Source organism: Phyllostomus discolor, chromosome 4 (assembly GCF_004126475.2).
Source record: "Phyllostomus discolor isolate MPI-MPIP mPhyDis1 chromosome 4, mPhyDis1.pri.v3, whole genome shotgun sequence".
NCBI classification, from domain to species: domain Eukaryota; kingdom Metazoa; phylum Chordata; class Mammalia; order Chiroptera; family Phyllostomidae; genus Phyllostomus; species Phyllostomus discolor.
This window is the reverse complement of record NC_040906.2, coordinates 21,195,026-21,267,114: the sequence shown is the minus strand read 5'-3', so window position 1 is coordinate 21,267,114 and position 72,089 is coordinate 21,195,026. Positions and strand designations below refer to the sequence as shown.

Sequence of the window (72,089 nt, the reverse complement as noted above, 5' to 3'; positions counted from 1 at the left end):
TGTTTTTATCACTCTTATTCAACATAATACTGGAAGTCTTAGCCACAGCAATCAGACAAGAAGAAGAAGTAAATGACAACCAAATTGGAAAGGAAGAAGTAAAACTGTCATTATTTGCAGATGTCATGATACTGTACGGAGAGAACCCTAAAGATTCCACCAAAAAAACTTCTAGAACTGATAAATCAGTTCAGTAAACTAACAGTATACAAAATAAATATCCAGAAATCAGTTGCATTTTATATGCTAATAATGAACTATCAGAAAATAAGAAAACAATCCCATTTACAATTGCATGAAAAAGAACCCTAGTAAAATAAATTTAACCAAGGATGTAAAAGACCTGTAGCATAAAAGTATAAGACATTGAAGAAAGAAATTGAAGACAATACAAATAAGTGAAAGTATATGGATAGGAAGAACTAACAAAACAAAAATGTTCATACTACCCAAAGCAATCTGTAGATTCAGCACAATTCCTGTTAAGATGGCATATTTCACAGAACTAGACCAAATGGGACAATTTATATGAAACCATAAAAGACCCTGAATAGCAACAGCAATCTTGATAAAGAAGAACAAAGTTGGAAGAATCATGCTACCTGACATGAAATTGTATTATAAGGCCATAGTAACCGAAAGAGCATGGTACTGTTGTAAAAACAGATAAATAGATTAATACAACAGAAAAGAGAGTCCAGAGACAAATTTATGCCTTTTTGGTCAATTAATAATTGACAAAGGAGACAAAGACATACAATGGGGTAAAGATAGTCTATTCAATAAATGGTGTTTGGAAAATTGGACAGATGTGTGCAAAAAAATGAAACTAGACAACTTTCTTATACAATAGATAAGAATAAAATTAAAATGAATTAGACATTTAAATGTTAGACTCAAAACCATGAAAATCCTAAAAGGAAACATAGGCAGTAAAATCATAATTTTCATAGCAATATTTTTCTGACATATCTCCTTGGGCAACAAAAGAAAAAAAAATAAACAAATGGGATTCTATCAAGCACAGCACAGGAAACCATCAATAGAATGAATAGACAGCCCACTGAATGGGAGAACATATTTGCCAATGCTACTTCTGGTAAGGGGTTAATAACCAAAATTTATAAAGAACTTAGAAAACTAAACACCAAAGAACAAATCTGATTAAGAAATGGACAAAGGACTTGAACAGACACTTCTGCAAAGAGGACATACAGATGGCCAATAGACATAAGAAAAGATGTTCACTAATCATCAGATAAATTTAAATTGAAACCACAATGAGATATCACTTCACACTTGTCAGAATAGCTATCATCAATAAACCAATAAACAAGTGCTTGTGAGGATGTGGAGAAAGAGAAACCCTTGTGCACTGTTGGTGGGAATGCAGATTGGTGCAGCCACTGTGGAAAGCAGTATGGAGTTAACTCAAAAAATTAAAAATGGAACTGTCTTATAATCCAGCAATTTCACTTCTGGGAATATGTCTGAAGAAAATGTAAACACTACCTTGAAAGAAGATATGCAAGTCTCTGTCTTTCACCATTTATTTGCCCTACTCTCTCCTCCACCTCTCCCTAGCCCCTCCCAACAGCAATTATCACACTCTTTTCCATGTCCTGCGTTTTTCTTATTTTTTTGCTCAATGCCTCCACTCCCCACCTGGCACCCCACCCCTGATCGCTGTCAGCTTGCTGTCTATTTACAAGTCTGTCTCTATATTGCTTTGTTAGTTCATTTTGTTCATTACATTCCACATATGAGCAAACTCATATAGTACTTGTCTTTCTCTGACTGGCTTATTTCACTTAACATAATGCTCTCCAGGTCCATTCCTGCTGTTGTCGAGGGTAAGATTTCCTTATCTTTTTACAGCCAAGTAGTAGTCTGTTGTTTAAAAAAAAAACATAAAAACAACAGCAACATAAAAGGAGCTCTGGCCTGTGTCTCTCACTTGGTTGGAGTGTCATCTCATACACTGAAGGGTTGTGGGTTTGATTCCCAGTCAGGAAACACACCTAGCTTACAGACTGGATCCTGTCAGGGCATGTATGGGAAACAACCAACTGATATTTCTCTAACATATCAATGTCTCTCTCTCTCTCTCTCTCCCTCCCTCTCTCTCTCTCTCTCTCCCCCCCTCCCTCTCCCCCTCCCTCTCTCTCTCCCTTCCTCTGTCTAAAAAGCAATAAACACCAGGGTCCTTGGGTAAGTATAAAAAATAAAAAAAACATAAAACAATAAAAAAGAATATATGCACCCTTATATTCATTGCAGGGTTATTTACTAGAGCCCAAATATGGAAGCAGCCCAAGTGTCCATCATCAGTGGATGAGTGGGTAAAACAAAAGCTGTGCTACATTTATAATGGAATACTACTTGGCTGTAAAAAAGAAAGAAATCTTACCCTTTGTTTCATTATGGGCGGACCTGGAGAACATTATGCTTAGTGAAATAAGGCAGTGAGAGAAGATAAGTTCCATATGATTTCACTCATATGTGGAATCTAATGAACAAAGGAGCTAACAAGGAACATAGAGACAGGCTCATAGATAGAGAGCAGGCTGACCACTGTGGTGGTGGGGGAGGGGGAGCTTACATGCTGGTTGAAAAGGTGAAGGGATTAAGCAGTGAAAAAAAGAAAAAAACTCAGACAGACAATAGCACGGTGATTACCAGAAGGAAAGGGGGGGTGAGGGGAGGTAGATGACAGTATTCGGGGAACATGGAAGGAGACTTGGTGTGGTGAATGCACAATGCAATATACAGATGATGTATTATCTACTTGTGTACCTGAAACCTATACGGTTGTATTAACCAATGTCACCCTAATAAACTCAATAAAAAAAATAAAGTTTCAAAAACTGTAAGATCCAACTTTTGCAACAGAGCATCAAGTGACATTTTATATCATAAGAATGTCACTCATTATGATTCTCATTAAGTGATTTAGTGGCTAGGCTTTGCTAAAGAGATTTTCTACATCACTCCCAGAAAATTAGGAACACTTACCCAGTGTTCGTGGGAGTATAGAGTTATGGGATAACTATATCATAGATTAATTTAACAGTATCTTGTACAATTGAAATTCTACATATTTTTTGGCCCAGTGATACCAGTCCTAGAGACACACACACACACACACACACACACATCTCTCCACATGGGCCTGAAAATGTACGTACACTGCAGCACTGTTATATAAAAAATTTGTAGGGGTAAAAACAGAAACATCATAGATGACAATACAAAGCATTAAAAATATGAAATGTTGATATAATTCATACCATGAAACATTCTACTGAAGGAGAGGAGGATAGAATAGCACACATATCAACATGGGTGAGCCTCACAAGCATTACACCGAAAGACAAAAGGCAAGTTGTTCAAGCATGCATAGTGCGTGATTCCATTTGTATAGCTTGGAACATGCAAACTGGTACTATATGTTGTTTATGGCCTAAGTGGACAGAATAAAAAATCAACAATATTAATGAAAATGACAACCCTTAAATTTAACACTGAAATTTTCTTTGTAAGAGTGAAGGAGAGTAAATGAGGCCTGGGGTTGGTAGATAGAGGAATTTAATTGTAGTTTTAATGTTTTACTTCTTGTGCTATATGGTAGGTGTATGGTTTTTATTTCATTATTTATATTTTGCAGAGTATTTCATAATTTAAAAAATCCAAATGAAGTGCTGACATCTTCTGAGAAGTAAGTTGGTGGCTTGATGGTGAGGACGGGAATAGGGTTATAACAATGCCAACATATGTGCAAACAACATTTATGTGATAATTTTTACTTGAGTTTCCATATTTTACATATAGACCCCTGCTGCTTCCAACATTGCCTTCACCTTTTATCCAGGTAATTATTTTGTGTAAACTCAGATGTACCCCTCCCTCATTTTCATCTGTAAAAGTGAGTTGGTTGTATTAGATCATTTTTGGCTTACTGTATTATTTGGCTGTAATATTTGAATAAGATATAAAAGTTGGGTTATTAAAAATAAAAATTCTAGAAAATAATCCAGGTTTACAGAAGGGAGAATTTTCCTCTAAAGAATTTCTCAACTGCTTCCCCCACATATTTTAAATAATCTTTACAATATAAACATTCAGTGAGTGTTTGCCCTTCTGTTCTTTCTCTTTGCTTTTCTAGTGTTGCAAAATAGTTCAGGGAAAGGAAGGGAGGAAGAGATGAAGGAAAGAACACTCTGGAGGGTGGGTAGCTTTTTTTTTATTTTTTATTTTTGTATATAATGTAGTTGCTATACTTTTATGACCAGGCAAGTGCTTAGAGATTTGAAGGTTAAATTCCTGTAAGTGCTTTGGTGTTTCCCTCACATAGTCTCTTAACCTTCTAACATTAGTTGGAGAAAAACAGGTCTTGATACTTGGCACTGGCTATCCTGGAGTGTCTGCACTACTCTAAGTCCCAATAAGTATATCTCTATATCTATGATCCTTAGAAGATGACACCTCAATGTTCACAGGGTGAAATTCTTAGCATCCTAGCTGTCAGAAATATAGAACAAAAAATCCCTAGGGAATAAGAGAAAAAAAATCCCAGATCCAAGGACATAGTTGTCCCAAGTTTCATTGAAACTTATCACATATTGAAATATAGGGGAGTTGTAAAAACAAACAAGTAAACAAACAACACCCCCCCAAAAAAGCCCCACTAATGCTTGGTCTCATTCCTAAAGATTCTGATTTGTGTAGTATGGATATAGACTGGGCATCAAAACTTTAGAGAATTCAGGTGATTGGAATGTACAGTAAACTTTATGAACCACTATGTTAAATTATTTTTAAAAACTATTTCTATATGAGAGGGCCTGAAAATGTGACTCAAAACTTATTGACTCCTGTTAAGTCAGTTTATGAGATGAAAGGTGTAATGACTGGTTAAAGGTTAATGCTATGCAGAGCCAGGCCCCGTGCAGACAGAAATCAGAGCTGTCAGGCAGAGAGCAGGGGAGGGGGAGTAATGTCCATTGCTTCCTCTTGTGTGAGTAGTAGCAGAAAATTATTACCAGTATCTCTGGGTGTTAAGCATCTGTGAAATGGTATCATGTGTACTTAGCAATGCTTTGGACATAGCGAGCATTTAATATGTATTCATTGAAGAGGTGAATGCATAAATGAATAAAAGGAAGAAATGTTGAATAAGAGGAACACTTGGTGATATAATCATACTCCTAAGAACTAAAAATCACCTAGCAATTCTATAACACTTATGGACTAAAGGAGTTGAAAGTCCCATATCTCTATTCCCGTTTATTCCCCTGGCATTTGTAGAAAGGCACCACATCTTCATCGTGTTGACTTTCCCTAAGCTAACACAAATGGAGATTGCCATTCATCTCAGTTCTGGTTTGAGTTCATCTATCATTTAGCTCCCTCCCAGGAAGCTAAAAGAGGGAAGTTCTTCCTTCACAGCTGTTCCAAGATCAAGAGGTTCCCAAAATAAAATTAAACACTGAGCATTCAAGGACATGTCAAGATAAAATATGCTTCTTTTTTTAACTTTCTCAGCACTATCTTAAGTATTGCAAAGAACATTTGATGAATGAGAATTTGGGGCTATTCTTAATTTCCTTGCCCACTCAGGAAGCAGGTTCCACTCTCCGCTCCCCCAAGCTTGTGTCCCTGCCTCTGCCCCGAACAGCTCTCAACATGTTTACAGAAGATGTACTTGTGGTTTGAGACAGTGGTTAGCTCCCCTACATCAATTCTTTTAGAGGGGCTTCATCTCCGGATGATAATTTATACCACTTCAGGTTGAATAAAATTCTCCTTGACCTTCCCAAGGGAGGCAGGAAAGAACAGAAATGCCTGGTTCCCATCTTCCCCTGCTTGCTCGATATTGCACTTGACTGGCTTCCACTGGACTCATTATGTTCAGTATTAGAAAGAATTTTTTTTTCAGTTAACACTGAAGAGGATCAGACCAAAAATGAAGTGTGTCAGACTTAAGAGGATGGGGAAAAACAGGGAATAATTTTGGTTTATTATTTTTGCCTTTTCTATAGGCTTTGGTATCTTGATATAAGGCTTCTGTTTCTCTGGGTCCCCAGTACAGAAGAGAAAGAAATGATAAGTGTTTGCTTCCTTTTACTTTAAAAAGTCAAATTACTCATTTACTTTTGGAAAGGCCATATTTCCTGTGTTAAATAAACAAAAGTAATTTTTTTTTGCATGAAAATAGGCAAAAGACTCAATGATATAACTCCTTGAGCTAATTCATTTTTTAAAAGCTATTTTTTTCTGTTTATGAAACTACACCTGTTCATTGTAAAATATTTAATAATACAGAACTCTATAATATAGAAAAGATAAATTTTCTATAATTCTACTCCCAGCAATAATAGTTTAGCATATATTTTAAAGTTTTTTAATATATAATCTAACATATGTAATAATAATTGCATTTTAATAAAAGCAGATTGTTTTTACATATTGCTATACAACTTTCTTTGTCTTAGTTCACAATATATGTTATCTTTTTCTCTACACTGGACTGTGTTGTATTGCCAGTTCTGGGTCTCTTAATGCAACAAATATGTGTCAAGTTTTCATGCCTCAGTTGAATTCAAAACTTCACCCTCAAGTACTTGCCTGAAAAAAGATTTTGTTATCATAATTGCTTATTGACATTTATAGAGATGATAGCTTAGTTCCATTTGGAAAGGCAGCACAAGCATTTAATGAGCACCTATCGTATGCTACATGCAAGGGTGACACAAAAATGAATAAATTGTGCTCCTGCCACAGTTCCATGCAGGTGACAGACAGGTGTAATTACAGTCTAAAGGCTTACATTTTAGTTCCTCAACAGGGGTCTACGTGAACTTGCTGGGTAGAATAGTGGAAGGAGAGACTAATTTTGACTGAAGGGAAGGGATGAAACATTGCAAATGAAGTACATGTTGCACTGGACTTCAAAGGATTGGATTTTGATAAGTGGATAAGGACAGGGCCTGGTGGGAACAGTAGTAGCTAAAGCATCTAATCCTTAAGATACATTCACATGACACATTCAAGGAAATGTGAGGGTAGAGTACGTGTGTAGAGGAAGGGGTGGAAGGTGAAGGCCTCTGGCATTGGATGTAAACAGTCATGTTGATGATTTCTGATCGAGTGGTTGTCTACATCTTTCTCACCCAGCTATATTTTGAGATTTACTCATATTGATACATGTTGCTCTAATTCATTCATTTTCATGCCTATAAATTTTTCACTGTGCAAATGCACCAGAATTTATTTATCTCTTTTCTTGTTGATGCTGAAATGAGTATTACTGGGTGTATGTTGTTATATACCTGCCTGAGTTTCTTTAAGGTGTGTAGGATGGACTTGCTAGTCCATAGGGTATGGGCATTTCAACTTTGCTAGATATTGCTGGATTGATCTCCAAAGATGGACCTCAGTTGTTTATTCTTGCCATGCACAACTGTATATTCCTACAAGTTCTCACCAAATCTCAGAAGTATCAGGCTTTTAAAATACCTGCCAATTTGAATGGGCATAAATTAATATTCTTTTATTTAAATTTGCATTTCAGTTATTAATGAGGTTGAGCATTGCTAATAATAAGCTTATTGTTCATTCAATTTTACCTTTTAAAAATTGCCTGTGTGCCACCTTTGCCCATTCTATGACTAGTTTTTTAAATTTATTTGTTTTTTTTTTCTTATTCATTTATAGGAATTCTTTATATATTCTGAGTATAAAGAATTTTTGTATGGTTTGTAGTTACCTCCTCTCAGTCTGTGGGTTATCTTTATATTCATTTTAACTTTAAAGTTGTCAAATTTGTTAACCTTTCATAGTTTATGCTTTTTAAGAAATCATTTTAAAATCTTTTAAAAATCCAATATTTTACCTATATTTTCTTCTATATTTCTGTATCTTTGAGTATGATGTAAAATAGGGATAATTTTTAAACACATGAGTAATAAAAATGTCTCTAGACTGGGCATGGAAAGTTGTATTTTTCCCCCTACTGATTTGTAATAACAGTTCTAGGAAACCACAGTGTCCTATGTCTAAGAACCTGTTTTTGGAATCTCTCCTGTGCTCCTCTGTTCTGTTTCTCTAGGACTGTGCTAAAGTCTCGAAGGCCAATCACTGTACTTGCATAATAACCATGCTATACAGAAGGGTGATTTTCCCAATGTTTTCATCTTGGGGAAATGTCATGTTCAAGCATGTCAGCGGTTATGGTTAAATTAAAATACATTTAGTACTGAACATGTGATCCGTAAAAGAGAGCAAACACTGTCTTATTCCCTCCAGTTCCCTCATTTTTGTATTGTAAAGGAAATTAGACTCTTTGCTAAAATATCTCTTTCTCTACATTCAAGCTTTGCAAAGAGTACTTAGCATTCCTGAAGGTCACCGCTGATGAACGACTTGGAATCAGGCTATTAATATTCACAGAACATGCCTGTGCTAAGTGACATGATTGTAAAATATGCTAGAAGCCGGTCTTGTAGTGCTTTCTGGTGGCATTAAGTATTTCCAATAAAATCCCACTAAAGAATGGAGATTAGTGTCACTAGGAACAACTTTATGTATTTCATCTCGCTATAATTTTATAAAAAAATGAATCTAATGTACATAAAACCATCTGTCTTTGAGAATTGATTACATTTTTTTTCATTTAAGTTTTTTCTTTCTTTGCTGGTTACTTAGAAGCTTTACACCTATTTCGGACAACTGTACATTAAGGATACCTACAAATATATTCCATTATGAACTTGAATAGATGAGCAGTTTCCACTGGCTCCCCCCAGAGATAGCTGACCTCTTAAATGCATGTTTCCCTTCTCCTCCTCATGTTCTAGAATTTATTGAGGCAGCCTGAAATTTTAGGTCCAGATTGTTATTTTTTTGTTATGCATTTTGTTAAAAACATTTTTAACAATAATTATTTACATACTTTTCAAGTTTATTTTATACTTTGTATATGTCTCTTCCTCAGGTTCTTTATTCTGAGTTGGATGGCTCACATCTTTAAGTGAAAATTTCAAAACAAAACTGCTAGCCATGTTACCTAACCATACAGCTTTTACATGTGGGTTGCAGGAAGTTTGTGCACCCGGATTCCACACGGACTCTTTATCAATGTGGAGATTCAGACAAGATTGGGATTCCAACCCTTCCCCCCATCATTGCACCCCCCCCCCCCCGCCTCCGTCTCACCTCCATCTCTTCCTCAGCACAAATGGGAGCATCAAGAAAGAACTTATTTTTTCTTCTAGTTTGGCCTCCTCTGTGCCTGTGATTAACAGGGAGGGATGTTGCTTTCATTTAATTTTTCTAGTTGCTATATATCCTGCGGGATGTACTCAAAATGTCATGCTATTGATGGGGCTCTGACTTTCCTTACAGGGAGTGAGGGTCATACTCAGGAAAGAGCTGCAGTGCTTCTGGGATAGGGGCAAAGCTGTTACCAGCCTGGATTGGGGGTGTCAGAACTCAGACCTGGAGGTAGTGCTCAGTACATACTTGTGGAAGAAATAATGCAGGAGTTCCTAATAGAGCAGGGGCAGAGGACTAATCTGTGCTAGGTTTTCCTACGTCATCTGAGCAAATACTAGTTTGTGAGAAATGCCTCAACTTATTTTTGTCACTCCCCTTGTTGAAAGGTTTCTGGTTATGAATTCTTAGTGTTTTCTTGACGCGTGCTCACCTTCCTGCAGTGAGCGTGGAACACTGGATGGTTTGTCGAAACACGAGAAAAACACACACACAGACAACCAGGTCCTGTGGGGGAATAGGGACAGAATGGCCACCCTCTAGTGGGGAGAGTGCCCCGTCTCCATACCAAGCAGATTTTTATTGAGAAAACAGACTTAGTTTGTGGATTCACAGTCTGGCAGAAAAGATCAAAAGATGTAGGCAACTTACAAAGGTGGGGACAGAACTCCTGCTGTGATTCTGGGCAAGGTTTGTGGTCTTTAACATATGAAAGGGCTACAGGTTCCAAAGGTTTCCTGCCTATGCATTTAAATTCCAAGTTAATAACATCCTCCAGCAAACAGATCTCACAGGATCTTGATTATTCTATGTCCCAGGCCTGATTACCCCGGTGGCCCGCCATTTCTGGTCTGGACTGCACTGCCCCTGCAGGCAGAAGACAGAGGCAGCCAGGAGACTTGGATTTCTCACATCTAAGAACAAAGACTCAGGCTTTGACAATGCAGAGGGGGCAGGGGTTGATGTTGATCACCCCTTCATTTCCACAGCCCCGTGAATTTCTTCCCTTAGGCATTCCCATGTGATCGTGTCTGTCTACGATTCATTCTCTTTCTTAGAGAATTGTTACCCATCATTGACTGCCGATCATGCAAAAGGGAAGCCAGGCATTAGAACAGGCAGCGTTCATGCCAGGGAAATAAGACTTGTCTCCTCAGTGGCTCCTGGTCCGGAGGTCTTTCACTCAGCCTAAGTCACAGGGGGTAACAGCTTCCCGAGACCAGGCAGGGCAGTCCCCAACATTTTCTTTATTAATTTCATAGTGGTTTCATATCCAGCAGTTGCAGGGTTTTCAAAAACTTGAAATACAAATATCACTTTACTTAGGAAAATGTTGCTAATCAATATAGACAACTTATGATATGAATTAATATGCGCTCACAACTGCTTAAATATTTTTAGAACACCCGGAAAGTGGTTTTAATAGCTAAATTTCATGACAAATGTTTGTAAAGATGTGACGGGCTCTTTGCAAGCATTGCTATCGAACATGTAGCATGGAACCCTTCCCAGTTGGAGCTTGATGCAGTGCAAAGCCCTCTATCAAATACAGACCTACTGCTAATTGCACACTGTTGGGGAATAAAATGGGCTGAAACTGGCATGTGTTCCCAACCACATTTTGTTGATTGTATGAGAAACTCGAAGCAAAAGGGACAAAGCTTCGGCTATGGTATTAAAATGAACACCAGCAGAATATTTCTGAACTCTCTTTTCTGAGACTATTTGAACAATATTCTTTTTTGTTTTTTTCTAAGCAGCTCAGAGAAAATAAATGCAGGGAACAGTTCAAGAAATGATGCTGGGGGCATGCTCATGGGATAACGCATCTGGAATTGGGGAGATGTTCCTACTAGAAATCTAGACAGCTCAAAAATACCGTGTTTTATTTCTTCAGTATTCTTCAGTGTGGAGGCTGTTAACTGCCTGATCTCAGTGTAATACCTTTGGGAGGCTCTCACACATTTCATCATCATTTTAACAAATGCAGTGGGGATATAGTTGTAGAATTCATAACATTTTGTACTTGCCCTGGTGAATTTGAGTATGAGTTTCATCAACATATACACCAGTTTATTTTTCTCTCTTCCTTGTCATAACTGTTGCTCAGACAGGTTTTAAACAGCAAGAACGATTAATCGTTGACCAGAAGGAGTGTCTCAGGTGTGTGAGGCACCACTAGGCTACAAGTTCAAATGCGGATCTTGACAACCACTGCTTGGCCACCCTGCTAGAACCCTGACGGATGCTCCAGGCATCCATGTAGCTTCTTACTGTCTAGGGGTTTCACTCTGAATCCCTGCCTCCTGGTCTTTTGCCTGACTTTGTCAGATTAGAATTTTGATGACTCTTTTTACTCTTTTATCTTAAGGTCCAGCTAGATTTGCTGCAGGTGGAGAGGACCTGCTTCAGTCTCCCTTTTGCCAAGGTCTTTATGAAACTTTGGAGCTTACCTTTACTTGCTAGAGAGAGGTAAGGAAAAATACAGGAAAAAAAAACCAGAGAGATGTCTTTAATTCCCCAAATGAAAGTGGCCTGAACCTCAGTCTCCCCTCATCTGCTTCTACCCAGGTCTTCTCTGACATCCAAAAGTGGGTGGGAAATACCTCTGGGCTCCATTTACCTTACCGGCCAGCTTCAAGGGAGAGAGGAGAGTCATAAAAAGGACACCATAAAAGGGAGAATTCAGAGAGGAACATAGTTCTGCAAGAAAATATTTGTCCTAATGCCTTTCCAATAAGTATTTATGACTTAATCCAGGCTTCATGTATATGTCTCTTAAGACTCCATTTTGTCCAAGCTTTTACCTGAGCTTTTGCTCCGGGGAGGAAGAGTGAGAGGTCACTGTTGATCTTTGGAGGGATTTTATTTCTTTTCAACGGTCCAAGCTGAATATTTAAATTTGTAGTGAAGGACCTATACCAAGTCTATTATCTTTACTTTAATGTTAACTACCTAAAACTTCAAAAGCTTGAGAGAATGATTTGCACATAGACCGTTTACTTTGATATGGACTCTAGGCATAGGGGTGCTTGTTGCACCAGTGCTTCTGCATCTGAAAACTCTCTTCTGAGTCCACACACCCCAGAGACAGGAAGCTCTCTGAAGGCCACCCTTTGAACCCTCCACAGAGAGAGCACATTGACTCTCGTGAAGGAAGTTAAAGATGCAAATACGAAACAGGAACCTCTAGAAAGGGATTTATCAATTTGGAGAAATCAACAACTCAACACCCTTCAGAAGATATCCTATTCCTAGGCCCCATTTGTCACTGGTCCCCACAGCTTAATCAGGAATTCAGTTGACTGTGCTGACCACAAAGTGGCTGATCCTGCTGCTAGAGCACCCCCTTGTCTGTACTGGGACGTGGTTTGGGGCAAGGTGCTCATTCTGGTGTCCAAAAGACAGCAAGCTGGCCCTCATGAAACTCCCCAGAATGGGCTGGACACATGTATGGATGCTTTTGTGGCTGCTGATGTTTTGATGTTTGTATGAATGACAGAATTCTGTCTGAGATTTGTTTTACTAGATAATATGCCAACCTGGTAGTCAGATTACAAGAAGACAGAGGTCTCATTTGTCTTTCTCCTATTCTTAGAGGCTACTTATAGCTACCTACCCAAAGGAACCAACCAATTGGGAAGCTCAAATTGGTTTTGGTCACTTTGCAGTACCAAGAAGAATATTGATAAAATGAAGCCCAGCAAACACTACCAGTCTTTAATAGGATGATTATATAATTTATTTTCCAAATGGAAACAAAATTCTGACAGTGAAAAGGGGAAAGATTAATAATTAAGCCACAACAATAGGCATAAATGAGTATATTCCAGAGATGTGTGGTCATCCAGCTTCTTGACATCCTATGTGTCTACCACTGTGGTAAATCCCGTGAGTAAGAAGTAAATATGGCCCTGACTGGCGTGGTTCAGTGGACTGGGCATTATTCTGCAAATTGTAATGTTGCCGGTTTGATTCCCAGTCAGGACACATGCCTAGGTTGCGAGCCAGGTCCCCAGTTGGGGGTGTGCAAGTGGCAACAGATCGATGTGCCTTTCCCAGCATCGATGTTTCTCTCCCTTTTTTTCTTCCTTTCTTCCCCTCTCTCTAAAAGTAAATAAACAAAATTTAAAAAAGGTAATTATGTTTGAACTCATAGCAACAGGAGTTGGTAACCTGAAATTGACCAGCTGAATGTAATTCTTATTTTCACTGCATTGACTTCCTAAGCTCCCATTTTCTCTACAAGATGTTTTCAATCTAAATAGGAGGCATGAGAAACACTGTTTTCTGGGCAGTGTTTCTAACCCTAACCCTAACCCTAACCCTGGTGAAGTCTTTATTAACCTGTGAGATCTTCACCCCAATTCACTTAGAAATGCTAACTCTGTTAATAAATGGCAACAAGAATTAGAACTTAAAGTTTCTATCACAAACTCATTTCTCTAGTACTTTTAAAAATGAGAAGATAAGGTTCTAAGACAAATAGAAAGGAAAACATTCTCCTAATTTTCTTTTTGATTGTGGTGTAACTTACATAGAGTGCACAATGAATTTTTACTGCCACGTAGATCACTAGATAGAACACCCTTGACATCTCAGGATTCCGTAGGCCTCCTTGGGAAGCTGATATTCAAGACTTGCTGCCAAGTTTTATATTTAGTCTCAAGCTCTTTGAATTCAGAGGCTTGGGAATCTGCTCTAACAGCAGGGATTGGTAAATTCTCAGCATGACTCCAAGGAAGGACGAAGGAAAGTGGGTGGGAAAGGAGCAAACAGAGAGACAGTAGGAAGAAAGTAGAAGAGTAAGCTCTGTCCAACTCTTCTTTCTCCTCACTCCTTCCAGAAAAGATAAACAGCTAGCTATCTGCATCTTTAATACCATGCTTTCAAAAAAATTAAAAAAAAAAGAAGGAACATAATTTATTGAGTGCTCACCATGAGCCTGGGAGCCAGGCATCATGCCGGATGCTTTACATACATTATGCCACCAAACCTTCACAACCCACCCTACAAAATGCAAGCATTATCACTGTCTCTGCTTTACACTTGGGGAATCTGTAAGTTCCAGAAATGTTCACTGGTGTCCCCTAAATCATGCAGCTTCTAAGTGTTGGAATCAGGATTCAAATATTTCCTGCCACCATGACAGTCTTCTGCTGGCCCCATCAATGGGCTTCCAGTGCAAACTTCTCATCTGTAAAATAAACAGTGGACTTAACATGGGTTGAAGAGCTAGACTGGCAAAGATTTTTCTCCAGTTGGTTGCACTGGTTTGCAGTTTACAGCTAGTTAGGCAGATGGGGAAGATGGGAAAAGGGGGAGGGCAAAGCTAGTATCAGTCAGCCTTGCCTTCACATACACACATATGTATTTTTTTGAGAGTATGTTTTTTAAAGCTGGGGGCAGTGAACCAGGAAGGGCTTAGGAGAGAAGAAGCAATAGCAGGGAGCCTAGGTGGCGGTGCTTTAGCCCCCTGAGAAGTCAGTGAGTGACAGACGTGAGCCAAGGCAGGGCTGCTGTTGGCTCACTGAAGGGACCTCCGAGACAGGGTCCGGGGATGAGTTGTCGCCCATGGCTACCCTGGTTGTAAGTCTCTTGGGTACCCTTAGAGTTTAGGAGATGCTTGCTTATGGGGGAAGAAAGGTGGGGGCATGCTCACAGGAGGGAGAGCGTCTAGTTTTTTATATTTATGGCAGCAATATATTAACTCGCAAAAAGAAGCTGCTTCATGTCAGCACTGAATCAACTAGCTATGGGAGAAGAGTTCTAGGGAAACCAGAACGATATCATTGGTAGTTATTCAAGTTTGGAGATGTCTTCTGCTATTAGGAACTCCAAGAGGTGTCTACACAGGAAAGTAAAAAGAGTGAGATGAGCCCATTATCAGGAGATGTAAGAGCATATATATAAGAACCCTGTATAAACTGTAGTTTTATGGGTCAGAAAGAGTAGAATGTCAGCAGGATAAAGTGATTCAACTGAATATTTCTGCAGTCAAAGAATATTTGTGATTTGAGTAGCAGCTCTCTTCAAAGATAAAATTAGGTGTTATTCTTTAATTCTAAACTTATGCTTTCTTTATAAACAAAGCCAGAGTCTATTTGCCTAGCCTTTACATCTTGTTCTTGAAGAATACCCATTTCACTCTAAAAAAAAATCACATTGCGTGCTCTCTGGGGAAGCCTTCATTAACTTGTGTCTAAAGAGAGACCACTTTCAGTATGTCAAGACAAAGAGATGCCCCTGCGATGCTGGGGAACAGCTGCAGGACGGGTGTGCTGGACGCCGGGCGTCCCTCAGGGCGGACGTGGCATGTGGCACTTCTACTTGAGGAAGCTTCTCTCAGTGATGAGGCAGGATGGGCTTTGCCAGTGAGAAAGTGCCAGGCCTTAAAACGGGAGCAAAGGGACTTGGGGACCAAAATAAAACTAAAGCAAATGGTGGAAACATGCTCAACTCCTTAATTTGTCTGATTAGAGCCAACAGGCGTCAGCGTGTAGAACATTTGCTCCCATCCCAAATGCCACTGAAGCAGCAGTGGAACTATTTCTAGGTTTAGCTCCAGATTGATGGGGGATGAACTAACAGTGGATTTGGTTTCAGCCCGGAGTCGCTGTGACATGGTGACAGACTGCAGCCGCTGCAGAAGTCTGTGGGCTCCGCGTGTTCTCTGGAGCACATACCTGTCTGGAGGAGATTCCTCAGTCCTGGAGGAACAGACAGTCTTCTAACCCAGTCCCAGCCCAGCCCCAACTCCTACCCTTTGTTACTTGGCTGTATTGTTTTAATACAGGTGCCTGGTTGCTTTGACTTCAGAGATTTGAGTAAAGTTCATTTAATTTGTACTAGGCTGGCTTAATGTTTAATCATCGCCTCTTAAGATTGCACTGTGTTGCTGTAGAGGGTACAAAAGAAGGACAAAGCTATCTTTTACTGTTCTGGGATCTGGGATAGTGGTTGCCAGTAAGAGAGAAACATAGAAGACGTTGTTGTAAGGCAGTGCATAGAATTCCTGACAACGCTGACCTTTCTCAGATCAGTAGGCCCGTGCCTCCTCTTCCTCTTCATCCCATGGATCTGCCACTAGCTGTTGTGTGTCCTTGAATTACTTAACTTCTTTGAGACGATTTATTCATTTGCAGAAGGAAACACTTGAAAATCTCTAAGAATCTTAAAGTGCTAACATGCTATGAGTGGAAATGTAAGAGCACCTTTAAAGATTAAAGGTACCATACAGAGAATTGTTATGTACAAATCCTCCCACATCAGCCCTTTCCAACTCTGCTGTTAGGTGACTGATCAGTGTCATCAATTCTGATTTACAGAAGTGGGATTATTTTTCTAATAATTTAATGGAAATGTTTACTGAGACCTTGTGCTAGGTACAGAAGCTTATCCAGCTTTGTTGGAAGTGACTCATGTGATTTAGGGGACCCTCTTAACAAAAAGGCAATTGCAGATACAAACAGGTGCAAAAGTGAATATTTATTTAGACTGAAAAGAGAAATCATAATAAGTCCCTGGAGGCTTAGAGATTGAAATTCTTTGCCTCTGAGTTCTCTTTAGGCAATTTACTAGAATTGCTTACATGGAGATTCTTCTATCTGAAATCTGGCTTCCCCTTGTCATCTGGATAGAACATTCTAGAGCTCCCAGCAACTCCTAGCACTCAACAAGGCCTGTGTGAGTGAGCAGCTGTGATGTTTATGTTTCGCTATGCTTCAAGCTAAATCTGCCTCTAAGTTCTTTAGGGAATCGAGATACAGATGATAGAACCCCAGTCTCAAGGAGATGACGGTGGGTGGGAGCGATGAGACTTCCCAAGAGAGAGTTCCCTGCTGCTGTTCATCTGCCTGGAATAGCTCCTCAGTCCAGGAACAGGGGTCAAATGATGATGATGACTTATTTCATTTAAATTTTTAACTTTGAAATATATTTAGACCAACAGAAAGGTTGCAAAGACAGTGTGTACAGTGACTATATGTTCACCTCCTTTAACATCTACGTCTTCCAGTGTACAGTTACTGACACCAGGAAATTCACATTCTTACGATACTGTTAGAAAGCTAGAGACATCGTTTATATTTTATCAGTTTTCCTCCAAATTTCCACCACTAATCCATTTCTGTTCTGGACCCACATTGCATTCAATTGTCGTGTCTCCCCAGTCTCTTCCTCCCTGTGACGCCTGAGGCCTCCCTTTTACTTGTATAACTTTGACCCATTTCAGTGCACCATGCAGGTATTTTTAAAGACTGTTTCTCAAGTTGTGTTGTTCGATGTTTGCTAATGATTCGACTATGATTATGTATTTTTTGGCAAGAATACTAGAGAAGTGACACTGTGCTCCTGGACCATAATCCAGTACTATTAGTTATTTTCTTGTTGAATTAGGAGCTGCTTCAGGCCAGATCCTGTGTCAGTTCAACACTCCCTCAACCTCTCTCTAGCATTTCTTTACTTTGTGGCACGAAAAGGTGTTCCAAACTCATCTAACTCATCTGCAATCAGTCACTTCCCCAGGAAGCCTCCCATTGAGTCTTTTGGATTACTGTGTTCTGCTCTTTGTGCCCAAATTCCTGGCTTGTTATTTCCTGGGTAGGTTATTTCCTAAAACAACTCAAATGCATGGAGTATCAACCACTAAGAGTGGGCCTGTGCATTCCTTTTCTATACCACGATTGTAAAAGCAGCCAGGGTGTGAGTTCTGGTCACACTGTCAAGGACTGAGTGTGCTAAAGGACTTCCAAGTAAGCCTTTCAAGGCAGGCGCTAAAGGAGTAGGTCATCCTTGACATTTTCCTTCCCTCATCTGCTGGGTCCAAGTGGCCCCCACTTGTCAGTTCTCTCAAGTCCATCCCCTGCTCATTCTCACTGCCACTTCTTGGGTTTGGTCCTTCCCAGGGGTTTCCTAGAACAGTGTCTAGCCTCCTCTTGGTTTTCCTGCCTCTAGACTTTCTTTTCTCCAACCCGTCTTCCTGGTGGATGCATAAGTATCTTTCTATTTGCAAATCCAGCCTGATCGTTTCACTTTGTCGAATGTAGAGAAGAGGAAGGTTTTTCTACATTTTCAACCTCTCATCAGAGATATGGCTCCCTAATATTGACATAAATTGTTCACAAACCTTTGTGTCAACCAGAATTAGCTGAGCACTTGTTAAAACATAGACTGATAGGTTCCACCCCCAGATTTCAGAGTCAGCAGGTCCGGGATGGGGTCTGAGAAGATGCACCTCCAGCAAGTTCCCAGGTGATCCTGATGACGCTGGTTTAGGTAGCCAATGGCAAACAACAGAACATCCACACTGCTGAACAAGAAACCCAAGAGCCCTAGAAGGACTGTCTCTCCTGCAGTCCAATAGTTTTTGATAATAACTAGGAGAAAGGCAGCTTAGCTTAGCGTTAGTTGTTTACTCATTTGATTCTCCCAGTAGTTTAAGAGTTCCCTAACGGCAGTGCTAAAGTCTTCCTTGGTGTGGAGTCCCCCACCCAGCCCTCATATGGCATCGGAACAAAATGGGCACTGACAACGGGTTGTCAAATGAAACATGACAGTTTCAAGGAAGGTGGTATGCTTTTTAATGCTAAAGAAAGTAATGAAGAGTTTACATGAACACCTCAAGATTTATTCCTGTTACATTATGGGTAAAAAGGACATTTTAAGTAGGACTGTAAACTAAGATAGGAAATGAGCCCAATGACTTGGGGACCCTAATCAGTTGTGTAAACCAGGTCGTTGGAATCAGGGTCCTCTCACAAGCCCGGCAACATGGCATGAAGCGAAGCAGGGGCTTGGCGGTTGTGCTGTGATCGAGATGATGGCTAATTCAGTCCCCTTGCCTGCCCGTGCTGTTGGTCAGCTAATGAAGAAATAGCCAGTTTCCTTCTGCATCCTGCTTTTGCTACCAGCACGTGCCAGCTGCCATGGTGACCACGCATCATACCCATCTGCCTTGCTGTGGAACTGGAGCTCTTCACCGGCCTTGGGTGGTCATGAAATAGACGCGGCGGGCTGTGAACGTGGGTGAAAAACAATCTCACACTGATTTTCACTAAGTTCAAACTGACAAGCATTCTCTTGTTATCAGATGCACCACTAGATTTTGTTATTAGGTGTGCTAATAAAGAAGCACATATACCACACACATTTAAAACTACTTTGATATCTACATGCCAATATAATTGACTTCTTTTGTAATCCTACATATAAAAGTTACATATATAAAACAAAAATCCTATGTACTTTATTTTATATATTAAAGCATTATTCTGATAAGGGATCCATAGCTTTCACCTGGCTGTTAAAAGGCTCGTGACACCAGAAAGGTTAATTGGCCCATTGTAGAAGGTAAGGTTAGGATTGAATTTTGTTGGTGTCTATTTACAGCATAAATTTGGTAGGATAATTTTTATTTTATATTTAAAAAGATTTTATTTATTTCTAGAGAGAGGGGAAGGGAGGGATAGAGAGAGGGAGAGAAACATCAATGTGTGGTTGCCTCTTGCACACCCCCTACCAGGGACCTGGCCTGCAACCCAGGCACATGCCCTGATTGAGAATCAAACCAGTGACCCTTTGGTTCGCATGCCAGCACTCAAGTGAACCAAAACCCCAAGCCACACCAGCCAGGGTACTAGGTGAATTTTTAAAAAGCAGTAGTAAAAATTCAAGTTTACTGTGGCTGCTCCAATTTCCCTATAAGGAGTTCATAAAATAATAGAATGGTTAATGAGTTGTAGCAGACTGTTTTTCTTCTATTATTGTGTACAAACTGCAAGTGAAAGATTCTTTGATTTCTTGGGCTACATGCTCACAGTGCAGTAATAGTTAAACTAATTTCTGATATGTCTCATCTCATTATACATCTATGCAGTAGTCTCTTTCAATTTTAAATTGAGCTTCAGGGAAGATTAAATACTTAGGTATTCCAGTTTGTATAAAATTTCCAGATCCACTCAAATTAGACTTCCTCTGTCTAAATGACCCTAATCATTCTAATTTAACTAGATGAAGCTTATTTCCTTTCGACAGAGCCTGTCATGTTGAATCTCACCCATGGAGATGAATAGCATGCCAAATGGGTAGTAAGTATTCCAGATGTTGCCTTGCCACTTCCCAGCAAAGTTATTAATAAAGTCAGTTGCTTCTTGTCTTTCTTTTTAATCCTCTAATATTGCTGGGAATATAAACTTCCTTTCTCCTCATTAAGACATGGTAATTTAAAAGTACGGTCCACGGGCTGCTGCAGAGGGAGGTGATTTTGATAAAAGTACCTATGCGTGGTAAAGGGTACAACGGGGACCCGTGAGGCAGTTGGAGGCTTTGGTGGGACTGTGGATGGGAGTGGAGGAGGACATGGAGAAGATTGTGACAGAGCTTTGAGTTTAAGGATGTGTTGTGTGTGTGTGGGGGGTGGGGAGGGTGGAGGGAACTGAATAGCAAAAGAGCCATTTTCTTTCCTTTGGGCTGGAAATAAAAATACGCACAGGAATGGCTACCACAGCAGCTACTTGGTTAAAATGGCCCCAGCCCAGCTGGGGTGCCGCAGGAGGCTTGAAGGCCTCTTGAGTCACCTTCAGTCCGCAGCTTTGCCCTGTCCCTGAGGCAGTGGGAGCGATGTCTAGGCACTGAGCACATGCTGAGGTCCCAGAGATTTCACATCTCTGCCCTTGTGGCCTTGAAAGGAAGGTGTGTGTTTGCAGTGCAGGGGGACTCTGGAGTGAGACAGGAGCCTGGAGACAGAGAGCCCAGCAGATACAAGGCCTGATCGTGGGACAGTCTTCTAGACAAAGATACACTTTTTCAGGCATCCTGGAAAAAGCTACATTTTCTTCGGTATGAACAAAAGAGACATTTGGAAGGAACTGGGAAAAACCTAATCATGTTAATGATATTTACAAGAATTTTCCAGTGTGATGGCTTAACCTGTCTCTTTCAAAAACACTTTAGGCTGGGTGAATTTTCCTTCAGTAAAAACCAAAAAACATAACACTTTGAGCTCCCTTTTATATTGTCCTCTCTCCTTTTAAAACCAGGGAATGGCTTTTGTATTTTCTAAAAGCACAAAAGTATGGTTCAATATTACTCCTTAGAAAGAAGAGGGATCTAAATAATTGGTATAAAGTGAAAAAATAAACTTCCAGTCTTCAGAAAATAGTCTCTCCTGGCATCATAAATAACACACATTGGAATAATCTTATATATCCCATCTTGCACTTCTCTCTTCTCCTGTGACTTTGGCTCTGGCTAACAATAACCTGATGTAACCAGTTTAAATAGCTTTAAACTTTGAAGTGGAAGGAACTGATTGACCATTAACACCATGTTTGATTTGAAGTTACTACTTCTAGCATTTCCAATATGTTTGAATGCTTATGTGGATTTTTTGATGTAGATACCATTTCCTCAAATGTCAACAGAGAAATACTATTCTCGATGCAAGTATTTTCCTTCCCATCATTGTTATTAATTTTTCAAGTTCATTAATGATTGAAATGATTAAACTGAGCTCTACTGACATCTGGTGGACAAAAATCCGTTTTTCTTTATACCACCAACTCAGTAATGCTCCAGTTTTGCTAACTAGATGGTTACTATTAATTAAGCCAATCAGTCCAAGCTGTACTAAATGTAATAGAAAATAGAACTAAGCTAAACGTAAGCTCACTAATCAGCATGGAATAAACCGAAGTAAAGGTTTCTATGTCCATTGCTCCGGCTGGGAGGACCACATTTCCATTTGGTGGTTTTACACACGTTTTCTGAGCGCCCTCTATGCACTGGACACTGCATGAACGTGGCGGGGGGGGCGGGGCGGAGGGGGGGGCGGCACTTGGACTGGGCTCCTCCTTATTGCAAGGAGCAGAGGGTCTGGTGGGGAAGACATACTTCTAAACAGATCATTTCAGAAAGTATTCTATCCATGAGGCCTCCTTCTTCCACAGCGAGATGTGGTGCTGCACTCATTGTTCCAAGATCATCTTTGTGGAGGGAATAAAGCTGAGCGGTTTCATTTTGTCCCTTAGGCAAGGCGTAGTTTTACTCTGTACTGGGGATTTTTCACGGGCCTCCAAATGTGTGCGTGCGTGTGTTCCAAAATAGAACAAGAAAAGAGCAAATTGTAAATTACCTGTCTACAGAGCATAAGATGTTAACTTCACTCTTTTTATTTTAATTCATTAATTTTTTTTCTTTTTTTAATTTAGTGGGTCTCAAGCTTGACTGTGCTCTGAATCACTGGAAAGCCCATTAAAGTGGATTGCTGGCTCCCACCACCAGAGTTTCTGACTTAGTAGATCCTGAGCGGGCCCTAGATTTTGCATTCCTAACAAGTTCCAAGTCATGCTAATTAATGCCGCTGCTCCAGAAGCTGCACTTTGAGAACCAACAGACTCAGAATGTTAATCCGCCTTATTGGCTTGAGCACCCAGTTAGCTGGTAACTGAATTAGTAAACTCAGCTGAAGGGACAACTTGCAGATGTGAGTGGTAGAAAAGATGATAAAATTGGCTTTCTAAAAAGGAAATAGAAGAAAAGCCAAACTTACAAGATGGTGTTTTTATGCATTTTAATAAATGTGACTACAACTAACTGTTTTCAACTGGGCAGGTGAGAATGTGTAAAATGTAAAGCAGCACATGCTATGCATTTACTGTTTAAAGGGGCAGAAAGGGCTTTGGTTACGTGAGCCATTTAAACATGGATGGATTCCTAGTACAGAGCACCTGGTACTTACATGAACGGGAGTAGGACCACACTCATATTGTAACAGGGTGCAGCCAAGAGGGGGGCCCCAAATAGGGATTTGGAATGGGGTCCAGAACTCAGGATGTCCAGGAAATATTAGGGTGTCCTCACATCCGCCCCCCTCCCCCCCACCACAAGTGTGGGTTGGGGGAAGGGACAAATGGAACAGGGCCATTGAGAGCTGTTTTGTATAGCAACAGCTTTGCAGCTAACCTTTGGTGTGGTCATTTAACAAAGATATGTTAAATAGCTGAGGCCATGCTCTGAGTCAGGGGAATGGAAGTAACTCCCCCCAACATGGAACTGGGAGGCAGGTCCCCCGAGTTACAGCACCTGCGTGGGAGCTTGAAGAAAATTGGCTCCATGACATGGGGCCACGCCTGCCCAGACTCGCGATGGCAGCCCAGTAAAGCTGGAAGGATATGAGTGCTGGCAGGTGTAACTGATTGTAGGAGGAGTCGGAAATGGGGCTGCAGAAGAAGATTGGTATGGGGATTTAAACCCAGACATGGCAGCCATAGTGGAGGGAGAACCATGTGGCTTTGGCAGAGTGGAGACTCCTACGGCCATTGTACAGAGAGGACCATGCGGCTGGGGCAGTGGAGAAAGAACCATGCTGTTTTGGCTGAGTGGGGACTCCTGTGGCCCTGGGAGAAAGAACCTCGAGGCTTTGCCAGAGAGGGGACCCCTGCAGCTTTGGAGGGGGGAACCACCACCCGGCTTTAGCAGAGATCCTGGAGACACAGCTGGTGGTGCCAGGAACCGAGGGAGGCCTACCAGCTGAGACAGGTTACTGGGAAGAACTGGGGGCTGCCTGAGCCACAGACTTCTATTTCTGAGGTACAGTACCCTAGACTGGGCAAGGGGGGAAGGAAGGACTGTGTGTGTTTGTGGATGTTTTAAGGGACTTTGGGATTTTGATGAAGACATTAGGTCACTACTTTAAGTTTGTATAGCATTAAATAAACATTTCCTTTCCTTTTCATGAATCTCTGGCATTGAGAGAAGTCTTTCCTCTGGCGGCAGACATAATGAACCTGAGGGGTTCCTAAGGGTAATAGTATATTGTCCCAGCCCCACTCTTGTTGCTCTGTAACAATATCAGCCTTTCAATTTAGGAGAACTGAAGTGCTTTTCTTATTTCCAGTGAAATTTCAAGCTTCCTGGGTCAGCCCTGTTCTAGGCACTGACGCGTTCCTGGGTGAATGACCTCTGAGACAGCACAGCCCCGTGTCACTTTATGAAATTCTCATTCAGGGAACACGGCACATAGCTCGTGGCAATTAGGAAAAATGCTGCTGCTACTGTGCATTTACTACTTGGAACATGCTAGGAAAAATATGGAAAAAAGAATGAGATTGATCTGCTTTTGAGTTTTAAAAAAAACCTTTAAAAAGTTGGCTGGCTAACAATGCAATGTCTCCTTATAAATTCCAAACAAGGAATTCCAAACAAGACTTCTATGAGGTCTAATTTCCTCATAGAAGCCTTGATGACTCAAATTAACTCTTTAGTATAGATAGATTCCATATGATTCTCATATTATCATAAGCATATAACTCTTTGGATTGAAAAAGTTTCTAAATTCTTGGTAATTTTCCCATTAAAACTATAAACAACGATTCGTTCCGAGGCCATTTCTTTCACGTGCTACAATCACCACCACAGAAAAGGCGTCACCTCAAGGCCTCGCCCCTTGACATCCTGTGGAACCGTGTTTCATGGGAACTCAGGGCACCAGTCATTCCAGCCCTGTTGTGCTCTGCTCTTTGGTTCGCATCCATTGATCCTTCCAACTTTATCCGCCAGCTCCCAACCCTCCATCCTTCTCCCCTTGAGTCCGGATTCCAGTGCTGGGCTATCTGGTCCCATCAGACCTACAGTAAGATCTGTGGACAACAGCATGGGTGTTGTCTGGGAGCTTGTTCAAAACGCAGACTCCCAGACCCCACTGCACCGGCGTTTTAGAATCAGTGTGACAAGATCTCAGGCAATCTGTATGCTCACATGATTGAGAAGCCCTAACCTCAATGTTTTTGTTTTTTAAACTCTCATATACTTCTATATTTCTTCTTCTACTACTCACCCAAAACCAGTCCTGGTGAGGTTCCATATCACATCAAAATTACTTGTTCATATTTATCTCCAGATTTAAAGTCTTTTGTGAGGCAGGTATTATCTTTTCCTAGTATTTGCTAGGTGCTGTACTTAGGATGTTCTAGCAGCAGTTCATATCGTTTGGGTTGAAGTTCTTCAGGTAAATTACTACGTAGGCCATGAACCAGTTATCAAAGTGCTGATGACTAACAGCAGATTGATGAACTATTCTTCCAAAACATTTGCATTTTAACAGGATTCCTGAAGGAAATGCATTTAACCTAAACCATTAATAATGCTAATGGTAGGAGTTTTTGAGAAGTCAACTAACTGAGTGGAAATGGTTTGGGGAGCAAGTGACGTTTTGTCCTCAAATTTCCCTTCACCTCACCCATCTCTACTGTGGTCCAGCTGAAAGAACGCTCAGTGCTTCTGGGCTGGCTGAGTGGCTTTTTACATGTCTTCTCCCTGCAGGACTATTAACTCCAGTATCTCCAAATACAGCCCCAAACCACAGGTCCTGGTTTGGGAAAACAGAAGGACACAAGTTGTGGGCACTCTGGAAACTTGCCTTTCGTAAGTTATAGGAGCAAAGACTAGGGGATGGTTAAGAGGAAGGTTAGAATACTTTTCCTTGCAATTGCTCATCTCGTCGTTGTCTTCTTTACCAGACCGTGAGATCGGTGCAGGGAAGTCTATTCAAGCACACAGTGCCCCCAAACCCCTCGGGCACCTTGCACACAAACGTGTGTGTTCAGTGAATTGAGGGGATGCAGTGGTTTGAAAGCATGGCTCACAGCATGATTCAGACCCATGGCGAGTCTGCAGCCACACAGACAGTGCCAGCAGTTTGGATCATACCGGCAAGGGGGTGCGTGTTCATCCCTGACTGTGGAGTCCTGAGACATCAATGTTGACCATCACCTTTCCCAGTGAGCCACATCAGGATTCTGGTGGGCAGGGGGGAATGACAAATGCCTTTCTTCATATCCCAACTCCATCAGAGAAATTAGGCAACTGTGACACTACTTTATAAATGAATTTATCAAGAATTTGCCTTTCCCTGCATAATGACTATGGACCTCACAAATGCTTTCTCTAATACTTATTTGTAGAGCGGTAGAACATTAGCTGCGGATTTAATGTCACCATGGTTGTAATTTGCATGCGGTTGAAAGGTTAACATAATGCAGAAATGTGAAATTAAACCGGTTCACTATGAGCAGTGGTGCTGCTAAGATCCATTTCTCTGTTCTCATTATTTCACCTCTTGGTTTATTGTGTTTGCTGCTTTCTCTCATTACTCACAAAATTGTCAAATAAGTCCCCAAGGATGCACTCGCACAGGCTTCTGGAAAACAGTGTTTCAGTAGTTTACATAATGGGCCCGATGAAGCCAACGTGTTCTCCATTGTAAAGAAGCCAAGGTTCTCTCCCTTTGTGTTTTGACCCTCAGCTTTAGAAGGGAGAGGGCGAGTCTGGATGAGAAACAGAATGAGCAAGCAAATTATCAAGGGACTGACTGTTAGGCTCTTCTTAGTTTAAATAATGCTTACCGGAGTGGAGAATTCATGAGACTTTTAATAACATTGGCTCCATAGCAAGAACTATCCAGAGAAGAAGAAATGACACAAATGTTATTATTCTATTCAGGGTGTATGAGGAGAAGGAAGGAGGTGAAGGTCTCCTGTAATGCAAGGTTAGGGGGGAAAAATCAAACTACCGCCACTGCGAAGTCACAGGAGACAAATTACTTCTTTAGGTTTTGTTGGTTCATGAAATTACAGCTGGGGTGCAACTTAATGTGCTGGTCGTTATTGTTCTTCCGGTAGGAAGACGAGCCGGGAGCGGTAAAGCGGGGAACAGCGCTAGCTGGCCTTACGAGTTGAAATGCAGCTCGTGGAGGGGAAGTGGGAATGCGCCAGGCATCACTGTAGAGCCTCTGGGTGGCCTCTGCCCACATCTAACGATGTGATATCACCATCTACACCTTCATTCAGTCAAAGACGTGAAATCAAGGTGTGAATTTATCTTTTAGTGTTATGAGTCATTCACACAATAGACCTGGGGTATCAAGGACATTTTAATCATATGCACCCGATAACAAATTCTAATTCAGGGATGAAAACAGTGATTATAATTTGGCAGATCTCTGTTGTGCTAAATGACACCGCATTGCTATGTCACGGAAGTAAGTGATACCAAATCATGCCAGGTGATTCGGCAGAACTCCTTTCCAACCTCTGCATATATATTTTATAATTGTGCCACATTTCACACTTGATCTTAGCCAAAAGGCTGAGAAGCGATAATTATGCCATATTTTACCTCTCCCTCTATTCCGAGTTCCTTTCAGAATTGGTCAGCAGGGAAATCAATTTTTAGAATAAGGCCTTTAGTTATTATTAACCACAGGGTGGATTCTCATGTGTATTACACATTGCTCTGCTTGAAGCCTTGTAGATTCCTCCTAATTCTATAATGATTGGATTAAAAATATTTTCCTCCAATACATCTCTGTTTTCAGAAAGTATTGCAAATCTGGTCTGACCAACAGTGAAGAAAAAGTCAGACACAAACACTAGGGAATACATGTATTGAGAAGAAGCCTTCATTTAAACCAAAGCAAACAAAAAAACCACATGACTATATACAGTCTTAATAAATTTTTATTGAGAACCAGTAAGTTAAATCCTTTACAGAACACAGAAATACATATGATCCCAGCCCTTCCCAATAAATGGCAATATACCAGGGTGGGTTCCCTGAATACCTCCAACAATTTTGTTTTATTTCTATAGTGGAGAAATAGCTCTATAGCTTAGCCATACAGAAATGGGGTGCTCTGACCTTTTAGGGGAAGCAGAAGGGGAATCAATTCAGTATGAGTACCAAGGACAACAGATGAGTTCTAGTAGCCAAACGAGTAGATGAATAAATGTCCACTCTTCACATTTTGCATTTCAAAATCTGCTAGTACAAGGCAGGACATGGTAGGATCAGACAGAAATTAGCCTGAGGACTTAGGAGCAGAGGATCTCTGTCCACTCAGCTACATAGGGAAGTGGTAACAAGAAGAGAAAACAGCTTTGGATCCACTTTCACCTAACACTCCATCTCCCATGAAGGCATCCGATGCCAAGTAACTGGAGTAGACATCACAGATGAAAACGGAGACAAATAATGCTGAGGGCTAAAGACTGAGAACTTGGATGAGACCGAAGCCCGACAGGGTTGATGACAATAGTTGTGATGACATTAACATTTTTTTCATGGTGAAGAGTTACCTCCTGCAACTTTCCATCACTGCAGGAGCAGAAACACAGGCAGGATAAATGACCACTCTGCAGCAAGCCCTTCGGGTGTGACTCTAGGCTTTTCGCGGACTTGAGAGACGCTACTGAATTTTCTGGGAGGCAACTTTTGGGATGGATTTTTACCAAAAACAAAAATATGCAGGGGGAAATGATTCCTCTTTCTTTTAAAACTAAGCAAATTAGTGTAGAAGTTTCTTTCAGTTTCTAGCATGGTGTTAGGGTACTGGTCTTAGTTCATGGCATTTGTGCAAGTTTAAAATACTATCAAATTTTCTTTTAAGCATCAAAAAAGAGGCACATATCAATTCTGTCAGTTTTATAAGTCCTAAAAAGCACCCTTCCCCCCAAGAAGTGGTACCTGAATTGTGTTTGTATTGATAAATTTCATAATGGATAAAAGGAGCCAGACTGTAATTGAACTATTAACAAAAATCTTATTCAAAATGTTCTCTCTGTCTTGAAGTCTTCCTGGCTTAAATTAATCAAGGCGTTAGGAGAAGCACTGTGATCAAGTCCCGGGCTAGGAGAAAATGTGTTTTATTCTGTTTCCCTTAGTTAGTAACTCTAATTGCACAGGACAGTAAGACATTTAACTAAACCAAATGGGTTTTATTCTTTCAAGTTGTACACCCAGCCAAAGGCAAATTAGCTTTACTGTGAATGCTGACACCATGGATCTGCAACATTCAGGAGAAAGGCAGCACTGCGGAAGCCTGAGGCACAAGGTGGCCCAGACTAGCACAAGTCACAGAGGATAAGCTAATCCAAGGATCTGAGCAGTGGGCTATTGTTTTAGATCTATGGTCAGTAGCCTTTAAAGGGTCAGACAACTTCCGATAATATTAGCTATTTTGGTGCTAAGTAGAAAATAACAGGGGGCTGCTACCCACAGGGACCAGCGCACCCCTGGTGGGGGTCTGGTTCATAGCCTCAGGACAAAACAGCATGTTCTTAGGATGGAGGGAGCCGTGGGATGGGCGCATTTAACATTCTTAGACCGGTTTTTTTTTTTTTTTAAGCTACAAAATGTTCTAAAAGCAGTCAAAATGTAGAAAAACAAAACCTGCCTGGGAAAGGAAGTGATGGAATGAGGGGAATAGAAGCTGATGACTCAAAATATTTGTACAGATTTGAAGTGCCAGGGATTCTACTTTCACTATATAAATACCCAGATCTGAGGGCTCAGAGACTGATGAACGTTAAGCCTCACACATGCAAAGAGGCAGGACCCATTAGTTCTAAGCACGATCACTGATTTCTATCAAATGCTTAGTGTTTTTTCCCCCAAGTTAATGGCTTTATACATAGCACACTCCCTCCTTTTAAACAGAAGCGGAGTGCTGCATTACCCAGCGAAAGGCCAGTGCCCAGACAGAGCGCCGGCGAGGAAAAGGTGGTTTGCCCCACACAGCCAGCACTAAAGCAGAGTCACTGCCGACTGAGTACAACACAAGCCAGAGTCCCGGTCCGTCGGACGGGGTGGACGCAGATCCTCAGTTACAACACGGTCGCACCCTGGACACTGGTTTCCTGGTCTTGTTCTAATTCTTCAGAACAAACACGTTTAAATAAATAGGTATAAAATACACTAGCTTATTTTAGAAAAAAACAATGAACTTATTGTTAGCTTATCTAGAACTAAACATCAAATCAGAATCTTCACAACCACCACTGCATTTTAGAAATTTTTGATGAAAATGTTGGCTACAGGCTGGATGCTTTACTAATAAAAAGAGGCAAATTTCAAAGCATGTTTATCTCCAGTTTAAATAAGCATTGTGAATTTAAACAATGGTGTTTAGGTCCCTGAACTAGTTTGTAACTCTTGCAATTTTTGTCCTGGAAGCACAGAGTTATATTTTTGTCCCCTTTCATAATCAACCACAGAGAAAAGCAGTCATAAAACTGTCCTGTTGGAGGGAAAATACTGAAGAGCGGAGGTAGAGGGCAGTGTCTGACAACACTGTATATTCATCTTTGTTTACCTACATTTAGTTTCTTTTAAGCATGTTTAGAACAGTAACAGACGGTTATATTCATAAGCTTAAATAAGAAGAAGGTTTCCTCCAACTTGTAAAACGTATATACATATATGCCCTCATAATACTGTCTATATTGCCCAACTTCCTTTTTGGAAGAAAGTGAAGTTAAAAGATTTTCTTAGATATTTTAAAATAAAAGCAAATGATAAAGAAAAGGAAGTGAACTAAAGACGAATTATGACCAAAAAATCCACTAAATGAAGCACACAGTTTGACTCTGTTTCCTTGAAAGCCACGACAGCACTTGGCTCAGGGCCGATGCACAGACAGGGTCATGCAGTGCAGGGCAGGGGCAGGGGGCGGGCTTCCCTCTACAGTTCAAACGCAGGGAACCTGGCTTTGCAGGGCACCAGGAGGTCAGCCAGGAAGTATATTGTTCCAGCCATTCCTGAGGGAAGAGGAGGAGACCAAAGTTAGTATACCAGTGACTCCATCTTAGAGCGAGGCTTTATCGTGCACTACCAACAGTACAATATTAACGGCAATGATTTAAATGAAGTAGGCATCTATCTATACTCATATTCCTTGCAGTTAATTATTAGAGGAGAACACTACCGAGGTGTTCAGCTACTTCATCCAGGTGGAACACAGGAGGAGAGTGGGGCCAGACAAGTTCAAGGCACAGCCTGTCATTTACCCTATGTGAGCACCATGTGAGCTCACGGGTCCGAGTCTCAGTCTTCTCCTCTGTGATGTGAGGGTAATGCCTGCATGTTTTTGCTGAGACGATTTATGGCAGTGCCTGCAAAATGCCCAGCACGTGCCTGGCTCCATAATGGCGGGCCCCATTATGATTATTAGTATTAGGTCTGTGGTAGTCCATGTGTTAACTGATTTTTAATGTTCAGTTGCTGTATCAGGAAATAAGGAAGCAGTGTAAGAAATGATTATACAATTAACTGTTGGTAAAACTCCAATTTAAATAGATTAACCACCAAGCAGAAAAGTAGACGCTGAAGGCAAGTAAGCAGTGAATGAAAAGTACCTTCGAAGAGGGAGAAGGGGGTGTCTGGAGTTCTGCATCCGTGCTCTCCATAATCTAAGCACCATTCAGCAAACTGAAATGGAGACCAAGTTAAATTATTGTTGTGATTTCTTCCAAAGACCCCCCAAAGTTGATAGAGACTGTCTGTAAGAATTATCCTACAGAGTCAAACACCTTCTTCAAGGCAGAGAAAAGAGGTTAATGCAGAAAAGCAGATAGCCTGAAAAAAAGTATGAAACACCGAGGGAACTTAATGAGCTGGCCGAACCACGTTATCTCCAAGGTTAGCATAGAAGAAACAAAGGAATAAAACCACCCTCTGTTTTTCTTTCTCCCATAAATGCTGTTGAATAGAATTATGTCCTTTTAAAAGAAAGCTAATTCCATTGAATGGTTTTGAAGGTTCTTCTTAAATAACTGTGTTTGCTTGTCCTATAGACATCGTTTAACAAATGAACGAATGAATGAAGTTAACTAGAAACCTTTCTGCAGCCTCCAGGAGAGGTGAGGTGCTTTCTGTCAGTTCTGGCCCCTACCTTGCAGGCCCTGTACAGGTACTTCACGTCCTGAGTGAGGTTGTACAGTGTCAGGAAGGCGTAGGCGTTGCCCGCAGTGCCGTGGCACAGCCCGTACCCCTTCTTCAGCAACCCGTGCTTCCAGATCACATCGGCACACTGGTAGGCATCGTTGAGATACTGTTCCTCTCTGAACACCTGCAGCATCGAGGGACGGAGTTTCATTTCAAAGGACAGGAAAGAAAACTCTATTGACATTCCTCCCTGACAGGAATGGGGGGAAGATGGGGAAAGGGAGGAGAGAGGGAAATGGCGTGGCAAGAAAGGGTAAGGGATTTAGAGCCACAGAGATGTGTTATACCAGTGGGGACAAATTACAAAACATCACTAGCTTTTTTTTTTTGTTAATAATTGGAAATAACCTCATTTGCATGGTCTAAGTTTTATGCGTATGTGTGTGTTTGTGTATATGCGTGTTAGAGGTGAAGCGGCATGATTCTACTTGAAACGCTGTTAGACACTTTCCAAAGAACGCATGCATCTTCTTGGGTAACAATGATGCCCTTCACTCTAAGGAAGTTTCTTTACATATTGTAGGAGAAACTGTTTACAAAATTGATTATAAAAACTGATTTGGTTATAAAACACCGTACTATGTCAGAAAACCATTGATGCACCTTTACAATCTTTTGTGGACTCCAATCTGTTGGCTGAAGACTTGAGGAATATTCTGAGTACACATTTTAGATATCTCATTGCAAACTAAGTGTCCTTAATAGAGCAAGCCGGTTTTAAAAGATTTCCCAAGTTTCTAAAAGTAAAACTTGATATACTAAAGCTTATTTAAACTATAAGATGCCAGTCTGTGGATGTGTAATGTGTAGATCTGGAACCAATAGACGTAGATATCTTGGTTGTATCTTTACTACAGCATACTTCTTAGAAGTGATACTGGCATTTCTTTATTATGGTAAAATAAGCATAAAAGTTAGCATTTTAATCACTTAAAATACACAAGTCCATGGCATTAATTACATTCACCTGTTTTATAACCATCACTACTATCTATTTTCAAACTGAAACGCTGTATGCATTAAGTGTTAAATCTGTACCCAACCCCCTGCCCCAGCTCCAGGTAAGTCTATTTTCTTTCTGTTTGAATTTGCCTATTCTAGATACCTCATATTAACCAGGATCTCATTTAAGTAGAATCATATAGTATTCCTCCTTTTGAATCTGGTTTATTTCACTTATGATGTTATCGGTGTTCAAGCATGCACGGTATAGTATGCATCAGAACTTCCTTCTCTTGTATGGCTGAACACTAACCCACTGTAGGTATACAGCACATTCTATCCATTCATCTGTAGACAGGCACTTGGGATTATTTCCACTTTTTAGCTGTCATGAATAATGCTGCTGTGGAACACTGGTGTACAGTGTCTGTCTGGAGCCTTGATTTTACTTTTTGGGGGTAAATACCTAGGAGTGGAATTGCTGGATCATATGTTGATTATAAGTTTAATTTTTTGAGAAACTGCCAAACCATTTTCCACAGCAGCTGCACCACAGTACACGCCAACCAGCAGTGTGAGAGGTGGATTCCTTCTGTTTTTTAACTGAGTTCTGCCACCGATGCTATGATCTCGGCTGCTTACTTGTCAGTGAGGAAGCCTCTCCTGCTCTATGAAACAATGGCTGCTGTGGTACAGATGCATCCTGTGAGGATGGATTATAGTCCACTTAGCAGAAGTGATCTTAGGTCTAACAAGGGATTTACCTATTGCTCTTTTAAGGGTTATGCATAAAACTAATTTTAAATGATAGAATTTTGTATGTTCCTATCTATTTCTAACATGAGAACGTTCACAGTACCTTGTAGGCCTGGATGAGCATGTAGATTACCCCCGGGGAACCGTGGCACCAGTGGACCAGCAGGTCGCGAGTGTCGCCCACACAGGGAGGGTAATTGCCGGAAGGGAACTTCAGCTGGCAGACGTAGTCTACGCTGGGCTTGACCAGGCCGTGCAGCTTTGCGTGGCTCACTTGAAGGCAGGGCTGAAAATGAGAAAGGGGGCTATTGATTCTGCTGGACGAAATGATCTTCCTGAGCTGCAGGAATGAGTTTTAAAACATAAAGAAAACATGACCAAAAGGTCCTGGAAGTCATTCAGAAGTTTTGGAGTCAACACAATTATTTCACCTACTAGAACATAGTCCCTGGGCCTTATGCCCATATTATTTTTCAGTATTTGTTATCTATAAGCATATAAATGATTTTCCTAAGTCAATTCTTGAGAAAGTGAGTGCTAAGACAAGTTTAACACCTTATGCATACATTAAAGCCCAGAAAGAGATCCAGAGACAAACCAACCACAACTTCCATTATTGCATTTAGTTTCCAATGGAAGAGGATGCTAACAAGTTAGGAGACTGGGAATCTAGATTCCAAACTGCTGTGTGATTCTAGATCAAGCTTTCTGCAGAGGATTTGGAACTGATACCTATACAGGATGATTTTGATACAACAATGTATAGATTTGTAAGAGACACTGACATTGACATATGAGCCACCATTTTTGATAATTTTTAGTTTCTCTTTTTGGTCCTATTCTTAATTCAAAGCAATGCTCACTTTTTTTTTTTTTTTTTTAAGATTTTATGTATTTTTAGAGAGGGAAGGGAAGGAGATAGAGAGAGAGAGAAACATCAATGTGTGGTTGCTGGGGGCTGTGGCCTGCAACCCAGGCATGTGCCCTGACTGGAATCGAACCTCCGACACTTCACTTCTTTAAACAAATTCAAAGTGTTGTCTTTGCCCTGCTGGGGGTAAATTTGTTGGGGGTGGGGGAGGAGGGGCAGGCAGTGGTGTGAAGCACAGGCAGGAGGCTGCGGCGGTAGGAATTAGGCCATACTTGTAACAGGCTTTCTCGGATACTGAACATGCACTCAGTGCTTTAGGGCATGTGTAGATTTCCCGTATCCAAAGAATCTTGTTCAAGTTCAGTATAAAATGCTAATGTAGAATGAGTGGATTCTCCTCAAACGTGCAGGAATTTTCCAACATGGCCAAAAATACTTTGCTTTATGCTAATACACAGGCACCTCCTGGAATGAATTTTTCGGATTAAAAATGAATTTTAAATAGATACTAATCTGCCAACTGAAAACTCAGTACTCAGTTTCCGGATTTCCTACTACAGAGGACAAAAGGAGGCAGAGGGTGAGATGCTCCCGATGATCTACTTCAATGGAAGGTCACGTGGGGGCCCTAGCTTGTGTGGCTCAGTGGGCTGGGCCCGAAAAGTGAACGGTCACTGGTTTGATTTCCAGGCAGGGCACGTGCCTAGGCTGCAAGTTTGGCCTCTGGTTGAAGTACATGCAAGAGGCAACCAATCAGTGTTTCTGTCCCTCTCCCCCTCCCTTCCTCTCTAAATAAATAAATAAATAAATAAATAACAAAAATAAAAAAAAATAGAAAGGTCATGTTGTTGTTTAGTCACTGACATGTGTGACTCTAACTCATCTTAAAACTTCAGCAGACGGAACTTTCCTTCCTTGAAAACTTTTGAAAATATGTATTTATTTCTGGAAATAGAGAGCCAGTGAGGGTATATGTCAGAAATAAAGAAATTTAAAACTAAACTGTTGAAATCCCTAATTATAAGACTCTTAATTGGGAAGTGTAGAAGAACTACAACGGTCAGTCTCCCACAACCACTAACCCTCACAGTGTGACTCTGCATTTAAAAGCAGGAACAACCTTGACTTTCCCAGCATCACTGCCATTGTTTAGTTATGGGAAGAGGGCAGGTCTGACATTGACTTTGCATTATTACAGCCAGCTACTCAACCAGTGAGTAGTACGTATGTCTAAGCACTCATGTCGAACATATTAATGAAACACTTTTCTTTATGCCACATTGTACTTTGGGAAGGTGAGGGGGACACCTTTGTACCATTAAAAATCAATTTCCTTTCGTCATAAATTCTGATTCACAAGTGCCAATTTCTCCTTAAAGAGAGCTAAATAAGCCCCTGGAAACGATGCTCCCAAGAGAAGTGCACTTCTGACCTCCCCGCTCAGATTACGCTGGCTGCAGTAAATCCTACTTGTCCTTAGTCGCTCTGACTTTGGCGGACGGCTCCCAGCAGCATTAGGCCTAAAGAAGTGTTGAGCATGGACTATTCAGCTGTTTCTTGGGTAAGTCACACAAAATCCATCAGGAAGGCTCCTTGGCTTGCTCTCTACATGAGCCTTGGGCAACATATGCTCGTTTGTTTTTTTTATTGATTTTGTTCTCACTTCTGCAATTTATTTCATTGGGTTGTGCCTTACAATGTGAAATAATATTCTTAATGTAAGGCATTTGCTGAAAGAGCAGAGCAGAAGGCACTTCATATAGAAGTATGGGTCGGAACACTTCGGTCAGGACAAGTGGGCCTGGGTAGGCCAGTATGGTCATCCACAAACCAAACGTCATTCCAAAGCACAGTGCCTTTTGTATTAGTACACTTGAAATGCACCTTGGCTTGTCTAGGTGTCTCATTCCTCTTGCTTGTCTAGGCCAGGAATTACAAGGAGAGCACCGCAGTAGTCAGCAGAATGAACACATGGAGCGGGGCCTGTGTCTCCCCCCCAGACGGTAAAGGCAGGGGCACAGGCTGCAGTCTCACCATCATCACCCCTTACCTGCATCAGGAAGTAATAAATTCCTGCCAGGCCATGAGCGGCCCCCACATAATATTCTTGGTACCATTCATACATCAGTGGAGTCTTTCCTGTGAAGTTTCTTTTTCTCGCTAGGTTCTCTCCAGATGTTAAGACAGTTTCACAAATCTACAGGGAGAAAACCAACCAAAAAATGAGAGAATTAGAGTAAAACCCGCCTTGGTGGAGGTAAGGACCTTTCTGCATGGATACTGGGGAACATGGTGAATTAGACATCACCTTAGGCCATGGACGGGCACAATTTAATTCGACACTTAGAGAAGTGCACGTGACTATATTCTGTCTAAAAAGGGGAGGACATGGAAGATCTTGAACTCCTCTCATTAGAGCTTGCAAGGATTCCCTTGCCAATGGAAGGCCTAACTGCCTCCGGCACAAAAGGAGACACCTGCACCTGCGAGGTGCAACTGGCCTGCCTTCTCGGAAAGGGCCTGGAACCTCGCCAATGGCTGAACTCCTTACTGAGTCACTCTGCAGTGTTTCCAACAGCACTCAGCGTGAAGCTGCTGGTCCTCTGATCAAGCCTGACCTTCAGAGGTCAATATACAACTTCCGGCTACATAGGATAGCTAACTGGAGAAATAAAACCAACAGTTCAGGCAGACGGTAAGCGGAAGCCTAAAAAGCTCCAAAAGCACAAAAGCACGGTACCTGCTGAATATGGCTCTGAGGGATCTTTTCCACTCCGAAGTTCTTATTCACAAACAGAAGAGCGTAGAGGTAGCCCACTCGTCCGTAGAGCATTTCATTTGGAACATGAGGATCAATCTTGTTCAGGTGAATTAGCCTGAAAAGAAAAATACACGCTTAAGGTAATTTGAAAGGGATTAAGTAGTGGTATAGACTAAAAGAATGGTACATTTGAAAAACACACAGATATAACATATATTAAATTAGATTATTATACATTATTTTAATGTTTTAAGTTATATATTTCCCATTACCATTTAGTCCCCTCCTACCCCTCTCCCTCCACCCCCACAATCACCACACTGTTGTCCATGGCCATGGGTCCTTTTCCCTCAATCCCTCCCCCTCCTCCCCCTCGCCCTGGCTGTCAGTCAGCTCTCTATCTATGAGTCTGTCTCTATTTTGCTTGTGATCTGAAATGGTTAAGTATGAAAGTGGTGGCTTGTGCACATTTTTTCTTCTACAAATACAGGCATAAAATTCACAGTGGAACAAACAGTGTCATCTTACGTATAGGAACACAGTGGTAGGAGACCGTTTTTAATTTTCCTGTACTACCTTGACTTCTCCCCCAATGTCAACAGGGTCATCTGGATGGCGGAATTACGGGCCATTTTGTTTTCTGCTTCATTATCTCTCTCTCTCTCTCACACACACACACTCCTAATATTTTTAAAGAGCTTAAAAACATTTATGAAAAATTATTTTTTTAAATGTCCAACTAGCAGGTCAGTAACATTGAGACCTTAAGAAAATAAAATTGGTTTACTAGATATAAGCTCTTCTGTTGTGGTAAATAGAATGAATGTTTCAGAGTCTTGATGAGAATTTTTAAATCAGGTTTTAATGTAAATGTATCAAACTGTATAAAATTTAGACATAAAAAAGTACTTCTGATTTACTTTTGCAAAGGAGATTAAAAGAAATACTCAAAGAGAAACTACCATGAATTTACTAACCAAACACTGCTCTGTGGAAGTTACTCAGAACAATTACTGCACTAACTCCAATGTTCTTATCTAAACAAAAATTTTTGAACCACTGTTACCAGAAAACAAGTTTCCTTTATTTGCCACCACTATGACTTGCATTACCACTAGGTGGCAATATATATCAATAATTAGCATCTTAATTATTGTGCAGCCAAACTTATTTGCCTTTGGGAAATTCAAAGTAGGTAGCAAACACTGTTCAAACCTTTGAAAATATAGTGTGGTTCATAGTGTCTCCTTAAAACGATGCTTTACAGTTTAGGGTGAAAAAGTACACATTCTACCTTTTTCTGGATTTAAATTCAAATAATTAAAACTCATTAGTTGGGTCTGATGATTGTTAAAGGTAGGAGTTTTAAATTTATGTTTTATATGCCATATTCTTAAGACAAAAAGAGGAAATGACAGCATTTATAAACCATAATGGCTATTTTATGTGTTTCCAAAAACAAAGCCAGAAGCGCATCATGCAGCTCCATGTATTTGCTTTAATATGGACACACTGATTACAAGCATTCTGAAGGGAGACAAAGACATATAAAACAGAGCAGTTCTTCTCCACTCTTAGCAGTACTTCCCCAGGGTATATCACTGGAGAGTTTTTGCCTTATATCATCAAAAGTTTGACTTCTTTTTGTAAAAAGAAGTTCTTTTCTTACTCATCACACTACAGAAGAGGGAGGGTATAATTTTCTGACCAGAAAGCTGAAGTTCTTCATCACTGTGAGTATGGGCCCCAAAGCACTGTGTACTCAGGTTAGTCCTGTATTTGGGTAGGAAACAGGCCGCACTCTCTATGTGGGTGGAGGCACCAACTGTCTCTCTGCAGAAGGAAGGGTGAAAATGGACACCTACACAAAAATCAGGCTGCAGGAAGAACTAGCCCTACTGACCACACAACCCCATCCCTACCCCCAGGCCAACTGCAGGGCACTCTGAACACACATGCACATTTTCTCTCCCGCTCTCTCCCCCATTCATTCTCAACCTCTCTCTCTCCCCCTTCCCCTCCTTTTGGAGTCACAGACCCCTCCAAGAAAAGTGTGAGTACAATTTGGGGGTTTTCTATACCTCTGGAAGCCCTCCCCCAAAGTTAAGAACATTTACCTTAGGGAAAATTATGAGTCTGAAAGACCATTATGTTAAGAAAATATAAGAAAGATGTTACTCATGAGGCAAGATCTCAGTTATTGTCTTCCTTAATGACATCAATTAATTTTGGACTTACTGAAACTGAATTGAAAAGACATAGATTTTTCCTTCAAAGGGAGAAGATGTGAAACTACAAATAATATTTTTTCTTTTTCTTCTGCCATGAAATCCAGAAATATAAAAAATCGAAGCTGTGGACACAATGTACTTGCCTATCATAAGTTCACATTTTATATTTTTATTTTAAAGATTTTATTTATTTTTTTAGAGAGTGGAAGGCAGGGAGAAAGAGAGGAAGAGAAACATCAATGTGTGCCTCTTGTGTGCCCTCAACTGGAGATCTGGCCTGCAACCCAGGCGTGTGCCCTGACTGGGGAATTGAACCAGCGACCCTTTGGTTCACAGGCCCGCACTCAGTCCACTGAGTCACACCAGCCAGGGCTCACATTCTATATATATATATATTTTTAAGATTTTATTTTATTTATTTTTACAGAGGGAAGGGAGGGAGGGACAGAGAGAGAAAGAGAAACATCAATGTGTGGTTGCTGGAGGCCGTGGCCTGCAACCCAGGCATGTGCCCTGACTGGGAATCGAACCTGCGACACTTTGGTTCACAGCCTGTGCTCAATCCACTGAGCTACACCAGCCAGGGCACATTCTATATTTTTAATAATAACAACTCTATCAGCTATAAAAAATTGTTAAAATATTATACAATTAAAAATATATATAGATAACAAAAACAGCTTTATTACCAAGATACAAAAAACTTGTACCTTACTCTTAAGGATGTTTTAAAGTAAACCAATATTACTATATGGTAGTATTCCCCAAACACTATTTCTTAAAACAAAGGTGTCATGAGGAAAAAGTGCTGTCTAAATGATAAATTTGGCAAATTCTGCTCCCTAGACTAGGTGGAGCTTCTCTTCAGACTCTCAAGATCCTGGGCAGACAGTAAAGTTATATATTTACCTTTGTTTTCTTAATTTCCCCAATCTGTTTAAATACATGCTACTTGTATTTAACAAATATTAACATGTATTGATATTTTTCATATAGCAAACTACTACTATTTGGTTGTACATATATGAGAAGGCTGGCATTATAAATAAAATATTGGGACCACTACAATTTATTTTATGATACTTAAAGATTCCTCCAATGCGATTTTCTTGTGAACCTGTAAAGCAGACATGTGGCGAATGGTTTTAAACTGGCTATGTGAAACAAATAAAAAGGTGGCTTCTGTATTTCAAATTTAGATGGGTATAAAACAGTTTTTGTATTGGCTGGTTTCATTCCAGTTCATTACTATAAAATGGATACATATGTTAATTAAACTTTTGGAGAAATCAGTTTTGTTTCACTTGTGATTTGATCAAGCTTTGTGACAGATTTTATATTAAATACTTCCCAGTCCTGGAATGGAATGTTCATAGTTTATTCCTGTAAAATACAGTAGTACTACATTTTCTGTTTTTAAGTTGCACTAGATAATTTCTTACCTCAGACAGATGTATCACAGGCACGTATAAAAAAAGGTATTCAGGAGTGTATGTCAATTCAGGGAATGATTTAATACAATTCACACATCATTACAGGTAGAGCATAACACTCCTTGGATTCTCCTCCATCCCCTCTTTTGTTACATTTTCCAGTGGAAAAAATTAGTTGCAATAAGAAAATATCACTGTATGGGAAAAAATTGGGGGAGGAGGGAGAATTCGCATACATGTGCTCAAACCACAAGAGTATGGCTGATTCCTTCTTTGCATACAACACAAACTGTATCTGAAAAGGCCTAGTTACAGCGTATTCTGTGACGTGGATGATCGTGCTAAGTGAAATAAGCCAGTCCCAAAAGACAAATACTGAATGAGTCCCCTTATATGAGATACTGAGACACTCAGAGTAGTTAAAAATAGTTGAGACAGAATGTAGAGCTGAGGTTGCCAGGGGCTGGGGTCAGGCAGGGGGGTACAGACGCAGGTTTACAAGATGAAAAGAGCTATGAAGACAGATGGTGCTGATGGCTGCATAACATCATTAATGTATTTAATTTCACTAAACTGTAGACTTAAAAATGGTTAATATGGTAAATTTGACATTATATGTATTTTACCACAATAATTGGAAAAAAGGAACCAAATGTAAATTCTAGAACTAAAAATTACAATGTCTAAAGTAAAAAATTCCCTGGATGGACTTAACAGCAGAATGGATAGAACAGAACAGAATACAAAACAAAACAAAACAAAACAAGGCACTTTTCTTAAGTGAACCGAGAAAACACCAGTATTACTTAATCTTAAGAACAGAGAGTGGGGGAAAAAGATTGAAAAAAGATCAGTCTCAGAGACTAGTAGAACAATATCGAAAGGCCCAACATATGTATAACTGAAATTTCAGAAGGAGAAGACAGAGGATGGGGCAGAAAAAAAGTTTGGAAAAACACTCTAGATTTTGATAGGGGTTTGGATCACACTGGTATATGTAATAGTCAAAACTCGGTAAGTTTCCACTTAAAACTTAAACAGCTCATTATATATAATGTTTACATCAGAGGAAGAAAGCTTTAACCAGATACTGTATTCTAGTAAATTATGTACAAGTTCAAGTATTAAGATGGAAGTGAACTGATGCTTGTAATTTACTCTGAAAAGCATCTCCCCAAAAGGATTACATAATAGTGAATAGAGAAATGGATAGGTGGATAGATATGTGATAAAGCAAGTACAATAAAATGTTAACAGTAAAATCTATGTGGTAGATATATAGGTATTCGCTGTTCTTTTAACTTGTTTTATGTTTGAAATTTTTCACAATAAAATTGAAGGGGGAATAATCTAATTATTAGAATTTCAGGCCAAAAGCCTATTGTCAAGATACACACCATCACACAAGGAGATTAACCAAGGGTATTCGACAAACAAAATCAGTAATGATAATACTATTCTAAGAGTAATTTATAAGAATAGTGGGACTCAAAAACCATGGTCAACTCAGGTACGTTAAATGTTGCTGGGCTCCAGTGGGCAAAAAGACTGTAACAGGCACCTCATTAAAGAAGATACACAGATGGCAAATAAGTACATAAAAAGACATTCCATGTCATCTATTAGAGACAAATGCAAATTAGAAGAACAAGGTACCATTGCCCACCTATTAGAATGCCCAAATTCCAGAATACCGACAATACCAAATGCTGGCAGGGATGTGGAGCAACAGGAAATCTCATTCATTCATTGCCAGTGGGGGTGCAAAATGGTACAGCCTCTTTGGAAGTCAGTTCGGCAGTTTTTTATAAAACTAAACATATTCTTAGCATATAATCCAGCAATCATACTTCTTGGTATTTCTGAAGGAGCTGGAAACTTACATCCACATAAAAACTTGCACAAGGATGTTTATAGCAGCTTCTATTTGCTGAAACTTGAAAGCAACCAAGATGTCCTTCAGTAGGTGGATGAATATATAAACTGGTACACAATGGAATATTATTCAGCACTAAAAAGAAATGAGCTACCAAGCCATGAAAAGACATGGAGGAACCTTAATGTACACTACTAAGTGAAAGAAACTGATCTGAAAGGGCTACAGACACTACATGATTCCAATGACATGGTATCCTGGGAAAGGCAAAATTATGGAGGCAGTAGAAAAATCAGTGGGTGCCAGGGGTCAGGCAGGAGGGAAGGGGGATGACTAGGTAGAGCACAGAGGATTTTTAGGGCAGTGAAACTACTCTGAATGATACTGCCATGGTGAAAACATGTTAGTATACGTAGGTCCAGCCACAGAATGTACAACACCAAGAGTGAACTGCAGTGTAAACTATGGACTTCAGGTGATCATGGCATCTCAGTGTAGGTTCATCAGCTGTGTACATCACCTTTGGTCAGGGATGTTGACAATGGCGAGGCTATGCACGTGTGGGAACGGAGGGTATAAGGGGAATCTATATATCTTTCTTCTCAATCATGCTATGAATTGAAAACTACTCTAAAAAGTAAAGTCTACTACACAACTAAACAAAACAGCAAACCTTTGCCGGCAATGAAACTCCCTGTATGTTAGCACACTCAGTTGGAACCTAACCTGCATGGCAGCCAGATTTCTTAGCAGAATTCTGAAAGTGTTCACTAAATCCTAGTAAAGCAGGAACTGCAATTTATTAGTATACAAGTTTGGTAATTTTTCACAATTCACAAGCTACTAGTGGGCTGCCCTGATTTATATTAAAAACAAAAAGCTAGCTTTGCATATCATTTGTTCTTAAACAAAGAAGTTCTGCATCAGTCTGTATACCTTTAGGAGGCCTCTCTCAACCCCCCACAGGAAGTAAGCTGCATATTTTTCAGAGTATTGATCTTGGATCACATCTTGGATTAGTAATCATATAATTAGGCTTTTGATCTCATGTTTGTTACTGAAACTGATGTTTGATCTGGAATGTGTCAGTGTCATTTATATCTTGCAATAAAATAGGGATTATAATGGTTGTGCCTTAACTACAACAAAGGAATAATGTGAGAATTGATTAAATGACAGCACCAAGATTTATTGCTGAGAGGAAAGTAAATTCACTAAAATGTTCTTTTGCTAACACACACAGAATCAATGCATAATAACAGGTAGATAAAAATCCTCAAAGAGAAATGTGATTACCGGGTGATGCAATCCTCTGCCTGCTTCTCGTTGTTCATCTTGTGATGCACCACAGCGGCCACTGCCAGCGGGCCTGCGTCTCCGCAGAGGAAGGTGATGGAACGCTTGGACAAGCAGTTCAGACTCTGCTTTACATAGCCTTGCGCCATCTGCAGGTAGGCAGGGTCCCCGAACACATCATAGAGATGTAAGTAAAGCACTGCAATACCTGAAAAGCAAGAGGAAAATACTGTAAAAATGAGAAAAGGGCAGTTGACTGTATTATTTTGGTGTGTGCCTACCCAGTGGTGCTGCTTGTTGATACACCGTAGCAAATGTGTAAACTATCCGGTAGTTCAGAAGACCTCAGTCCTAGACTCGGCCGTATTACCGAGCCGCTCTAAGAACCGGGTACAGGCAAACACTTCACTGGTTCTCAGTTTCTTCACCGTTAGTAATTCTAAATAACAGGAAGTCTAAGGCCCTCTAAGAACTCTCAATCCAAGTTTATTTTAACCTTTTTGCACTCTGACTATTGTGTTAATGTAATCTTTTTGATGGTTAAATGACAGGTCATAAACTATGGTTCCAAATAAACACTTACTTAACAAATAATAATTTATTTAATAATAAACAAGACATGTTCTTGTGAGCTAAAGAAATTTAAAGACTAGGGAATGAAAAATTTAATGAACTCCTTATATAGATTTTCGTGTTTTGTTTGTTTTTGTTTTTTTTCTATGAGAAGGCAGGTAATGAAATTCCCTACTCCAGCATCATTCTAGACAGGGAAATAAATTCAATTCCCCCTTAATTTTTTTCTCTCTCTCTTTGTAGAGAACCCAGGTTTTTTAGGAACTATACTGTAAAAGCTGCCAGTGACTTCTGCTTTGGGCCTTACTCAGTCTGCTCCTTACCCTAACTCATGAAGCCTGCTGCATGCAATTGAGCTGTTGTCTGCATATCCTTATTCCAAATACCTGTCACAGCACACAGACCTCCCCCCGGAGGCAGCCTGGTCTCGGGGCAGGCTCAGATGTGGCGCAGGGAGCCTGCCTGCAATATTTCCAGAAACTCATTTTTCCCCTTAAAGTACATTTTCCATCTCATTTACCATTTTTAAAAGATACAGAGCCTCTGTTTAAGTCTAAATTAATAGAGCCAATCTCTTCACGAATTTCAATGCAGTAAAAATGCAGTCTGCAAAATAACTTTTCATTGTACTGCGGACAATTTTAAATTTAGATAGTTTTCTCATTTTGCATGGGTAATCTCCAAAGCTTTGTGGTACAGACAATTCAATTTCACATGTATATTAGGACCAAATTTTCATTTCCTGCCGAAGTTAACAACAGTGTCTGCTCTTTCAAAGTGGCTTGGTGTTAGTAATTCTACAAGCTGATGATCAGATGTACCAATCAACGCTTAAGGTTTGCAGACATAAGTATACAAAGCTATATATGTGGGTAAGAAAAAAAATCTTTTCACAAATGATCAATGTCAAGAGCTTCTTTTAGGATTAGTTCCTTAACAGGTTTCACCTCATCCACACCAGGCATCTACAGACAATCTGTTTAAATTGTTACCCTTTCACTTCTATTGCCCTCCTATTCCCATCGCTGCCTGAACTTTCTAATTAAGTTATGTAAGCACCAACACCAGATAATGACAGGACTGAGATCTGAGAAAATAAAAAGGGATTAAATACAAGCCCAGTGATTGCTTTCCTTTGCTGACCTTTGTCTTTCATTATCAGCAATTCCTCTTGGCTTAAATATTTAACAAACAGAACCCATCCAAGTGTGCCAATTGTAAGATTTGATGTATTTCTCATGAAAAATAGGTGATGTTTCTCAGGTCTCATGGTATTTCATTCAGATATTTTGTTTTCTTCTTTTTGATCAATAGAGAATCATCTCGCCAGCCTCTGGGACTTCACCACCTCAGGCTCTATTTCTTCCCTTCTCACTCTGGGCCTCAGTGTCTGCTTGTGTTGATTAAGTAACCTCCTGGAGGTCACAACCACGGTGTCTAACTTCCTGACACAAAACACCCAAAGATGAAAAGGGTTTCAAGTGAGGGGTGCTGCTGCCAATCAGAAAAATGCTCCTGAACAAGCTGAGTACCAATCAGTCTGGGTCAGGAAAATGCCTGAGTCAAAGACATTTAATGCCTCATCAGGATTTTATACCCCAGGTGCCCTGATTTAATAATAGGAAAAAATAGAGGGCCTGCCTGTGGCCAAATGTCTTGTACCTGGTTCTTAACGACCTTCCGACCTCTGACAATATTCATGCATGTAACATCACCTTTGCATAAACACCAAAGGCTGAGAGACAGCTGGCAGATACCTGGTGGGAAATAAAGACACAACCTCCAGGGCTCTGCAGGGAGAACTCATCCAGTCCTCACATATACTCACAGCCCAGAACACAGCCTAGGCTTTAAAAAACTATTCTCTTATGTAATTTTTATCAAAATAAATATGTTCTTTTTGGAAGAAATTAAATAATACTGCAAGGTTTAATATACATATGCGGTCTCTTGCCCCACTCCATGCCTACCTCCCAGAGGCAAACACTTTCGATAATTTTAGCCAGTGCCTCTAGTGTCTACCTCCATATTTCTAATGAATAATATGCTATGTCCCACTCTTTATTTTTCTTTATCAGACATTCTGACTCACAATCTGGGAGATAAGGATTTAGCTCTTGTAATACAGACTGTGAAGTGGTCCCCCAAAATATATCTCCCTTTTTCATTCAACAATAATGCCCTGGATTTTAGCTAGGTACAGGGCTGCTCATAAGTCTTCTTTGCAGCTGGGTATGAGACATATACGCCATAGTGGGCCCAATGAAACATGGTGGAAGTAATGAGGGTAATTTCAGAAAATGTTCTTGAATGGAGGGGACTTGTCATTTCTTTCCCCCTGGCTGGAATGCAGATGTGATGGTGTAGCTGAAGCAGCCATCTTAGACCAAGAGGTAGCAGCTCTGTGATGAGGACAGTAAAGCCTCAATATCAAAGAAGCTTAAATCCTGAAGGACTGTGATGCTGTCCAGGACTGCCTATTTACAAAAGAAAGAAATTCTGTTGTGTCAAAGTCACTGTTATTTTAGGTGTATCCCCACTGCTGATAAGCCTAATCCTAAAGCAGACAGCTCTTTTTGGAGCTGGAGAGTTAGGCAGAAGGTAGATGGATAAGGCTCTGTAAGCCAGTTCAGGATTTTGGGTGTTATTTGAGAAGCACCACTTTAAACACTAGCAGAGCAGAATTAGATTTGTGTTTTTAAAAGTTCACTGTAATGTTTAGAAAAAAAGCATGTGGAACAGAGGATGCAGTGGAGCAGGTAGAAGGATGCTTCAGGAGTACCAGCGAGAGGCAGGGTAGCTGCAATAGAGGTGAACTGTTCTGGTAAGATGCCCGTCTGGGAGGGAAAGTCAGTGGAACCTGGTGGGGAATGACTGACAGGGAGATGCCAAGATGACTCCAGACGGGCAACGGTGCCAGACACCGAGATGGAAAACACTGCTGGGCGGGGGGCCGGCTTGGGAGGGAAGACTACAGTTGTATTCATTCAGAAACTCCGCCCCAACCATGCCTCCCATTCTCTAAAGGAATTTAATACAATGAAAAACAACACTTTTACTGGCTTCTAGGATAACCACCATCAAAACTGGTCATGAGGCTCAACACAGGATGATGTATGGAGTTTAATCTTTTTAGTGTTTTCTTTTTCCTTTCATCACAGTGCATACTAGTTAATCAAGAGTATTCTTGGGCTTAAATTTGAGTAGCAGATAAAATTTCCTTCTCTTGTGTTTGCTAAGAAAAAGGTAGAATAATGGAGATTTATTTTTTTCTAGCACTTCACCTTTTCCTCTAGACCAGAAATGATTGAAATGAGGTTTAAATTTTGAATGCATTTAACTGTAAAAATATGCTACAAATTATTACAGATTTTAGAATTATCTTATTTTAAAAAATGAAAGTCCCTCTCCTCCCCTTTTTTGAATCTAGATGAATTCTGACATTTTCATTAATATAAAATTTAAGTTAAATATTCTTCTATTTCTTAGCTGGCTTGCTCCCTATCTACTATCATTAAGCTATGAAAACTATTTTACTGTCTTGTTAGATTTGCTCATATATATCTTAAGTATACTGACATGTTTTAAAAGAGAAAATAATCCATATGAAGAGAGGGATGCTGAGAAATGAATATAGCAAAATCTAATCCATTATTGTCCTGTTAATTCTAAAGTCAGTAGAGGCGAAAAATAAAATTTTTGAAATAATATCCTAATTCTGTTAGGTAATGAGTAATTTCCTTAAGGAACAAGTGCTTATCCCTATTCTGGATAGCCTTACTTCATTTCTCAAAAGAGTACAGAAAAGTTGTTATAGGGATCCCACCTCTATGGAAATCTAGATAAAGTTAACTAACATCAGTAACAACCAATCAACAGAGTGCCTTGTAGGATCAAACACATGAAGTGGGTAAGTTTTCAAATAGCATGTTAATTCTTTAGTTATCTGTACCTTTGGAAGGTGACGTGGTCAAGAGAGGTGGACAAGGGCTGGCAGAGTATCTCCCATCAAGGAGGAGGTGTGGGTGGGGTGCAGACTGAAAGGGGGCTTCTGACATGAGGAGACTGAAATGGAGCAGGTGCAGAGAGTACTCTCGCAAGTGGAATTATCTGAGCAACTCTGTACAGAGAAGATGCCTAGGGGATGACCTGGTTAATGAGGCTGGGCTTCCTGGGGATTCACATGGTTAAAAACCAGACACAGAAATTTAGATTTGATGCTAATCTACTGTCAGTTTACACAGAGGAGTAATATCCAACAAAAGCATTTTTAAAAGATAAATTTGGCCATATGTGTTAGTTTAGGTCTTCCAAGATGACAACGAACATCCAGAACTTTCTAAGGAAAGTCTATCCATTTACCCAGGAAATGGATTCCAGACACAGACCACATGAAGAGTGTAGCAGGGCATTGTACCAGCAAGTACATACTTTGGCTTGGAGGTGACATACATCACTTCCACCTGCAGCCCCTGGTCCAGAAGATGTAGCTTCACCTAAGAACAATGGCGTGGTGGTGGGGGGTTCCTACCCCACCCATGAGCACAGAAGGAAAGGGACACCAGTTATGAGTGAGCACTACAAGTGTCTAACATGGGCCTGGTGGGGAGGAGGCAGAGAGGAGCCAAACCAGAGAGGGACATATCAGGTTTGAGATATTCATTAGGTATCCAAGTAGGGAGGTCAAGGTAGCAGGTGGACATATGAGTCTGTAGTTCAAGAATGAAAGATCAGACAAATATCCTCCAACTGTGTGGAAAATGTGTTAACCAAAGTGGTCAATTTCAGAAGCAGCTGGAACTCATTAATCCAATGCAAGTGGGAGTTGCATTTGATTAAAACAAAACAAAAAACTCTGCTTATCACCTTCTTGTGGTCTGAGAGGCCACAAAAAACCCAGATACTTATCATCTTGATCTCACAGTTCCTGGAGCCTATTTGGTTGCTCAGAACTGTGGTGTCCAATATTTAATTAAAAGTAAGCATTTAAAATTCTGTCTCTCAGTCATGCTACCCACATTTGAAATGCTTGACAGCCACCCCGTGGCTAGTGGCTGCTGTACTGAAGAGCAAAGTAACATCTGCGTCACCACAGAAAGTTCTAGGGACTGTGCTGCTCTGAACACAAGAGTAGATGTAATATTCTGCGTAAGACGTTCAGGAAGTCTGGCCCTGACTTACAATTCACTCTACAAGTCTCTTCTTTTGGAAATGTTGACAACTGCTTGATAGAAAAAAGATGTATATATACTGTGAAGACCAAGTAAAATTTTGCTGTAACAGAAATCCATTCTGGCTTTCTGTATGGAACTAGATTTTTCTATTTTGTTTCCTCCTATAGCTACTACTCTGGAAAGGGAGGGTGAACTGCTTGGGGACACTTCTAAATTTGCAATTTCCTTACTCAGCTACTTACCCCAGTAGTACTATAAATATAGCCAGCTGTTGAGAAGTAATTAATACTAAGCCTTTGAATTTCTGAGGGATCATTAGTCCTATTCATCTTGACCAATCAAGACCTGCTGTGTCTCAAATGTACATGGAGATGACAACCACAGATGTACGAACCTCCTAAAGCACTTCTCCATACTCTGCATTTCAGGGAGTACTCCTTAATATTATTCTGTTATTTACAATCAGTCCACACTGATGTACAAATCTTGCCCTGGTAGCTGAACTCTGTGAGTGTGTCCTTACAGGTCAGGGGCTTTTAAGAACTTGCTTCATGGACCCTGGTAGGAAAATTCATGTTCAGAGTATATAATACACGGGTGTCACAAGAGGGGCTCAGCTAACACCCAAGAATGGGTCACAATAGTTTGAGTGACATGTAGACCTGATCTCCCTAAAGGAGGGGTGATGGGTTGTTCTAAGTTTCAAATAAACCCTTCACTAGCTAAAATTTTATGTGTCCTTTAATTTCTATGCTTTTCTTTTCAGATTTATGAAAATGTAAGTGAAGATTCCTCTGATTAACCCATCTAATACAATCATCTGTCTTTCTGTATCAGGTGAGTACTTTCTAATGCATTATTTTATAACTGTCTCAATTCTGTGACTGAGTGTGTGCATCTCCACTTCTTCAACAGAATTAGAGTTCAGGGCAGGACTCTCGTGCCCAGTCACTGCAGTTACTGTGCGCCGGGCTCCCCACAGAGCCTGCGCATACACACTGCACTGACTAGTACATCCGCTCGGTCGTCTTACTGAAGCCGGGCACCGTGAGCTGCTGGCTTTCCCAATACTCTAGTACTTCAAAAAAGGGTAATCTGGGAGCAAACTAGTTGGGACTCCACAGCCTTAATTTAATAATATTGCTCCAAAGGAGTGGAAGAGGACAAATGGTCACTCTGAAGATGTGTCTTCTTTTCTCCTGAATGTTTTTCCCGAGTTGACTGTCCAACAGGAGGAGAGAGAAAAAAAAGAGATGATGATGACGACGACATCATGCTTTCCTCCTCCTTCCCTCTGTGCCCCCCAGCGTACTGCTTCATACTTGTCAAATTAGGAAACGCTCCCAGTCTTTTATCCAAACTGCCCTGTGAGTGGTAAGTCCTTCGGCATAGCAGCCATTGAGAGCACGAGCTCAGGAATCACTGTCTGAGACTGAGGCCTGGCTCTGGCGCTTAGTAACTGCGTGATCTTAACCCATTTACTAAACTCTTCCGTGCCCAAGCATCTCACCTGTAAAATGCAAATAGTAGCTGCTCCACAGTTACTGTGAATCATGCTGATCATTAAAATAGTCCTCAGTGCATAGTAACTACTCAACAGATACCCAGCCCCAAATGCCCAAGGTGAGTCTCAAATGTGTCAAATGAATCACTCTGTCTCATCTCAGATGCCTGATCTAAAGGGACAGAATATAGAGGGACCATACTCTCCCTCTCCCCATTTCCTGCCTTTCTCCTCTCTCACTGGCTTCCCTGGTGTCACTCATGAACTTTCTGGAAGTCTTCTCTGTCCTCGGGCTCTCTGCCTTCTCCTCTCTCCTATTTCTTAAGTGGTAATTCATGCTTTGGGCTGTCCAGGTGCACTGTTTGAGTCTGGGGAAGTGAGTTCAAATCAGGGGATAAGGAGGAAGCCCACTTAATACCCAGATCTAAATAATATGCCCTTATCTAATTTCTGAGTTCATTTCTTAATTACATCAGAGGTTGAAGGGTAAAGGATGCGATTAACATATGAAATGAGTTGAACTCCTACCCTTTCCCCATACCACTAGTTTTAAGGTACTGTTTGTAATTTGAATAGGTGGTAGATAGAATAGTAATGGTAGAACACTCTCCATCATCCATCTATCCAACACCTATCCATCCACGAATCCATTCAACATACATTTATTAAGCAGCAACATGGACCAAGCATTGTGTTAAGTGGTGAAGTTACTGAAAAGAAAATGACAAGACACAGCCCTTGTCTCTTTGTTGTTGTCTGTAAAAATCAAATTGCTTAGATATGTCTTATTTCTTTCCTTCCTGCTATTTATTCTAATCTATTCATACCACTCATCCTGCTCTCTGTGCCTCATCCAAGCACACTGGTGGCATCTAAACCTTATAGTTGTTTCAGCCCTGTGTCTTAGCAATTTAAGGTCACCTATCATACAATGACATCACCACCATATAAAGCGCAGGCAGAAAGCAAGCAGGTGACACTCCTGGTGCATTTATCTATCTAGTGGTCACTGTGAAGGGCTCTAATGAACCCGGTGTAGATCTACACCCTGGGTTCCTTCTGCTGGCCCTACCAGCGCCGGCTGGGAGGCATAGGTGCTTCTCATGAAGGTGAAGGACACTTGTTCAGCGCTCACGTTAGACATTGAAATACTGGCCCTAATGAAGAGTTATTTAATAAGGAGGTCAAATTGTGAAGAAAAGACACCTGGCCGCAGTGATTCCTTTCATGTCATCCTGGAATCAGCAGAAAAGAAGACGTGCATGCTAAAGCTGTGGCTCAAAGGCTCTATATTTGGCAGATCAGAGGAACAGCATCCTGGAACACTTTAATGACTTACAGTTAAAACGCAAGTTAATATTACTCCAGGGATTATGCTGCATACCCTATCATTTAAAATGTTATTTAATACTTGAAAAGACGAACTATATGCCGATCTTAGCCTCATTAACGTTGTGAGGTGGTTATAGAAGATTGGGTCATGTCTTTCAGAGCTAAAGCCTCTTGAGTCCTGTGTGTATTCTTTTTCCCCTCAAAGTGTGAGTTAATCATCATTTCCCTTAGGAATCATCATAGTTAAGAGTGGGAAAAATGAAATTAAATGAGGGCTAACACTTTCCCTCATTCTCTCTTAAAGCCACTAGTCAGATCAGCCATCCCCTGGGTGTACTTAACCTTTCTACCATGTTATCTGCAAGGGAAGCAATCTCTTCCACTCAATGCTTATTTCTAACGCAAGGATACTTCATCTGCTCATTTAATCCTTTATAATAACAATTCCTCACCAGTGTTTTATGCTTTCCATTTTCTAAGGCACTGGCTGGCCATTAGGTATGACCTTCAGGTCCCTCCTTGCCTGCTATTTTTCTGCACCGTCTGCTGCCATGTCCACAGACATACAGAACAGGTCTTGACAGGCCACCCAGAGAACCTGAATGCTCACCTTGCATCCCAAACGAGGAGCACATACTGTAAAGAACTCTTGCAAACCTACCAGAAAAGGATTAAGGCTAAAAGCAAACAACTCAATGCTTATTGCTGGCATATGTGTATCAGTATCATGATGCATTCCACCTCAGTGCACTCATTTTATAAAGAAGGATTTCAGTGAAAAGAACGGAAGCTGTTTATTTCAAATACCACATATTAACAGCTGCAGAGCTACTGACTGATTTCGGACATGGGTGATATTTCACACAAGAAGAACCTCAATAAGCTTTTTCAAACACAAGCGATTATAAGGAAAAACTTTTGTTTTGGCTCAGTTAATTCTCTCTCCTGAAACCACACCAATATGTTAATTCAGGATTGGGGGGAGAACACTTGTTATGGAACAACGCTGGAGATTTCATTTTTCTAGTTGCAAATACCCATAAATCTTTCTAGGGCTTATTCTAGGTCCGATCCCAAATAAGTTTTTCCAGTCGACTTTTAAATAGTAAGTACTCTTGACTATCTAACAAGCCGTTACCTTCTTTCTTTCCAAATTCCTTTAATGTTTCATCAGGGCTTATGTGTTTTTAAAACTAACTAGTCACTAGCCACTTCTACAAAGTTGGTACACATGAGCGCCATTGTGTTGTGGTTGCTCACATTCCTTACTCCACCTGAGAGCTTACGTGTAGCTCTTCCCTTACAGGACGTATGGTGCAAACCCTAACGTAGAAGTGGACACACAGACACATGTTAATTCCCATTCCCAGTCCCTCTCTCGGTATCTCGGTAAATAGCTGGTACTCTAAAGCCAGGCTGGTTGGGTTGAATCCTAACTTTGCCACTTACTAGCTTTGTAAATACTCAGCCTCTCTTTGCTTCACTTTTTTCATCTGTGAAATGGGGGTATTAATAGTACCCATGCCATGGAATTCTTCTGAGACTTAGATTAGTTAACCATATTTTTCAGACCATAAGATGCACCTAGATTTTAGAGGAGGAAAATGGGGGAAAAATTTTTGAAGCAAAAAATGTGGTAAAATATTTAATAACATAAATAACATAATATTTCACCAATGTAAATGTAAACAGAACTCAACAGCAGCATTAACAACCATTATTCCTCCCAAATGGGGCAGGGGCTGGGGGGTGGGGTGGGGTGGGGATGCGTCTTACAGTCTGAAAAATGCAGCAATTAATGCAAAGTGCTTAGACTGGTACCTGACAGTAATGTTAGTTATTGGCATACATGCACATACCCTCTAGCCCCTGCCATTCAAATGTTAATCCTAGTAACATTTTATTAACAAGAATTGTGTTTTAATCTTTATTTTTGCTCAACAGTCAAATGATCACAAAACTGCATAATGATGATCCTCATTCCTTTGAGAACCAAAATTTACTCATTGTATTTTATTATTAAAGAATTCTTGTTTTGTACATTAATGTATAGTAATCATTTGTTAACTGTGAATTACTGCCTGAAAAATTGATTATTCACACCATTTCATGCCTGGATAAGCATGAGACAGACCACAGGGATTTAGGTAATAACTGTGTCATTTGTGAGTATGAGACAGTTTTGAGGTTTTAAAAAAATTCTTCCCCCCTCTCTTTCCTAGAGTCAAGGCATTTTACCTTTCTGCTGAAATTAAAAAGGGTAAAAGTCAGGAATACAGATTCTGAAACTGCGCTGTGTGAACCCACAGGTGTAAACATGCAGGCTCCGTGGACATGAAACCTGAACCCTACCAAAACCCTGTGTTGGGATGTAAGATGGCTGCGGAGCAGGTGGAGGCTACACTCACCTCCTCCCGGTGCCACATGGGAATTACAACTGAACTATGGATCAGTCATCCTGAACAACCAGCTAAAGACTAGCTGAACAGAAGTCCCATCACCAGGGATCTACAGAAGAAGCCACAGAGAGACTGGTAGGAAGGGTGGAGATACAGAAAGGGCTGGCCCTGCACCCACATGTGGCGGCTGGGAATCCAGAGGGACATCTCAACTACAGAGGTCCCTGCTGAGGAGTGAGGGGTCTCAGCCCCAGCTGGGCTCTCCAACCCAGAGCACCAGAGCCAGGAAGAGCAGCCTGCAGAACACCTGACTGTGAAAACCAGCTGGGGGAAACTCACATGCCCTCTTAACAAGCCAGCACACAAAATCTAGTTTTCAGCCACTTACCTGGGGCTCTGATGGAGGGAAGGTCACTCAGAGCAAACTGGAGTCATACAGAGAACTGAAGGGTCAGCTGCCAAGGTGCCTGTAGTGAGTCTCTAACTGGGCCTAGCACTCCTATCCCTACAGCAGCAGCCTGGGGGAGTGCACTAACCTCATGGACCTGTCTTGCCAAGCTCATGCCCTGCAGAAAAATCTGCTGGCTACACCCAGCCTTGGCCGGTGACGTGTGCTGTCTTGGGGAACTTCAGGTTCATCTGAACCCAGGAACTGTCAGAGACTCAGGTAGACACTGAGTTGTGTGCCCATTTTTCCCTCCCCTTCTCCCCTGCTCCCTAACAGGAGACTCACAGACCTCAACCCCTAAGTGGCCTTGCACTGCTGAGCTCACACCTGTGGAGGAGACTGTGCTACGGCCAGCCTGGGCCCATTAAGGCTTTTTCTGGAAGGCTCCTAAGGAAATACAGGTAAGATATTTCAGTTGTAAAATAATCTATGAAGTGAATATAAAATACTTCCTAAAACAATGTTTGCTTCTTTTAAATTTCTATTTAAACCAGTACATATCAACCTTACTAATAAAGCATTATACACACAGTGTTTTCTGAGGCTCATAAAATACAAAGGTGCTCTAGCAGAAATTCTAGTAAGTACTCTGTCATTACTAGCCTCATTTTTCGCTGAAAAGACAGAAAAATGATAGGAACCCAGTGTTTCAGTAGTGAGTACATATGCAGCATTGAAAACACTTCATTTTCAGGATCAAGTGAGCAACTCAGACACATCGAAGCATAGCATGAATGAACATTATAAAGTAGGACAGCCTACTTTTGCATCTTTCCTTAGAATCAGGAAGCAGAGCAGACACGAGTGTGAGCTTACATGGACGGAGACATGGCGCCCACAAATTAAGGACTTTATAACCCTGTGACAGGCACACGAGAGTTTGAGAGGAAGTGGAAAGGGGAGGCAGGTAACTGTTTCATCAAGTTGAGAAAACACTAACATGTCACGCAGTTACGTTTAGAATCAGTTGCACTCTTTCTAGATTTGTTAGACTTGGCCAGAGAAAAACTTTATGCTCTGGCATTCCCACAGTGCCTCCTTTCTATGGCTGGCTTTATGAAAAGACTATTGCTTATTGAAATGAAAAAAAAAAGAAAATGAATAGAGGTGTTCTGGATCAAAATCCGAGTCTCCCTAAAAAGAGCAGGCAAAACATTGCTTAGCAAATTTCAAAGTATTTTATAGATAAAAATTCCAAAAACGTGGAGAGAAGATCCTTTTGCAGATGAAAAAATTGAGGGTCACTGTCCAAATCCCTGTGCAAACACAGGAATACAAATAAGCATCCTTTTTCCTGTCATACAGGACTCACAGCAGAGTGCTAGGTCTTATCCCACGATCCACTCTCGCCTTTCCCTTACTGACAGAAGCCCAGCTAACAGATTCCATTTACTGTCCTTCCTGGCTAACAGGTGTGGCTGCTGAATGGGTTCCAGCCAACGCAAAGTAAGTAGAACCGGAATGTTGAGCGGCACTTTCAGGGTCTTTCTTAGGGAAAGAAATGCCTTCTTTGTTTCTTTTGCCTCCCTGCAGCCTGAAAAGCTTGTGTAATGGCTGGATCTTCAGCAGATACCTGCCCAGAAGGTAGATGGCCAGTGGTTGAAGGATTATGGAGCAGAAAGAAAGGAGACTGGGTTTCAGTTGGTATCTGAGGCTGCATCATTAACCCTGGAATGCCTGTCTCTGGCCGCCTCTTTCACATGAGGGAAAAATAAACTTCCATTTTATTTATGGCACTGCAATTTTGATTCTTCTGGGTATATGCAGTGGAACCTATTTCTACTCCAAATTTGAATCCTATCTGAATCAGAATTAAGTATTGAGATGTTTGTACAGGGGAATGAAACTTAACATAATACTAGGACGGTAATCTAAAAGTTTTAACTAATTGTAATTTCATGAAGATTTCTTTTTTTTTCAGTATAGAAGTCTTTTATTTCTTCCACACTTATCGTGCCATGAATTCATAGGGAATGGGTTCCAACAGCTCAGGCTCCTTTCCTTTAGTTCTCACAAAGTGTGCTTCTCTGGGTGGAGCAGGCTGACACTTCAGCTGAACCCAGGTACCTTTCTCTTTGGCTTCCTTCTTTTTCTGATCATTTTCCTTCACACGTTTTAGGAAGCCATCTTGACTCTTTGAGTGCTTAATATGCTCAATTCGTACATTAATTCTCTTGGCAAGAATCTTGCCCTTAACTTGTTTGTTTACAACAATGCCCACTGCATGCTGGGTGACATTGTAGACTCTTCCAGTTTTGCCATGGTAACATTTGTGGGGCATTCCTTTCTGAACAGTGCCCATTCCCTTGATATCTACAATATCACCTTTCTTGTAGATCCGCATGTATGTAGGCAAAGGAACAACTCCATGTTTTCTAAAAGGCCTAGAGAACATGTAACGGGTACCTCTCCCTTTTTCCTTTGTGTTAGTCATTTTGGCGAATTACTGGAAGATGGCAGTTCTGGCCGAAAAGAGAATGATGATTTTTCATATACACTATGTAATAAATAATATAACCTGAAAAACTTTCATTGTAAACTGACAACAAATGCTCAGTAAATGTCAAAACTGAAGAAAGAAAGAAAGTTTTGGAGGCTTCTACAATGAATTAGTATTTCCGAAAGCAACAATTTTGGACAAGTTAGCGACAAGAGCAAAAATAAATTAATATTTATCAAAATATGACCCTAAATTTAGAGCTAAACAAAGTTAATGAAATATAATCCCTGTGTTATAAAAACTTTATAGAAAGTATCCATTTCTGAAAGACCCCATGGGGCACACACACAGCGACACAAACCTACACATATCCCGTAAACCCTGCTCTGACACGCACCGAGTACCCTCACGGTGTTAAGGTGTTTGTGTATGTACTTGTCGGTATTAAAATGGCAGTTGTGAATACTTGGTACGATATAAAATAATGGGAGGTATTAACATTGTGACCTTCTGTGGTCAAATCAGCTTTAGATTCTTATGCGTCTCAGAGTTGTATGCCATTCAGATTGTCTGAACACCAGCACAGGAAAGCATTTTACTTATCAGAACACTGGAAGAGACAGTCCATTTTATGGTGAATAATGGCTCTTTAACAGTGCCATTTAACAGTGCTAGGAGACAGAGGGAACCTTGCATCAAAAACCATTAGCAAATTTACCTAGAAGATTTTGTGCTGTATCATAAAACAGCCAGCAACTGAAGAAATCCGGAACCTGCTTGGCACGCCAATTTGCCTTAGACACTTGCCATGTAAGCTTCTTCCAGGAGCCAGAGATGAGGATCCCAGACACTTAAGGATAAAAAGCTGAAGGATCCTGACAATTCAAAGCAGATGATGCCAGAAACCTCATACTGCCAAGAAATTTAAAGAAACTTTCATTTTATTTTGGAGGAAAATTTCTTTTCTATTTCCAAGAGAAATTTAATTTTTCATTTGTCAACTAGCCCTGGCAATGGAGGGGCCAGACTAATGGCTTTTCTTGGCACTGTCAAACTACTAATTCAAACTTGGAATCAGCCCCCACTCCTTTTCTCGCTAAAGCAAGGCAACTTATGAATATGTAACAACATAAGCCCACGCAAACAGGTCAGTCAGAGGTGTAGGTCCTTCTTTCTGTAATCAGGTACAGATTACACCTAGATGTCTGCTGCAGTCTCTCTCTCTCTTTTTTCTTTTTTTGGGGGAGGGGGCAGGAATACCAAAATAATAGAAATTCCAAATGCATTAAGAAGAAATCTGTAAGTCTGTGTCTCATTACAAAGTCAAAATCAAGAGGGAAGCTAAAGATAACTAACTATGCATTGTACTTGTCCCGTTTTGTTCAAATCCTCGTCATTTTAAATAAACAATAATGTTTATTAATGAGGTTATCCTACCAATTACAGTATACCAAGAACACAGTAGATACTCAATTAAGTGACAATTGTTATAACTTTCATTTTGAAGCAAAATACTTTCATTTTATTCTCATCTTAATGTTTGTTAAGTTGCTAAAATCTGCAAAAATCATGAAGCTAAATTATAACAGAAAGGGCCCATCCATTCCTCTTATTTTATAAAATACTGACCTTAAATGTCCCTGAGAGATTGTAACTTTTACTAATTTTAGCTGCATTCCTGGACTCATAAGGACAGACAGAATCACTTGCCATTACCAGAAGAGGATTGCTAAGAGATTTTAGTAATTCCTGCTCTTAAAGTGCAGTGCAAAGATGACCCTGGGCCTGCTCAAGACCTCCCCAACCAGAGCCCCTGCTGTGAGGCTCAGGAACTGCATTCTTAGGACAAGCACCATTGCCTTAAAATCAAATTCAAATTCCTAAGCTGAAAACCTGTTCCTACTTGTCTAGTTTTCAGAGTAACTGAGGACAGAGTCTCTAACCTGTGCTTTCTTCAAGATTATGTAAAGTTTCTTTCTGTTTCTGCACATTGGTAAAAGAAATGCAGTTCTTCAAATTTCCTGCTTTGATTTCTCTGGCTGACCTTTTTGACACCTAGGTTCTATGACTTCCCAAATTTTCCCCAACCTCTCAATGATGGGCAAAACAATGAATGCAAGTCCACCAGCAATGTTTATATGAAAAGATCAGTTCATGGAATCCATACCTTACCATGTTCTGTATGGTTCCCTGTGACATGGTAATTTTTATAAAAAAAACGCTTCTGGACGTGTTTCATTTCCTTTGGATAAATTCTCCTTACCTCTATTTCACCTCTATTGTGGAACTCTTCCCACTGAAATTTAATCTCTGCATTAACTATGTAATGCTGGACATCAGTTTTTCTCCTCCCGAGTATAGCAGCCATCTAAATTTCTGTCGGTCATAAATTCCGTGAATATGCCTACTCTGCCCTAAATTCAGAGCACCGTAAAAAATCCAGGAGACACCAAGGCTAGGCTGAGAGCACAGCAATTACTCATATGCAGATGCAGGAAGTATGTAAAGGTACGGAGTCAGGCTGCTCTAGGGAGGCGATGCGTGGCTCCCTTCCACAATGCTGATGCCAGCGCCCAGTCAGCACTTCATACCTGCCCAGCCAGTGTAAGCGGTGCCATCCCGAGGGTCTGCGGACTTCAGGCCTCTCTCCATTTGCTGCAGAAGCTCTCGGATCTTATTGTTCAAACGCTGGGAGAACTCAGGAGTCAGCTGCAGATATGAAAACAAACGTCAAAATATATGGGCCACTTGACCTCTTAGATATGGGCTGTCAAAAAAAAGAGCTTATTTCCACTTAAGGCCACATTGTTTTGCCTGGGAGAAATGGACAATTACAGCAATTCCTCGATAACACCCTTGTTAAATGTTGTTTCGTTATACATTGATGAAGAAAAATATTGATTCCTGCCAGGCCCACTGTCGGTGTGGAGTTTGCATGTTCTCCCCATGTCTGTGGGTTTTCTTTAGAAACTCCAGTTTCTTCCCACACCCCAAAGATGCGCATGTGAGGGATACTGGCATCCAAATGGTCCCCAACCGGGTGTAGATGTGTGTGTGTGTGTGAGTGAGTGCGGCCGGGGAAGGAAGGGCATCCTGTCTGGGGTGGGCCCCAGCTCTGCCCCTGAGCTGGCAGGACAGACTCCCATCACCCCTGCCCCTGAACCCCATTAAGTGGGCGGGAGAAGAATGACCAGACTTGTTTCTGTGAATCTTTCTTAAATGTGTCTATAACCGACATTGATTTCAGGGTTTAACATTAGAAGTGTTTTTGGTCTTTACTTAGAAGTTTGATGTTTCTGTGACCAGAATTACTCCATACAACTTTAACCCTTGTTTATATCAATTAGCCCGTGGTAAAACTGATTTCATTATATGTTGTTTTGCTTAAAGTCAGTACTTTTACAGTTAGGACTTACTGCATTTTATTCTTAAACAATAACAACAAAGTAACAAAACTTAAAAGTACTACTATTCAAAGCAGGAAACAGAGTTGACCCTTGAGCAACCCAGGCTGGGACACTGCAGGTCCACATTTATGTGCATTTTTCACTTGACTGTGCAGCTCCAACCTGGGTTGTTCAGGGGTCAGCTCCGAGGCTGGGAGTCTAGTGTGCGGAGAGCTGACTGACTGTGGTTCTGCTCAGATTTTGGACTGCTGGAGAGGTCAGTGGCCCCGATCCCCTTCACTGTTCAAGGATCCACTGTATTTTTGTTTGTAACATCTTTGTTTTACATGAAATTTTTTTTAAAACTAAAATAGACCACCAATGATAAACTGGACCAACATTTTATTATAATAAAAATCATTTTATTAAATTAACCACAAGTCAGAAGATGTCTGCTGTGATTCCCAGACTTGGATTTCACAGCAGCAAAATTTCAAAACAATGTTGGGGAACATTACATGGGTACATTTTATTTCACCACGCAAGGATTGTAAAAACTACTATCTGTTAGCATCATCATCTCATTTTTTAAAAAAGGGTATCTTAACATTGAAAAAGGTAAGAAGACGGTATAGAATTATTAATAATAATAAAAGATACTAAATTTCATGGCCTTGCCAAATGGCTTAGTGGGTTGCAACATTGTCCTGCACACCAACAGTTGTAGGTTTGATCCCCAATTGGGGCGTGTATGGGAGGCAAGCAATTGATGTGTCTCATGTCTCTCTCTCTCTAATCAATAAACATACCCTTAGGAGAGGATTAAGAAGAAAAGACAGTAAGTTTTACTGGTGAAGAGCCTCTCTGATAAGACATATGAGACTACCAACCACATCTGCATTATTTATTCTGAAGCATCTCCGGCACCCCTATGATGCCTTATTTCACACTCCGAAGAAGAAACTACATTGTTTGAAGAACTTACTCCTGTTATTGAACAATTTCTGCCACAAGGTTAAGATTTCAACAAGTCTTGAAAATACACTTAGAAAAATATACTTTAATATTAAGGATCTATAAATCTCAACTAGATAGAAGAGTGCATCTACATGAGAACATGTCATCTGTGCATAGATCAAGGAAAATTTATCATCTTGCTTGGCCTTACTTTAAGAGACCAAGAGTAATGAGACAGCCTCAGGAAGGGAAGTTACTTTCTCTTTGGTGCATAACTGCACTTAATAAAGGCGATCTACTTGAGAATATTGATTGCTTGTGGCAGACCACAACATTGTTCAAACTCCAGCGATATTTGAAGTCTCTTAAAAACCACCCCCCTTTTTTTGATAGATGCCAGATGCCTTTTTTTGAGACCAATTCCTTATTAAAATGTGTGTGTTGACGAATTAAGGACCGATCTCCAGGGTCTCATCCTTAGTGTTCAATGTTAAACAATTTTACAACTTGTATGCTAGTTTCTCTCAGGGATATGTTCAAAACACATGTGTTAAGCAATAAATTATTGTTATTTGGGGGCAGTTTAAATTTAAGAATATCTTTATTTTCTCCCTTAGGAATAGTGTTAACTTTGTGAAAAAGTATTTAATTTATAAATAGCCTAAATAGTGAGCTGCATTTTCCTGAAGGCTTCTGTCGTTAGGATACACCCTCAAGTGTTCTCTTTGCCAAGTTATCATGAAACAGCATGTCTTCCTCCAACAAGACAAGACAAAACACTTCGGCTTCAGGATCTGCAAAGCTAGGGAGAACACAGGTTCAAATGGCCATCTGTCAAGTTACCTCGACAGATATGAAAAAGCTAAGGCTATTACATCATGTGTGAAATGCTTTTCATATGACAGAGGAGTTCAGAGGAAATAACATAAAATTTTAAACAATGTGTGTGTACTTAAAGAGGTCACTTATCCAATCTCACTGAGTTGAAGGATTTCTCAACGAGGTATTCATAGAAAGAACTGTTTTCTCTCTTAACAATTATGCCCCTCCAAAGACACATGAAAATGATGGGCCCCTGGTAAATCACACCCAGCTTCTCTTCTGCACAGTAGTTTGTGAGGTGCAAACCAGTTTACTAGGTTTTTCAGCTCTGGGATGTCCTGCAGGGCGTGGAAGTGGTACAAAGAATTCCAGGCCTATGTCCCACATTTCTCAGCACTTTCAGTTCAAAGGTGCCTTTCCCACACACTCCAGTTTACTCTCATCAGCACCCTGCCTATACTTGTGTACAAGCACGACGCAGTGGACAGGGCACATGTGAAATACCGTCAGGATTTTCACCTCTCTTTAAAAAGGTACCAAAAAGATTAAAAATGCAAAATTACGTGGTAAACTGCATCCTCCTATTTTTATAAAGTATCAACGAATTAGGTTATTTCAACGATCAATTAACAATGATTCCTTATAGTCTACATGTTAAAGCTCAAATTGTATATTTCAACATGTATTTTCTATATTTAAAATATATTTTTATAGTTACCATCGAGTTACGTATTTTTTTTAAAAGGGATGCTCATCCCTTTCGGGCAAAACTGAACTCTTTCCAAACAACTGGGGGTTGGAGGAAGGGATTCAGGCAGGTGTATCCCAAACTCACCCTCCCGGCAGGATCAAAGTAGCCTTCGGCCAGGGATTTGTTATAATCGGCATAAGGATTCGGGAAGGCCCTTTGAGCCATGACGCCGGAAGCGAGCCTGCAGAACAGGGGGAAGAGAGAACCGGGGGTGAGACAGGGACCTCGGCCCGGCTGCGCGGGCCACGGCCGGAGCCCTGGCGACGCTTTCCTGCCCGCCCCTGGGCCGCGGGAGGGTCTTGGAGGGGCCCGGGGGCCCTGGGCCCAGGTCCGCCCGGCCGCTAGGGCGTGGCACCTCCGCGAAAAGGCCGCCAGGGGCCCAAACCCACCGCGATGAAGCGGACCCGTTTTGCACCGCGCGTTCCCACTCCCGCGACTAGAAGCAACTGCCCTCGCAGTGTCCAGGCTGCCCGCCCCGCCTCGTCTTCTCACCCCACTGCCTCCCCACGACAGCAGAGACGACGCGGTCACCGCTCACTTCCTCCCAGCCAGACCAATGAGAATCCTCGTCACTCCGGAGGCCCGCCCCCTTCTCTCTGACAGTTCTTTAAAGAGACAGGAGTGTGATTTCTAAAATAATACGGGATGATTTAATTTCTGGGTAGCCGGACTGGGGACCTAGCTTAATATATCGTGCAAATGTGCCCAATATCTTCTACATTTGTTCTCTTTTAATTCTTTTTATTTTTATAAAAACTAACACAAGTCCAGATAATTCATAAGAATTATATATATATTTTTTAATCTGGAGAAGGAAAAAGATTGCATTGAGAAATAAATATTCATATTCCTACTCTAGGGCTGAATAATGTCTCTTCAGAGATTTTCCAAACTTTTCTTTCACTTAAAAAAACAAAAACAAAATGAAGCAGAACAAACAAAAAACCACCACCACAATTAGCAACAAAGGACAAAAGGCAAAGTTTATTGAAGGGCCAATACCTCCCAGGCACTCAAGAGGCAATGTGAGTGCCCTAGGGACGAGGTATCAAATGCTAATTGATAAAATGTCAAGGGAAAATACATGAAGACACAAATCACAGCTTTTAAGAAAGTTAATCTGATCCTTAGCCTACATTGGACTATAACACTCTATACCCAAACCCCTTAAAAAAAAATAACCAAGTCCAACAGAGCAGGACATCCATGACATTCAATTCAATGTTTAATAGTTTTCATGATCTAAAAGGTTTTCCTTTCATTTAAACATATAATCACTCTAAACGTATAGGTTCATTCTGTTGCTCAGAGAATTTTGGAGGTTAGTTTAAAAGTCATAAAGAGCCGCTCTCTCTTTCTCTTCTTTCTTCTTAGGACTCTGGCCCCAAACCTGCAATTGTTGAAGCTCAGTGTTTCCCAGCCCCTACCTTGGCACGAGTTTGTCCCTCTGTGGCTGTCATCTACTTCTGACCCTGACTCTGGCTCAGCGTGTCCTTTTAAACCGTTGTCCTCCTAGGATACTTATCTCCTTCACCAAATTCATAAAGATTCATCAGAGGCCCTCAGTGAATCTTAAACTGGATATTCTTCCTATTTCAATAGATGGTTATGTGCAGGAGCAATTGATAAGAGAAAAAAAAGGAAAAGGAGTGAAAGTCATTTAGCAATTATTTTTCTTTATTAAAGGTTTACTATCCGTTTATCCCATTCACAGTCTTTGTATGAGCAATTAGAATCAGTGTGGTTAGTTAGTACTTAGTTAGATTAATGACTACTAGAGGGAGTGAGACATCATAGACAGTAGTTTGCTTTTGAGCGGAAATGATAGAAGAGTGGAAGGGGAAGATGGAAGGAAAGTAAATGGAAGGGTGAGATGGGAAAGAAGAAAGGAGCATTTGGTGAGCTTGCCGGCAGCCTCCCAAATACCTAATTTGGATAACCTAGTCAGGTAGCATGGGGGTTCTCAGCTTCAGCACTACTGACAGTTGGAAGGGATGTTTCTTTGTTGGGGGAGGCTGTCCTGTTCATTGCGGTATGTTCAGTGGCATGCCTGGCCCCTATCCAACTGATGTCAGTAGCACACCTCTCCCCAGTAGTAACAAGTTGCCAACACCAAATGTCCCTGGGGGGAGGGGAGAAACACAAATAGACCTGGTTGTGAACTGCTGAGACAGTGTAACCAAAAGAATTTAATAAGGCTAGACAGTTTTACTCCAGTGCTCCCACAGGTGATGCGACTTGCTAGAATAACATGCTGAAATTCAGGAGGAACTTGGGGTGGTAGGGGTTGTATATGTGTGTGTGTTTAAATCTCAGGTGTAGAATTGAACTAATTATGCTCCTTGGCTTTTAGTATAGCATCATCAGCGCATGCAAGATTTTATTTTATTTTTTTCTTAATCTCTATTTTGCTCCCATTCCTCTCCCCATAAGGCAATCAGCATGTTATGTTAAATTTACACAGTCAATCCTTGAACAACAGGGGTTTGAACTGCATGGGTCCACTTCTATGTGAATTTTTTAAAATACATATACAGTCAGCCCTCAGTATCAGTGGGTTTAGTATCTGCAGATTCAACCAACTGCGAATGAAAATTACGTTTTTGCTCTGCAGTTGGGAACCTGCAGATACGGAGGGATGACTATATGCATTGATCTATACCACTTTATATAAGGGACTTGAGCTTTTGTGAATTTTAGTGTATGTAGGGTTCCTGGAACCAACCTTCAGAGAATAGTAGGAGAGGTATTCTCTTGGTATTCTGTAATTAAGTTTTTGAAGAGTCAAACGTTACAGGAGAATTTTCCACAGTACAGGGAGAGGGTGAGTGGGAAGCCACAGAGGGAAGGAGTTGGTACTGATAACCCCAGAGTTGTTCAGGGGTCTAATGTATTGGGTTGACCAGAATGTTTGTTTATTTTTTTCCTACAACACAAAAGATATATTTTTCATTGTCACCAGTAACTTTATTGATTTGGATGTTTTGAATATGTCGGCCATCTCCTGTTATTGGCTTCTAGTGGGTAGAGGTCAGGGGTGCTGCTAAACATCTTCCAGTGCATAAGACAGCCCCACAGCAAAGAATTACTTTGCCAACATGTCAATAGGACCAAGAAACTTCACAAACCACTTTGACATGTTTGATCAGTCACAGCACCTTTTCCATACGCTGCACAAATCTTTTTTTTTTTTGAGTTTCAGTTACATTTTTACCTTTCTTGAAATAATAAAGCATAATAAGCTGAAAATGTTGCATACTTTCTTCCATCTTTAATATTAAAATAGCTGCACAAAAATTCACCAGTCTTGGTAAGTTTTTTTTTAAATGCACACTGATATGACAGCTGTCACAACACAATCTAACAAAATTGTTTCAAATGAAGTTAAAGACAAGTTAGCACTGCTAGAGACATCTTACAGGAAAAACCAAATGAATCTTTTGGCCAAACCAATATATCCTTTGGAAAACATGTCATAGATTGTGTAGGTATGTATTTTTAGTAAGGGGACTAGTGCTATAAATGTGCATTTATTGTGTTTTAGATCTGTGTTGGTCTGTGGGCAGTTTATTATTTTAGATAATTGTATAACATTTTCATAGTATCTCTCCACCTCATTTTACTTATCCTTTCCCCCAAGGATGGGCACTATTTCTAACTTCCATGCTACAAATAACATAGTTAGGAATATCCAGTACATGTTCTCAAAAGGATCTGATGTGAGCATTTCTGAAATATATACCTAGAAGTTGATTAATGGGTTACAGGACATTCTCACACTCAGTTCTCCAGTACTGACAGACTGCTTTCTGGGGAACCAGTGGACTAGTTCATACTCCCTGAAATGAAATCTAATAGTTTGTTATTCCTATGTTCTCTCCACCACTTGATATCATCCAATATTCTAGTTTTTGCAATTCTAATGGACGATGTGAAATTTTGTTGATGTGGAAACTGTCAGTATTTTTGTTGCTGGTGGTGTTGAACTTTTCTTCATATGATTGCTAGACATCTGGCCCTTTCCTGAGATTTGCCTGTTCACACCCTTTGCTTATTTTTCTGTTGGGTATTACATTATTTTCTTGGTGATTTACAGAAGTCTTTTTTTTGTCTTGTTTTCATTTTTATTTTTGGGGAGGAGGATAATCTAGATAGTAATCTCTCCTGTCTTTAGATGTTGTAGATACCTTTTCTGGTCTGTTAACTTTTTCTAGGGTAGCTCTTGTGAACCCTGAGGAAAAAGAGGCCACTAAGAAGGGCTCCGGTGGCTAACTGAGCTCAAATGAATAAAAATAGGATTTAGCAGCCATTTCTACATAGGGGTCCTCATGCAAATTATACCTCAGGAAGAAGTCTGCATTGAATTAATTACCTGTCTCTGCCCTGAAATGCCTGCCCTGTGTTTCTGCTATCTGAGCCAGCCCTTACGATGGACTTCCTGAAATCCTATTTAGAACAATAGGACTGAGACTGGCCCCATCCATTCAGCTGCACAGATCTGTCCAATCAGAGAGGCTCTATTATGACCAATCAGGACAGTGCCTTGTGGACCAATCAGACTTCGAGGATTCGGAGTCCTCATTTGCCTGGACACAGACCAATCAGGGACCAGGGGCAGGGGTTTTGTCTATATAAGCCAGGTCCCTCCTGGCTCAGGCAAGTGCACTTTTCCTTTCACTGATGAGTGGAGACTGTGTTGTTTCCCAGGCTCCAGCTAAAACACCCAGGATGTCCCACTGGAGCAGAGCAGCACAGAGTAGAGTGGAACGCAGAGGAGACATTGTCATTGAACCACACTTCTTCATTTTCATGAAGTTAAGCCCGTGCAATTTTGACATTGAGATTTGAAGATTTAGCTTCATGTTCAAAAAGTCTTCATACACTCATAGGCTACATTTTATTTTATAAGCTTTTTACTTGTTGCAGTTAGGTCTTTAATCTATCTCAAGTTTGCTTTTGAATATAGCGTGGAGCATGGATCCAAATTTATTTTGGGAGAGGTTTAGCATTGTTTTGAAAGTTCAGATATAATCATAGTATGAATAAATTCTCTCTTAGCTGGAAAAATCTAAATATTTGAATACCTGGAAATCATACAAAACTAATTTCTTTTGTTTGTTTTGTTTTATTTTGTTAGAGAACCATCCCCAAGAATTCATCCTTTGTTCTGGCTCCAAAGGAAAACTTTATCTTTAGTACCTGTATTAATCTTTTAAGGCTACCACAACAAAGAAGCACAGTCTGTGTAGCTGAAACAACAGAAATTTATTGTTTCACAGTTCTGAAGGCAAGAAGATCAATACTGTCGCCAAGGTGGATTTCTCCTAAAGCCTCTCTTCCTATCTTGCACAGCTATCTTCTCCTTGTGTCTTCCCATGGTATTGTGTGTGTGCATGCGTGTGTGCGTGTGTGTATGAGAGGGGACCCCCAATGCCAGAACTTATTTATTAAAAAATTGTGTATTTATTCTTACATGTTTAAACTTCAGTCACCTTGAAAGTACTCTCCATTTGATGCAATATACCTATCAAGACCTTTTTCCACTGCCCAAAATAGTTTTTGAACTTGTCGATTTTGATGCCTTTTAGTGCTTCTGCTGTTTTTTGTTTCATGTCTTCCACATTGGCAAAATGTTTTCCTTTGAGGACTTTTTTCATCCAGGGAAACGAACAAACAAAATGTTGCTTGGGGCAAGATTGGGTGAATAGGGAGGGTGGGGCACAGGGGTCATGCTGTTTTGGTTAAAAACTGCTGAGCACTCAGCATGGTGTGCGCCTACGCTCTTGTAAATCATGCATCATGAAATGGGGAAATGCATTGAAAGAATCTTCAGAAAAATTCACTGAAGCCGAATGCAGCCTCTCACAACACCAGCTGGCACACTGATACAGATGTGTTTCCAGAACTCTCACCTAGTGGGAGTGCTACAAGGGGCCCACCCTCCAGAAGATAACTCCGAGTTTTTCTGGGTCCCCCCTTGTATGTTCTAATATCTTCTTCTTATGAGGATACAAGTCATATTGGATTAGGGTCTTCCTTAATAACCTCATTTCATCTTAATTAAGGTGAAGACCCTATGTCTCCCAACATAGCCACATGCCAAGGTATTGGGACTTAGGGCTTCATTCAATGTATGAGTGGGGCATGGGGTGGGCACAATTTGTCCCATAAATGTTTTCACCTACAGCTATGGAGGCTGAACAAATCCGTGATTAATACAAGTTTGATTGTGGATGACTTTTCAAAGGACATTTCACTTTTGGTAAATTTAGAATAACATTCTTGGGAAAAAAAATATAATGTTCTGTATTTTAATTTGTGAATCTGTCTTGTGTAAGCTCTCAGTAAACAATACATTATTGCCTTGAAAACAGAATACCTCTAGAAATCAAGGGAGACTTGTATTAAACAGAGAAAACAGGTATCATTTGAAGGCTCTTTATTTCCATGCTAAGACCTTAATTTCAAATGTCGCAATGTGTCGTAGTTAGAGTGAAAGCTAAGCTACAGTTACAAAGAGGCTCCGAAACATAATGGCTGAAATGAATAGAAATTTATTTTTCTCTTACTGCAGGTTAGCTTTGCTCCATGTGGGCACCCAGGATCACAGATTCCTTCTGTGTGGTCATGTTGTGCTTGTCTGTGAGATCCATGCTGGTTGCAGGCCCATCTGTGTCCCAGCTTGTGGGAAGGTCAGGAGAATGGAGAAGTGCGTAACAGTTGCTTTCTGCCCCAGACCAGGGAGTGGAATCCATCACGTCCCACTTTAACCGCACCCACGAGCATGTGGTCCTATGGCCACATCTAGGAGGCTGGGAACGAAGTCTTCTGCTGAACAGTTGCATGCCCAGCTACAATGAGAGAAGGGGAGGACTGACTTTAGTGGACAGTTAGTGGTCTCTGATGTATAATGGAAGTTCTAGTAAGTGATACCCTGTGTCTGTCGCCTAGTAAAGTGGCAACATGTTTAAGTTTCTGTGGTATTCCCTTGCCTCTGACCTCCTAGCGACCATGCCTTCTCTGTTTCCTCCTACTTATTTCCTTGAATTTTCTTGGCAACTGAGTCACCGACCTGTGGTAGAAGATACATCAAAAGACCCCATATTCTTTTTTTATTTTTAGAAAAATCTCCACCAGCTTAAACAGAAAAGCAAAACAAAACACACACAAGCACATACTCTAAATCAGGCAAATAATTTTTACTATTTTTAGTTTTAAGTATCACATCTTTTGAGGCATATTCTCTGCTTCCCTTTCAGCTCAAAGAAGTATAAAGCAGGAGTTTCCTAAGCTTGAGTTTAAGATCACTGTGATGTTGGTTTAACATCCAGTGGAGACTGGGTAATGCTGTAGCAATTTTCCATTTCATTCATAGGACAGAATTCGAGGATTGACAGAAGCGATTGCCAGTGGAGGGAAACGAGAACATAAACAGACACACACCGTGCGGTTGCATGCCCAGTACCGTGCACACTAAGGCACACTTCTGATTTCCCAGAGATAGTTTCTCCTACGGTGCTGGCAACCTCTCCTCCCTCCCTTGACAACACTGTCATTAGTGTGCTGACAGATTCCTTTCTCTAAATGTACCTGCTGGGAAAGAGCCACCATTGTGGGAGGCACAGGTGTGCTGGGGTTTTCTTGGGAGATTAAAGACTGTGAGGACAGAAAGTTGGTAAAAATGTATGAACCTTTAAACTGTTTTAGGGAGGATGTTTGAGAAGGGATCTTGATCAACAGTGTTCTTCCATGTCTTTGCAAGCAAAAATGGAAAAACGGCTTTCCTCTTTATGGTTGAAAACATGCACCGATAGTTCATTGTTAAAGTCATGCAGGCTCCCACTTCCCTGCATGCTTCGAATGAGTGGTGGAGGTAGGGATGGAAGGAGACCCTTATTGGAGCAGCCTTCTGGCAACATTGAATCCTCATGGCAGGAGGATTGCATTTGCATCCAGCTGGTCACTCACCCATACAAAACTCACCTGCGGAAGGAGATGAGGTTTAACCAAGTCCTTGTACAACACTATCCCATTTCACTGTGTTCTTTTGGTGTATCTGGCAGCCCTGTTCCCCGGTGGGGAAGT

At 40.7% G+C, this 72,089-nt stretch overlaps 2 protein-coding genes across 3 annotated transcripts; both read right to left on the bottom strand.

Annotated features, from left to right (window-relative positions):
* Positions 1-27,773: 27,773 nt before the first annotated feature.
* On the bottom strand, positions 27,774-64,566 carry LANCL1 (LanC like 1). 2 transcript variants are annotated; one of them, XM_028509430.2, is made up of 10 exons: positions 64,497-64,566; positions 64,089-64,185; positions 60,680-60,797; positions 44,219-44,426; positions 37,362-37,497; positions 36,672-36,818; positions 33,854-34,036; positions 32,000-32,176; positions 31,464-31,536; positions 27,774-30,866 (listed from the first exon to the last, which is right to left on the bottom strand). In XM_028509430.2, the coding sequence occupies exons 2-10, from the start codon at positions 64,167-64,169 to the stop codon at positions 30,790-30,792; spliced, it is 1,200 nt and encodes a 399-aa protein (XP_028365231.1). In that variant the 5' UTR covers positions 64,170-64,185; positions 64,497-64,566; the 3' UTR covers positions 27,774-30,789. The 2 variants fall into 2 exon arrangements, with proteins under 2 accessions (XP_028365231.1, XP_028365230.1); XM_028509429.2 differs by having other exon boundaries at positions 64,394-64,526.
* Positions 57,592-58,121, bottom strand: LOC114494380 (60S ribosomal protein L21-like). Its single transcript, XM_036022905.1, has one exon. The coding sequence runs from the start codon at positions 58,080-58,082 to the stop codon at positions 57,597-57,599; it is 486 nt and encodes a 161-aa protein (XP_035878798.1). The 5' UTR covers positions 58,083-58,121; the 3' UTR covers positions 57,592-57,596.
* Positions 64,567-72,089: the final 7,523 nt, after the last annotated feature.

Bases quoted from the DNA above. Each gene is read 5' to 3' on its own strand.
- LOC114494380 (XM_036022905.1), bottom strand. From the start codon at position 58,082: ATGACTAACACAAAGGAAAAAGGGAGAGGTACCCGTTACATGTTCTCT.
- LANCL1 (XM_028509430.2), bottom strand. From the start codon at position 64,169: ATGGCTCAAAGGGCCTTCCCGAATCCTTATGCCGATTATAACAAATCC. The intron at 60,798-64,088 runs GTGAGTTTGGGA...TCATATCTGCAG, and splicing joins ACTTTGATCCTGCCGGGAGG to CTGACTCCTGAGTTCTCCCA. The intron at 34,037-36,671 runs GTAAGGGGTGAT...TCTCATTTTCAG, and splicing joins TTTATTACTTCCTGATGCAG to CCCTGCCTTCAAGTGAGCCA.